Source organism: Cyclopterus lumpus, chromosome 22 (genome assembly GCF_009769545.1).
Source record: "Cyclopterus lumpus isolate fCycLum1 chromosome 22, fCycLum1.pri, whole genome shotgun sequence".
NCBI lineage: Eukaryota > Metazoa > Chordata > Actinopteri > Perciformes > Cyclopteridae > Cyclopterus > Cyclopterus lumpus.
The window spans coordinates 3,471,118-3,532,617 of record NC_046987.1 but is presented as its reverse complement, the minus strand read 5'-3'; the positions used below and the strand labels follow the sequence as shown (position 1 = coordinate 3,532,617).

The 61,500-nt window shown below is 44.6% G+C and overlaps 2 protein-coding genes across 3 annotated transcripts; one reads left to right on the top strand and one right to left on the bottom strand.

Annotated features, from left to right (window-relative positions):
• Nucleotides 1–1,191: 1,191 nt before the first annotated feature.
• Nucleotides 1,192–5,091, top strand: ccr6b (chemokine (C-C motif) receptor 6b). 2 transcript variants are annotated; one of them, XM_034563627.1, is made up of 2 exons: nucleotides 1,192–1,300; nucleotides 2,944–5,091. In XM_034563627.1, the coding sequence occupies exons 1-2, from the start codon at nucleotides 1,292–1,294 to the stop codon at nucleotides 4,033–4,035; spliced, it is 1,101 nt and encodes a 366-aa protein (XP_034419518.1). In that variant the 5' UTR covers nucleotides 1,192–1,291; the 3' UTR covers nucleotides 4,036–5,091. The 2 variants fall into 2 exon arrangements, with proteins under 2 accessions (XP_034419518.1, XP_034419519.1); XM_034563628.1 differs by having other exon boundaries at nucleotides 1,246–1,304.
• Nucleotides 5,092–19,493: 14,402 nt separating this feature from the next.
• Nucleotides 19,494–59,562, bottom strand: LOC117751678 (peroxidasin). The gene is made up of 23 exons (XM_034563630.1): nucleotides 59,378–59,562; nucleotides 49,080–49,151; nucleotides 47,863–47,934; nucleotides 45,123–45,194; nucleotides 42,169–42,240; nucleotides 40,405–40,476; nucleotides 39,358–39,527; nucleotides 37,473–37,590; nucleotides 36,721–36,890; nucleotides 35,572–35,844; nucleotides 34,948–35,223; nucleotides 33,285–33,397; nucleotides 32,830–32,986; nucleotides 31,110–31,218; nucleotides 28,918–29,075; nucleotides 25,218–26,224; nucleotides 24,571–25,067; nucleotides 24,123–24,257; nucleotides 23,740–23,948; nucleotides 21,536–21,647; nucleotides 21,219–21,351; nucleotides 20,507–20,620; nucleotides 19,494–19,637 (listed from the first exon to the last, which is right to left on the bottom strand). The coding sequence occupies exons 1-23, from the start codon at nucleotides 59,560–59,562 to the stop codon at nucleotides 19,494–19,496; spliced, it is 4,440 nt and encodes a 1,479-aa protein (XP_034419521.1).
• Between the last annotated feature and the right edge of the window lie 1,938 nt (nucleotides 59,563–61,500).

The window sequence follows — 61,500 nt, the reverse complement described above, 5'->3', positions numbered from 1 at the left end:
TTCTACCCCCAAGGGAACGATACAAGTTCCCCTTCGTGGCATTCCAAGATGTCAGTTGGGTTTTATGATAATTAGAGTGTATCTTAATTTGAATGTAACGTTCTACAAGCTGTTAAATGGCTACAACAAGAGAGTAGAATATGATTTGTCCATAAATAAAAAGCCAGTTAAGGTTTGACAATAACACATCAGAGCTAGTCCGTCCACATACACATGTACATGTTTTAAAGTCAGTTATGACCTACTCTATCCAACATGTGTGTCATCCTCAAAGTTCACCTCTTATCTATAATCCACTGACGTGACATCAGCTCCATCTGCTGGACATGTTGAGGAAAGCCACCCCAGTCCGTATTATTACAGTGTAGTGCACACTCACTGCTCTGTTCAGGACTCATACAGGGTTTTACAATGAGAGAATAAATACGTAAAGCTTACACATTTTGATCAAGCAGAAACCCCAAAAGGAAAAGTCAAAAACAGTATGAAAAAATTATATATATATATATATATAGAGAGAGAGAGAGAGAGAGAGAGAGAGAGAGAGAGAGAGAGAAATATATATAGAGATAAAAGCTGAAAAACAAAGCCATTTCGGATAAAGAATTAAAGAAGAAAGAGAGATGGTTATTGTGTGTGTGTGTGTGTGTGTGTGTGTGTGTGTGTGTGTGTGTGTGTGTGCGTATGTGAGGTCAGCGTGCGTGCACACACCCGTGTGTGTATGTGTGTGTGTGTATGTGCGTGTGCGTGTGTGTGTACGCGCGTGCATGTGTGTATGTGTGTGTGTGTGAGGTCAGCGTGCGCGCACACACAGTGCGTGTGTATGTGTGCGTGTATGTGAGGTCAGCGTGCGTGCACACACTTGTGTGTGTGTACGTGTGTGTGTGTGTGTGTGTGTGAGGTCAGCGTGCGTGCAGACACCTGTGTGTGTATGTGTGTGTACGTGTGTGCGTGTGTGCGTGTGTGCGTGTGAGGTGAGCATGCGCACACAGAGGGACTTTCATTCTAAGCTTTTTAAATGTCATAGACGACATGAAAATGCATTGTCTGTATCTGCAAAGAGAGAACTGCTCACAAAAACAAATCATATCCTCATAAAGCATTATGATCATCATCATTACTTTGAGGGGGTGGATTGTGTAAATACATCAATGTTGCAGTCAATCAAAGCGACAGAAGGGGGATGTCCCTGCAGGTAGAGCCTCATCAAAAGCAGGAACACAGTGATGTGCTGTCACAGCCTCGGAGACATCTAGCCACGCTCCGGTTCTGCGAGGTGTGCGTGACCCGAATGGAGGACGTGAGTACGCACGAAACGCTACAAAATACGTGCTGGATTTATTATTATTATCATTTTATTCTTCAGTTTGGTGACTGCAAATTAGTATTTGAACGTGTCTGTGTGTATTATTAATTTAGCAGCATCTAATATTGAACGATGAGGCCTTTTAAAAGCTGCTCTGGTCAACGTTAAAGAGCCACTTCGATCCGTGTTAAGCCTCAATAAAGGATGGATCTGTTTTAATTTATTAATATCTGATCAACTTTTAAAGTTTATAAGTGTTTCAAAGGCGGAACCATTTTACAGAACTGTCATTTATGTAAATATGGGGCTTATTTACAGAGCATGAAGTTCTCCAAACAATAGGCTCACACGTCTCTCGATCTTCCCAACCAAATATGAGCATAACTCAATACCTTCCTCATCATATCAATATCATCTTAGAGATTTGTGAGAAGTGAGAGAGCTGAGACGAGAGATATCACTCGGCTGTCATATCTGTTCCTCGCATCTGTTTCGTGGGTTGTTATTAATGTTTTTTGAAGAAGTTGAAAGCACCCATCACGATAAAGCAGAAATCCTGTCGCCGCGCACGTTCTCAGAAAGGCCTCGTGCTGTCGGTGCGAGAGGAACTCTTTGATCGCCACCGTACGGAGCTCGCGATACAGATCAGCACCACGCGCTGTCTAATTGGGTCACCGAGCTCAACTAGAACACACGTGACGTTTGTCCCGTAAACCGGCACTGAAGGCCGCGTCGTGACGTCAGTGGCGTCGCAAGTAATACGTGTTCCCGTGATGAGTCCCATTGTGTGTGTGTATGTGTGTGTGTGTGTGTGTGTGTGTGTGTGTGTGTGTTCAAATATTCTACTTTTCACCCCACTACTATTACCTGATATGTAAATATACTCAACTAATAAATCATGACGTCAAACCAGCAGCATATGAAGCACGCCAGTTTCACCAGCTGCAAGTTATAGTTATAGTTATAGTTATAATATAATTCTGAAAAAGGGGACATTCTGCATAATTTCTATTCAGAATATTTTTGATACTAATAGGTAACATTTTTCTTAAATAACATTTTGAATGCAGGACTCTTCCTTCACTGCAGTATTGATATTTGTTACCGAAGTAAAAGATATTAGGTCTTTCACTGTATTAATTATACATTAATTGTGAGGTATTATCATAATATATTAATAGTGCCAAAAGGAAAATTACAAATAATGAAGAAAAACTCAATTCAAAGGTTATGTTATTCAAATCTCAGCCAAATTTAGTAAAACAAAAAAACATTTCTATTGTGCTTTTAACAAAATTATATAAATATAAATATGTAGCCACTTTTAACTGTTATATTTATTACACTACTATGTCATTTACTGTATGTAAAGCACTGCATCATAGTTTATAAGTTTTGCATGTGTAAATTAACTTGTAGCTAGAGCACTCAAATAAATGTGGTGGAGTAAAAGTACAATATTTGAAATGTATATAGTATGAAATGAAAGTAGCTCAAAACTGTCCTTAAGTACATTATTTAGGGAAATGTACTTTGTGGAAGTCAACCTTTAATGACAAAGTAAGCCATGTCAAAACACATTCACTTTGACATTTTGTTGTATTCCACTAATAAAATGCTCATCTTTTCTCCTCCAGATGCAAAACATGACGTCGGTGACTCCAGACTATGATTACAGTACAGCTGAAAATGAGGAAGGGCCCTGCAACCTGGACCCCAGCCTCCCAGAAGTAATCGCCCAAGCGTACATCCACTCCATCATATGTGCCTTCGGCCTGCTCGGCAACGCTCTCGTGATCGTCACCTACATATTCTACAAGAGGACCAAGACGATGACAGACGTGTACCTCTTCAACGTCGCCGTGGCCGACCTGATCTTCGTGGTCGCCCTGCCGTTCATCATCTACAACGAGCAGCACAGTTGGTTCATGGGCCCCGTGGCTTGCAAGATGCTGCGGTCCGCCTACAGCATCAACCTCTACAGTGGCATGCTGCTGCTGGCGTGCATCAGTGGCGACCGCTACGTTGCTATCGTGCGGGCCAGAAGCTCCTTCGGTGCGCGCTCACGCACTCTGCTCTACAGCCGCCTCATCTGCTCAGCTGTCTGGGTGTTCGCGCTGGCTTTGACTCTGCCCACGCTCCTCTACACCGAGCGCTTTGAAGAGACCGGTCTGGGGGCTCAGACCGCCAATGTCGTGTGTCAGCTGTCTTTCAGAACGACAGAAACGGCCAAGCTAATGAAGGTGGCGGTTCCCAGCCTTCAAATGTCCGTTGGCTTCCTGCTGCCTCTGTTGGTGATGGTGTTCTGCTACGCCAGCATCGTGTGCACCTTGCAGAGAGCCCAGAGCAGCCAGAGGCACAAGGCCGTCCGCGTGATTATGGCGGTCGTGGTGGTTTTCATCATGTGCCACCTCCCCTACAACGTCACTCTGCTGACCCACACCCTGTCTCTTTTCAAGCAGAGGAATTGTGAGGCAGAGAAGGTCAAACTCAAAGTGCTGGCCGTCTCCAGGAGCGTAGCCTACCTCCACTGCTGCCTCAATCCCATCCTCTACGCCTTCATCGGGGTGAAGTTCAGGAGCCACTTCCGGCAAATAATGTTGGACTTGTGGTGCTTTAGCAAAAAGTACCTCTACACCACTCGCACGTCGCGCGCAACGTCCGATTTTTGCATCTCAGGCCGCATGTCTTCAGATGGCTCCAACAACATCACATCATTCAGCGCATGACACCGCAGCGTACGAGCCGTTAGCGACGACCGTTAGCTGCGCCGATGACCGAGCTGGCACTTTGCTTTAGCTGGAATTAGGAAGAGGTGAATGCATCTGTGCTGCATGTGCTTGAATGTAGGGCCTTGGAAACATTAGCAAATCACCTTCATGCTATAATATTGTTGAGGTCTTTTTTTACCCAAACTGTTCTAAAAGGCACTAATTATTAGCATGCCACTTTCAATATGAATGTAATTGATATGATCTAAAATGGAACATCAACACACATGATTCCTCCTGGTTGAGGAAAAAAGAGACATCCTATGTCAATATCCTCATTTTCAAGTAGTCATATGGACTTAGATAAAGCCATTTCATTATGATTTAATATTGTCTCTCGCATATTGAGGTACATGAAATTACATGTCAACCACAATTGTTGTTGATGTTTTTTGTTCGATAATTTAAGTGAATTTTACATGTTATGTATGAATGTCTTTTAGACTCAAGAGAATGTGACATCATTCTCTTTACATCTGTCAGCTAGCAAGTTTTGATCCACTTGCATTTCATTTTCAATTCATCTTTACTTTTACAGAAAATCCCACATATATGAATTCAGCACTTGATTTTGAACAAATCATCACACACACACACATATATATATATATTTCTTATTGATGTAACATACCTAAAACCTCATCCAAAAGCCATTTTGAAGAAATTGTGAGGCTTGTCTTTTTTGTGTGTATTCCCCTAAATTCTATGTGATTAATATGAAAAAGATGAAATAAGACGGTCTGACACAATTTGTATTTGTATTTACACAACACCGTCGATGGCATAAACCCAACAACATACATGTGTGTTACTACACATAAACTATGGGACACACAGGACTGGTGGACGTGGATGTTCATGGAAACCAACTCACCAGGGCTGCTTTTGGTTCCACCTTTAAAAATATAACTGGAGGCACTGATGTATGATAACAACATCATCATCTTGTTTTCATGTATTCCCGTGTATGATGTTGACCATGAGAACCTAAGAGTTCTTCTATGCATTTTATAGAACCACAGGCATTCTATGTTGCGAATAAGTGTTCCTTATTTTGTATATCTGATTGTTTGCTTCTGTCACATTTCCTGATAAAATCCTGTCGCGGAAAAAGTGCATTTTCGTTTACAGTCATTCAGCATTTACATATTAAAATCTCTAGCCTGTGCATAATCTGTAGGCATCGGGACAAGATTTTGCTTTCTATCAGCGTAACTGCCTAGTAGCCTCTACACTTTTAATCATCACATAAATAGCGCGGTAAAAATAGATCTTGTGCCATTCAATAGCATGTATAACCCACTTAACTTTATGCTGATCAACTTTTCTGTAATCTGTCAATGTGTTCTTTGTTGGGCAAGACCGAAAATGTGTCTTCCTGTAGCCATGAAGGTCACTTCCTGTGGTTGTTTTCGAATATACGTCAAAAGGGGCAAATGGAACAACAAGTTTCTAGAGTCGAGCATAGACCACAAGCCAGCCCCAATATAGATTTATTTACTTTGTGTATTTAGTGTCTCCATATTGCACATCTACTATACACAGCACCTGTTATATGTCTGGAGAGGGATTCTGAGAGATCTTTAGCTATAGAAATAAAACCGACATTAAAATAAACATATTAGAATCATCGCTAACACAGATAGAGGCGAGAAGGTATTATGAAGTTATGTGCATTTGGATAAAAGAGCTCAATAGGTAAAGATGGCATTTTTGTATGTGCAGACCAAAGTGGCCTTCTTCACAACAGCATGAATGCAATAACGGCATCATGTATTTGCGTCTTTGAACATTTAATAATCCGCCCGATTGTTTCCCACAGCATTCACGTACAATGCCTTCACTCTCATCAACAAAGGCACAAATGCAATCCGCAAGGATGTGTACGGCACAACCACATGACACTGCTGCACAGCTGTTGGCTGCACATGATGCTGGTATTCATACACACTGTCAGCACCGTCAGTATTGGGAACCCCAGACACTGCTGCACGGTACACGCCTGTGACATCACAAGTACGACCTGGTGATGAGAAAAAGGAGGAGGCATTCCTGCTCTCCATCCACTGGATGTCCTCAGTGAGCCTGGTTGAGTCGTTGCTTCTTACTTCATGGATGAAATACTATCCTTTACCCTCTCCAGGTTCCAGTAGATGTGCTGTATTTCCTCAGCAGGGCTGTTGGCTCTACCTCTGTTTAGTTCACATCTCAACGCTTTGCCTTCCTGCTCTGTTGTGTTTTCCTGTCAAACCTGTGCTGGGGTTTCTGTGTTGGACAGTGTCCCCTCAGTGTGGCCTCAGGCCTGTTCGTTGCCACACCATCATGTGACCTCATACCCCCATATCACACACTCCTAGTTAGTGACACGAAGACCTTTCACATACCTGGTGATTATCTGTTGGGTGTGGCTGGTCTGTAGCCCCCTTGTGCATTTTTAATATGTGTGGCATCGCTAACGTTGAGCCAGCCGGTCGTAGAGGTCGACTGTATGGAATTCCAGAAGTGGCATTACGCAATGTAAATCCCTCAATCAAATTGATATTTCACTCGAGACCCGTTTGAGACACATTTGAATGCCATATGTGAACTGCAGTTAAACTCAGCTGGATCCAGGCGCAGTGTGGACACATCTGGACACAAGATAATGCGTCTGAACGGGCCCCCAGTGGGATAGCATGGGATCTGCCACATTTTCCACGTGTGTTGCCACCTCACTGGCCACCGGTTGTCCTCGGGGGAAATGACCATCGGTGAGCCTTTTCTGATTGTTTGCAGCCATAACTAATAAGGAAGGAGGCACAAAATTCAAAGCCATCGACACGTGATCTGAGCGCCTCTCTCACAGGACACAGATGTCGTAACCTTTCATGCTGAACAGATTGAAAAGCCAGAGTATGTGAAACAGTGTAGGAAGTGACGCCATTAGTGACGGCTCTGTTCCATTTAGCTGTCCCAGGACGTCATGCTCGAACCACGCAGGGCCGTGACGTGCACTAATGGGATGTGAGCCTGTTGTTGTGGTCATGTATTACTCAAGACCTGTACTTTCCATCTTATGCTTATTCTACTAAACTACATCTGGATGCCACTGCATTTATTTGACAACATGAGTTATTTGTTACTTTGCAGATGTGTTAATACAACATCTAGAATGAACTAATATAGTATTTTTACAGACTAGGCTACTCAGCAGGATATTGGCCCTGCCTTAACCAGCTGCAACACACGTAATGCTGACACATTAACACATACATATCATAATCCAGGGACATGATTTATATTATTCTTGGCCATTCTGCTTCAAGGTTCCCTAAACAATATTCATACCTTTAATAAAACAGCCGTTCGATGCATAGAGATAGATAGAGTAGTGTCTACCTGAGCAGAGAATGAGGTCAGTCAGTGGCTGTTATGAGCTTCTACAGAGCTTCTCTGTGCTTTGTTTACCTGTTAGTGCACGTTAGTGCATGTAAGCGTGCTCAATTGACATGAATTGGTTGAGAGATGTCTATATATCAGCAAATCATTACTTTTACTTTTAGTCCCTTTAGGTATATTTTCGCTAATACTTATGTACTTTTAATTTGAGTATGATTTTTTCACTTGTAACTACTTTGAGTAAAGTAACATATCTGAGTACTTCTTCCACCGCTTAATTACACCTTCATACTTCATCACAGTTAGTGTGGTGACCTTGTGTAATGCCCAACATGCAACAGGCTCTCCTGTCATGGCAGACATGTCGAGGGCAGCGAGATTAAAAAGGAATGGTTATTTATCCTAGATTTATTTGTTTTTCAAGTTACTGTCACTGTACTGTTATTTTACCGAATTGTGGCTGCATTTAAACAATTCATGACAGGAATTAGTTTCTTTAAGTTCTTTTTCGAGGTTATGACTGATTGTCAAACTAGAAAACAAAAGACATTTCTATGGCATTCTATTCTCTGTATGCATTTGTAGGTGTTTAACCTGAGCCAGGCCTAACAACAGTGATAGCAATCATAAGCTAACGTTACACCTCAGCCGAGGAGGACGCCATTGACACTTACATGAGCACGAGCACGAACACGAGCACCAGCACCAGCACGAGAACAAGCACCAGCACCAGCACCAGCAACAGCACCAGCACCGGCACCAGCACCAGTACCAACACCAGCACCAAAACCAGCACCAGCACCAGCACCAGCACCAACACCAACACCAGCACCAAAACCAGCACCAGCACCAGCACCAACACCAACACCAACACCAGCACCAACACCAACACCAACACCAACACCAACACCAGCACCAACACCAACACCAGCACCAACACCAGCACCAGCACCAACACCAGCACCAGCACCAACACCAACACCAACACCAGCACCAACACCAACACCAACACCAGCACCAACACCAACACCAGCACCAACACCAACACCAACACCAACACCAACACCAGCACCAACACCAACACCAACACCAGCACCAGCACCAACACCAACACCAACACCAACACCAGCACCAACACCAACACCAGCACCAACACCAACACCAACACCAACACCAACACCAGCACCAACACCAACACCAACACCAGCACCAACACCAACACCAACACCAACACCAACACCAGCACCAACACCAACACCAACACCAACACCAACACCAGCACCAACACCAACACCAACACCAACACCAACACCAGCACCAGCACCAACACCAGCACCAACACCAACACCAACACCAGCACCAGCACCAACACCAGCACCAACACCAACACCAACACCAGCACCAACACCAGCACCAGCACCAACACCAGCACCAACACCAACACCAGCACCAACACCAACACCAACACCAGCACCAACACCAACACCAACACCAACACCAGCACCAACACCAACACCAACACCAGCACCAGCACCAACACCAACACCAGCACCAACACCAACACCAACACCAACACCAACACCAGCACCAACACCAACACCAACACCAGCACCAGCACCAACACCAACACCAACACCAACACCAACACCAGCACCAACACCAACACCAGCACCAACACCAACACCAACACCAACACCAGCACCAACACCAGCATGAGCCTCTCGTCCATGAGGTGATGAACGCTTCCTTCTGTGCGGTGATATGGTTGACAGGTGTAGTTCCATCGAAATAAAATAGTTCCTACATGAAGCCGCTCACATCGAGGTCTGTAGAGTAACTTGAGTAACCGGGTCATGAGTTTTGGAAAGAGTGCCAATATATTGGAGAGAAAGCAGACATATCCAGGATATCTGGATATCTGTACAGTCAATATCTACAACACTCAGCAACATTGACTCTATCATTTTATTCAAAACCCACCTCAAAACCCACCTTTTCAGGCAGGCCTATGCCTGACGTGTTCCCCTCTGGGTTGCTCTGCTGCAGACTGTTCTGCTTTTAACTGTGCTGCTTTTTAAATTGTGTCCGATTTTTAAATATGTTGTACGGCGACCTTGAGTGCCTTGAAAGGCGCCTTATAAAACCAATGTATTATTATTATTAACTTTGGTCTTTTATTTTTTTCTGGATGAACTGTTAAAATGGTATTTGGATCAGTTCTTGGTATCTGCCGGTTAGGCCAGTTCAGATATCTGTATTGGGAAGGAAATAGTGTCAAGAAGAGTGTCACCTTTGACCTTACAGTGCACATCACAAGGTCACTTTGGTGCTAACCTTGAGGCTACGTGACAATATTCTCAGATACACTAGCAGCGTCTCTGATTTGAACCAGTCTCCTCTGGTCAAGAATTATGGCACCGGGTGATATATGACCATGCATTTCTCTTCAGAGAAAACCTTGTGAAAGACCATTTTACTGTGATGATTTAGAGACAATTTGGCCTCGGGCTCATTCCTGATGAGCCTCTTTAGTCTCACCTGTTAGGGACATGCTTTAACAAGGCTGCACTCTGTGTGCCGAAGAAGCCTTCTCCTTTCAGGAGAAATGTACTCTTCCTTGAGGAGTATTTCTTCTTCTTTTTTAACCACACATGAATAGGTTCATCTAAACATCTGGTATTTGATAATGAAGTCATTCCTTTACAGCAATTAGCTAGTTATTCACTCTCCCTCGGGGGTTGTTATTATAGCAGCCTGGTATATTGTCCTGGTAGGCCCTTCATTCTCACTAATTCAGCCCAGACACGGAATACTGCGCTGACTGTGGGTTTGTTCATCTCATTGTGAGCACCTTTGTTTGTGGACCACATGGCCCTGGAATAACTGTGCGACTTGTCCAGACTCCCCACCTTAGTTCGGATGAGGGAAAACATCAGAGAAGCATGATTTTAACGTGAACATAGTTATGCCAGACCATGACTCACTTGCTGCTTGGCCAATACACAGACTGCCAAGTTGTGGATAGGCCTGTTTGGAAATGCTACATGTATGCTCGACATTTGAGAGTTCAGCACAGAAGAAGATACTGTGGTGTGAGTGAGTGCTTGAGGTTATCTCCCGCTGTGGACTGTTAACGCGAGAGTCAATGCAACAGGAACTACATTAGTGTGGTCTGAGGGCTTACAAACCACCTAATAGAAATGGAAATGAGGCAACAACCTGGAACACACAACCAGTCGAATTGCACTTGTGTTTGTGTTGCCTGTCTGTTGTCCTCGTTGACACAGTGTGACCCTCCGAGCCTCACCAAGCTTGGGGTGGAGGTGAGACCCAACAGAAAACAGAAGTAAGGTGTCAAATTGTCTGTCTACTCTCTCATACTGTATCAGTCATTTTCCAATGGCGTAGCAAACTGTGCTCGTCTGTATTTCCACAGCATCTCCTTCCCAGCAGGAGGGAACCACAATGTCAACTGGCTCTCTGCGGGGGTTAGGGAAAGAGGTGTACAGTATCGTATGGTTATTTTCATTTTTGCACTATTTTTGCTCCCATGTAATGTGGAAGTCTTTGAGAGTTTGGCTCTGACGTTCCTGTTGCTCCCTTCATGCTCCGCTCTGTGCCGTGCTCTTGCAGCTCCAGTGAAGCGTAACTGTACCGTCAAAGTCAACTTAACCCTGTTAAGACACATCCCATTAGCTCAGAGCACATCTATGATTGAGGGATGGCCGCTACATGGTGACGGCTAGGAGCTAGCGGGTGACGGCTAGAAGCTAGCAGTGATAACAGCGCAAACGACATCAACAGTACTGATGGAGCGAACAGTGTTTATTTGAAAGGGATTCGGAGGGGGTGGGGTGCTACGCTTCCGCTGTAACCACAATGTACATGGACGAACACGCGCTCAAAGGATGCACGGACAACATAGCACGGAGACGCTCGGATCACAGCACTCACAGAGAATGTAGGTGGAAGGCAAGAGTTTGGACTCTAATCTCAGTTTGATGGGAAAACGGTCTGTGACTTACTTATCTGACTGGGAAAATAAACAGGGAGCAATGGATGCACATGACAACAGACTGGTCATGGATCCAGTAAGAAAGCAAATAAATTGATGTCCAACGATAGGCTTACTTATTTAGATTCAGATTCAACTTTGTTGTCATTGCACATAGTACAAGTAGACAGCTGAGGGGAAGAAACTGTTCCTGAGCCTGCTGGTCGTGGAACGAAGATTCCTATAGCGCCTCCTACAGGGAAGGAGGGCAAACAGTCTATGGCTGGGTTGTGTGGTGTTCCCGACGATGCTGTGCGAATTGGAGGTGGTCCCGTTGTAGACATGTTTTGAGATGAGTCAGGACCAGCCTCTCAAAGCACTTCATGATGATGGGGGTAAGTGCAACAGGGCGGGAGTCGTTTAGGCTCACCGCAGTGGAGTGTTTTGACACTGGCACCATTGAGGTGATCTTGAAGCATGTGGGTACAGCTGCTTGGCCCAGTGACGGTCAGATCCCCAGCACAGGCCTTGAGCACACGTCCGGGGATCAGGGCCCGCAACCTTACGTGCATTGATCCTGCTTAGCGCAGTATGCACGTTGGTGGGGGAGAGGGTGAGGGGCTAGTGGTCTGCAGGGGGCACAGTCTTGATGGCCACCGCCTCCTGGTTATCCCTGTCAAAGCGAGCAGAAAAGTTGTTGTTAAGCTCATCGGGGAGGGAGGCGTCACTGGTTGGGGGGGTGGCATTGGAGGGTTTGTAATGGCCTGGATGCCTCGCCACATGCGTCGGGGGTCGGAGTTGTAAGTATTCCTCAGTCCTTAGCTTATGTCTGTGCTTGGCCCTCTTGATGCCCCTCTTCAGCTTCGGACCTCTCTGCTCATCCACGGCTTCTGATTTGGGAACATTGTAATGTGTTTGAGGAAGGGGACACTATTGATGTTGGTGCTGATGTAGTCCAGGACGGAGGAGGCAAAAGAGTCAATGTCTGTGTGGGAGTCCAGCGAGTCCTGAATGGAAAGCGTACTCCAGTCCGTGTGTTGAAACTGGTGCTGTAGTGTAGTGTCTGCCCCCTCTGGCCACACTTTGGCTGTTTTCACTGATAGTTTCTCACATTTGATGAGTGGTGCGTATTTGGGGAGTAGGAACAATGAGAGATGGTCCTATTGTCACAGGTGGGGGAGGGGAATGGCTTGTAGGTCTCAGCCATGTTGGTGTAAACATGGTCCAGGGTCTTGTCTCCTCTAGTGGGGCAGGAGACATGTTGGTAACATTTGGGGACTACAGACTTCAGGTTGGAGTGGTTGAAGTCACCCGCAACGATAAAGGCTGCTTCCGGGTGTTTAGTGTGCAGTTGGCTATCGGCAGCATGCAGTTCCTTCATTGTAAGCTTAGCATTAGCACCCAGAGGGACAATAGCAGATATAAACTCTATTATATTGTCATTACACCAAGTGGATTTACTAAATCTTTCCTCACATTGAATTATTATTATTATTTTTTAAACATTGTTGACACACAACTGGCACCAAAAACCTGAGATTTAGAAATATTTCAAAGGCAAAGATCATCATTAAATAGGGTTAAAGGAAAACAAAATGAGTGCATTCCAAAGGCCTCCCAGGTTACAATGACGGTCCACCGAGACGGCGGAGCTGGATGAGGGGAGACATTTCTCGAATGAAGGCGAGACAGCAATTAGTGGATGAATGAGGAGACGGTGGAAGGACGATGACTCGGGCTCCAGCTGCAGAGCTCTACTAAAAGAAACAGCCAACACACAAGTGTATTTACTCATCACAGTCAGGGAAACTTTGGTCTTGGGCCCTGCTATCAATCCTACACTGTTGACAGTGTTTGGCTCACAGCTGGAGAGATGTGTCATATTAGGTGAATTCCCCCCAACACAAATCTTTGTGTAAGTTAATTTATCTTTTCATTTAGGATGATATGGATGTTTTTTAGACAGACAGTTCTTTTTTTGTGTGTGTGTGTGAGAAACATAGTTTCCTTCAGTGTGCCAGGTTGGCCTCCCCCCGCTAACTAGCCCATTTCAGGTCGAGAGGACTGCTGATTAAGGGTCCTGGCAGCGAGGGGATTATCACGCTGGGTCAGACTGTACCCTGCTGGTGTCCACTGAGGAATGCAGGAGAATCAAGCAGTCAGCCCACCAGTCAGCCCATCAGTCAGCCCATCAGTCAGCCCATCAGTCAGCCCATCAGTCAGCCCATCAGTCAGCCGGTCACGCACCGAGTCGTCCATCTGCCCGTCAGACATCCGCCAGCAAGGCCTTCAGCCAGTCCTCACATGAGATTAGCTTGGCTTTTTTCTATCGGCATCAGCTCAACTGGATATTCCTCTCTACTCACAGCCCAGCTCTCTCACACACACACACACACACACGCACACACGCACACACACACGCACAGTCAACATGATCATATCCATGCTCGATGACAGAGGACATGACCTTCCTGACCTGTTTTGTCTATATTCCAGCATAACGGCCCATTCTGTTTTGGCAATTACAGCTAACAGACCTGGGAAAGGAGTTTGGTATTTTCATACGGGGGAGGGGAGGTCAAATGTAGCACTCTGCCAGGGGGGCGAGTTACAGCCGTAAATCGAATTAGTGTAACTTAAACGTTTGGGAGGTGGAAACAACAAAAGCTGAGGACATCAGGGACCGAAGAGGAAAGAAGAAAATGAGGCATTCACACACACAGTCACACACTCACAGTTGGTGTTACACATCAACTTATATACTGTTAATGACTACACCATAAGGCGGAGGATGTAGCTGAATGCACATATCTACCGAAGGGGGAAAATGTAAATCGTACTGATGCGCATGTGGTATTTAAAATAACCATTTTGTGCACGTAATGTTAACTTTTTTGGATAAAAAAAACCCCAGCTGGAAACGGTTGAGTGAACCGAGTGACTAACTAGAAAACCAAAAGGATGAGCAAAAAGACACTAGGAGTGTTCATTATCTTCTCCAGAGGAGATCATGCGTCTTTTTGTGTGTGTCTGCGTGCCTGTCTGTCTGTTTGTCTGTCCACAGCGTATCTCGCATACTGCTGGACCCACCAGCTTAATAAATGGTAAAAACATATTTTATTGACTGTTTTTTACCGTCGCTGACTGATGACTCATCACTCAACTTAATTGGCCAGTAGGGGCGTCAAGTGATCAACAACTGCATTTGTAGCAGGCATTTAATAGCTCCAGTATACAGTGTACTATAGTGTCATTCAAATGGACTGCAAGTACAAAGATTATATTGCTGAGTTTGCTCTGGGAATGCATCCCTGATGCAGTGACCTTGGGGCTAACACCTGTAGCAGAAACTCAGTGGGCTTGCGTGACAGTCCTGAAAACACCAGCGGGGGGCTCTCATGACATTTCCCACCTATTGGAGGTGACAAGCCATTGCTGCAGTGCTTTGAGTCCCGGATGCAAAACCTATCCCCACCCCCCCAGTGGGATACCGCTTCTCTCTCTTTCATCCGCCTCGCTCTGGAAATGAGAACGGCGAGGGGAAAGAATCCCACTGTGGCGAGTGCAGAGGTGCAACGGCGAGAGCCAATTGCCTAAATGAAATTCCAGGAGGCTACGTGACGAGTGGGAGGCGAGAGGCCGGCCGTGTAGCCGACGGGCCCGTGTCCCCCCATCCATTTCTCAGCATTCTCAGCACACCATTTCTCTCATTTCTCTTGAATACAGCTGATCTTGTGCTCCAATGCGTTGGGGGGGGGGGGGGGGGGGGGGGGGGGGGGGGGGGGGGGCTGAGGCCCTTCCTCACTCACATAATCAGAATGTCCACCTCTCTCCAGTGTAAACGGGGGTTTCATTGAAACAACAAGCCTGGAGGAGGAAGCTCTGCAGCAGATATGGGAGCAATGCAGAGGAAGTGCATGTGTGTGTGTGTTTGTATCCACCAACAATAGACCTGAAGGTAGGGCCCTTGTGGTCCGGGTGATAATGTCTTTTCCTGCCTGGCTGGAAGATGAAGGTGCTTTTTTATCTGTGCAGCCACTGGAAACCTCATTTCCTGGTCCAGTGTGTTTTTTCTTCTTCTTCTTGTTTTTTTCCAGAGCCTGGGCCCGCTCACCGGCCCGGCTGCCAGTGCTGAGTCTACAGGGGGAAGAGAAGAGGACTGAGGGAGGGGCCAAGGACAGAGGACAGAAAGCGACGGGTGGAAGCAGAGAAGTATTTACCTTTCGCAACTGATTCTTTGAAAGTGCTAATCTGTTATTCATGTTTTTTTAATTCTGATTCATTTCATACCAGATGAGAAATCATTTGCCACAAAGCAGAGGTATGAACAAATAAATAAAAAACAGTTTTTGTGCCAGGCAACACGTGACCAACTTCACATGGTTAAGATTCTCCGGCCTCCAATATTACTCCCCTATTATTACTCAAATATCTGTTCCCCGAACCCCTCGCAGCTGCCTTCTGTCTGCATACACTGGCTTTCGATAGTCACGACTCTCGCGCCAAAACCTGGATAAGAGCAGAGAACCGTACAAAGAAGGGGGGCCTGCAGTCTTGGTCTGTCCAGGCTCTACTTGAACCCTGCTGACGACGACAAAAACGTCAAACCCCCTGACATCAGCACGTTAGCATGCTGCCGTCAGCATCCTAACGTGCTAACGGAAGAATGCTAACGTGCTGATGTCAGCGCGCTAACGTGCTGCCGGAAGTGTGCTAACGGGCAGAATGCTAACGTGCTGCCGTCATTATGCTAACGTGCTGCCGGCAGTGTGCTAACGTGCTGATGTCAGCGTGCTAACAAGCTGCCGTCAGCATGCTAACATACTGCCAGCAACATGCTAACGTGCTGCCGGCAACATGCTACCGTGCTGATGTCAGCATGCTAACGTGCTGCCGACAACATGCTAACGTGCTGATGTCAGGGGGTTTGACGTTTTTGCCAGGAAAATTATTGCATTCATGTCTTTGTCCAGGGGAGTTTTTATTTCTCCATGCGCTCTAAACACAGAGTATATGCACGGTGAGTTGGAACATTATGTAAATTACTGATATTGTCGTTCTTTTTTATGCATTTGCTTTCATAGGGTAGTGGTGCACATCAGTGGGTGAAATGAGTATTACACAATTAAAGAATTACAACAAAATAAAATGATATCACCAGACAAAATGACCCTTTACCTGTTTCTACAGATGTAAAAAGTCACTTGGAAAAACTATCCTCGCAAAACTTCTTTTTTTTTCACATGGCAGAACTTTCTTAACCACATATTACACAGACTTATACTATACTTTTACTAGCACAGCAATTAAAAGATAACTAAAAGTTATCGGAAGTAGTTTATGATCAAATTTTATGATCTCAAAAGGCGCTTTGGGCTCTTAAGGAAGTGCAGAAACTGTTAGTGCAACATACTTGATTCGCTCCATGACCTCAGGCAGTGCCGTGTTCATAATAAGAAGAGAACGAACTGCACGGCTTCGAGATGCATTGCATAGGTTTAGGTGGAGCATTGTCGGAGCGTGACCTGTCATCAGTCAGGTCACACCTCTCAGTGATCGCAGCTGTTGAGCTGACAAAGAACAGGCACCAACATGCAGCTCTATAATCCAAATGTGGCTTATTTATTTATTCTTACTGTCGAGAGGCGTACATTACAGTGCAAACCATTCTTTGGCAAACGTACAATACACATGTCATGATAGGTACTATCCACATTGACCACTGGTGAAAGGGCAGAGTAGGGAAAGCATGTTGAGTCTTGCAGTGCATTGCATTGACACATGGGGGGAGGGGGGGGGGGGAATAAAAACAACAACATTAACTAATTCAACAGATATATGAATATGAAGACTGGTAACTTAAGAGAGCTCACAGTGCTTTGACAGGAAAACCTTGGGGCACTTGCCAAAATGCATTTAGCCTGTAAATAAAAAAGAGACACACATTCATACACAACGTTTATGAAAATATATAAAAATACTAAATCCATTCAAACGTACACACTTTTGCGCACATTAATAAGATGTGTACATGAAGGTATTGTAATGGAGAGGAACAAATATATATGTTCAAATGGCTTCAAACACACAATTTGATGTACAAACCGGTCCAGCATATTTAAACATTTGATATGATACCAATTTACCAGGAATCCATCTGGAATCCCAGGCGGAACATTCCAGAGAGCATTATTTCTGTTCGGTGACAGATGCTTAAAGAAAACAATGGAAAGGAACACGGCAGCCTCTTCACCATAATGAGGAGCCAAACAGGAACACAAAGACGTGGCTCATGTCACACTCAGCGAGCCGGTGCACGGGGAACAACGGCTGGTCCCAGTACAGTCCATGTTTAGGGCCGGCTGGCAGGGGGTCAGTGGACTAAATCTCACAATGGCAAGACTGGAGACTTGTTTTGATTGACACTGTACCCCAATCATGAGCAGCCCTCCCCCAACATTACCCATCGCTTCCCCTCTCATATGGCTCTGATTACAGCGGAATGAGGGTCAGAGCGCCGGAGAGGCCTGCGCTCCACACATCTGCCAAATGACGTCACCCCGGGGCGAGAAAAAAAAAGAGAAAAGACTTCAACATGGCAAAGAAACATGAGGGGGACAAGCATTCCTCACCTATATCAACACTGCGGGGGGAAATATCCAGTCAAAGTGGATGCTGGACAAAGGAATGCATGCGAGCGTGACCTTGTCTAAACTGGAGCTGAGAGCTGCAGGTCCACCACGGCAGGGAGGAGCGGTATGGAAGCGGTCCTTCAGTTGTGACTCTTCACGAAGAACAAACACCGTGGAGCAGGCCACAGGGAGAATACTGCTGTGGTAGAGTGAGCAGTACCAACGGCCAAATCCTGACCTCATCACAACGTTCATACAGTTTCATAGATAGACATGTGATATTTAGGTCACTGGAGAAAGAACTCATACATTTGGCTTTAGGAGACCGAGGGAAATACTGGGTCAAAGTTCACAACATTACAGTGGTAAAAAAACTGATCATCTTTCACTGCTTTCTGAAAGCAACATGAAACTTGGAAAGGAGCACAACAGTGCAAGAGCTGGTTTGAGTGTCCTGCAATGGGGAGTGCTCCGCGGCTCCGCTTCACTCAAGTTCAGGACAGGCCAGCAGAGACGATTAGGAAGGCGACTAACAAGTTGTCCATAGCTAGAGGAGCAGTGATCAGTAGACATCTCTTTTGTATTACAAACATGTTCCTAGGGCTTCACATTATCTTCATATGTAAGCATTTCTATATAAAAAGGGAGGGGGGAAAAACAACAGGATAACAGGATAAAAAGCACCTCGGATAAAAGCTGAAATCTATTCATACAAAGTCTTTTAGTTTGAAGGAAACCCTCCTCTTAATTGTGATTTATCATAAAAAGGTATATACTGAGTGTTTATAGGTTGTTTTGCATACAAAAGACAATACTTAAGGTTTGTATTTAGTGATTAAAATCATTAAAGAAAAAAGGGGGAAAATAGCACCAGTTTTCGGCATCTCTAACCTGAGAAACTTGTGAGACAACCTTTCCTGCTGGTTGACGGCATGCGGCCCTGCGTGTTTGTCACCATGTGTTACTGGCAGTTGCTATTTGTTACACTTCAGGAGCCTCAAAGGGCTCCGAGCAAGGAGAAGACGTCTGTCCGGCTGGCGTGTTTACAATCCACCTATTCATCCATCCGTCCACTCACCGGTTTAGAAATAAATCCATTTAGTGATTACTGGCTGCTGGCCAGATGTCAATCCGAGCCTCAGGCTGCTGTCCCTGGTGGGGGCAACCATCCAAAAAATGAAATCACCCCCTCCCCCAATCAACGAAAAACAATACAAAATGAAAAAAAACTGAGGCTATTGGGTCTATCGAGGCTATTGGTGGCTGTGGATCGGCACACCTTCATGAGTCCCACCCGCTCTCTGGATGTGTGAGTGAGTGTGTGACTTTCAGCAACTGGAGTGTGTTCGTCGCGGGGGGAGGGGGGGCGGGGGGAGGGGGGGGGGGGGGGGGGGGGGGGGGGGTCCTGAGGGTTATTCGTGGCGGGTGTCCGCTCGAGGCTGCTTCTCAACATCGGCTTGTTCACGGCACATCGGGCAGCAGGCGCTTTTTAGCTTGACGGGCCGTTTGCACTCAGCTGGTGGACAAGACTCCACAAAGCAGGTCACCTGGGTGTCCTGAGGGCGGGGGGGGCAAACAAGAGGGTTAGGGTCAGTTCACTTATTAGATTAGACTGGATGGAATGTGCGTGATCTAGCCAGCTGCAGTGCAGATACCAAGATAAGTGAGGTACAAAAACATGAACAGAGCCACTGCAAACTCTTATAGGTAGCAAAAGTAAAAAACACACATAAAACTTATGTATAGGATCAGAAAATAAGAAATATAATCGCCTCTCAGATGCATACAATGTGAACATAAAATGATTTCAATGCGAGGTGAGTTTGGCAGAGTTCTGCCTACAACTCGTAAAGTGCTCGACGACAGCAGCATGATGTGTCCAACCAAACGATTCTTTCCCAGACAACCCTTCTCCTTGTGCTTCACCCTGCCAAATGGAATTAGAACAAAAATCCTCCAATTACAGTGAGGCGTGGAAAGTGGAAAGAGATAGTTTGGGATAAGCCGAGTGGAACAAGAGAAGCATAAAAAAGAGAAAAGTGGCAGGTGTGCTATCACATGTGGTGAGCTAAATAAACTGTGAGAGGGGAAAGATGGCAACAAAACGTAAGCGAAAGGGGAAGAGAGGGCTGAAGAAGGATCAGGGGCAGCCAGAATTGGCATGGAGCTGCCATCACCTGTGCCAGCAGTTGGCAATGAAAAAGTGTGAAAGATAAAGAAGGAAAGGCAGAGAAGTGGCCGGCACACACAAACACTGTGCCAAGGGGAGGGTAATGCCAGGAGCTGCTGCAGGAGGAGGAAATGGGGCATTTAAACTGGGACAACCATGGAGATAGTAAAACCTCATCAGCTCCTGTGGAAAGAGAGTGAATTCAGAACTGTGTGTGATGCGTTTGCATTGCATATCGATTGTTGTTGAACATACTCTGCATTCACATATGGTGCAGGAGTCCTGTTTCCAGCGCTCTCCGTCTGTCCGCTCGCGTCCCTCGCTGTCAGTGCAGGCGGTCTTGCTCAGACGGGCCTCGAGTCTTTTAATCTGCAAAGACACGAGCATTTACTCAGAGAGCAGGTGTCCGTCACACGGCTGTCAACACATTTTGACAAAACCTGAGTCACATATACACAGAATTACCATCTGCAACACACACCCCACTATAAACACAACAAATCCAGCATCTTCTACAAAAATACTTTTACTATAACCTACTACTTTTTAACATATAAGAAATAGGAACAGCTAAATAAATACAGGTTTGATATTTGTTGCATTACTGATATGTGAATATATATATATATACCGCGTTGCATGTGCGTTGGTTAGATAACTCGTGGGAGTTCTAGAAACGGAAGTTGGTTGTGGGGTGAAAAGTGTGACGAACCCATCAACATCACAAAGAAATGTGCAAAGTGATTCATTGGACAAACAGACAGATGAACTTGAACGAAGTCTTGGGAGGCCCAGTGTCCAGGCCAAGCTGGCTAGCTTCCAGTTTAGCCCTATGCTAATGTGAATGTGGCTCTTCTGGACTGGACACATGCTATCGGTACGAACTGATCATTAATCGATATATTCATCAACAGTAGGCAGTGACTGTGTGGCTAATTATCCCAGCACGCTCAGAGACGAGACTCACCTGCTTTCGTAAACCTGTGATTGTCTTCTGCATGTCGGAGACAAAGTCCTGGAAGTCGTTGATCGATGGTTCAGTGCTTTTTTTGGAGGTCACAGTGACATTTACAATACTTTGTCCGGCTTCCTTCACTGGGCTGCAAAGGCAAATGTACAAACACCTTGAGTGAAACTTACAAGTTCATTGTTGAATGCTGAATTAATGTGACACGTTCAAAGCTTCAGAGTCAGAGTCGACGTTTCAGCGCCATGAGTCACATCCGGGCGCCACATTGTCTTTCTAAACTCCCGTATTTCCGGATGTGTGTCCCACTGTGTTACCTGTTCTCCTGGACGCTGTTGGCCAGTCCCTCCTCTTTGTAGCTGTGCTCAGCTGATCTGCGTCCTCTGAAGTGGTATGACAGGGCGTTGAACTGCCCCTTGGTTCTGCAGTCTGTTAGGGTTAAGCACAACGCACTAGGGTTCACCAACTGAGGCACAAACACACACTGATCCCGTAGACGTTGAAATATGGATTGAGTCTCTGTGACGTCACCCATCGGTTTCTGAAGAACCGTGAAAAGGGATTTTACACCAATAAAGTTCAAAAGCAATAACGTTATTATCATCATCAATAACACAGGGAACCTGTGCAAGGTCAATGTATTCCATTTCTGCCCAAACAAACACACACACACACACACACACCGATGCAGGCCATACATACACACAAAAACAGGAAACCATGAATGCTGACACCACTTTCTCTGAGCTTCAAAGTGCTGATCTGAAACTTTGAAGCTGATTGTATTACGATGACTCCCTCTCACTGCACCCACATCAAAGGGAATAGAAGTACCCACACACTGTCTCAGAACCCTGCTCGTGACCTAGAACACACCTGGGGCATGCTGAGCGTCAGCATAGAGCAATGCGAGACGGCCCACAATAAACCAGAGGCAGGACAGATGACTGGGACCAGGTCCTGTAGTGTGGCTGCTCTGCCTCTGAGGGCTTGTACTTGACCAGACCAGAGTCTGTAAAAGGCAACGGCTATCTTAACACAAGAGCACGTCCTTTTGTGTGCTGACGCACGCACTAACTTACATTGAAGAAAGCATTCTTGGATTATCACGTTGCTCCTGCGAGCCCAACCTAAAGCCTCAGGAAAGAAGTCGAGCTCATTCAGCAAAGTTCAACATTATGTATAATTGATAATCTTCGCTTGGCTTTCAGTCCCGATTATCTATTCTAATCTCAGCCCATTTATTTGTTCACAGCGGATCACATCTTTAAATAAATGACACAATAAAACAGTATAAACCCTAATGCTGCCTCTTCATTCATCTCCTTTTCTCTTGGTCGACTGCAACCACGGGTGGAATATTTAAACCTCTAAATACAAACAATACTCTTCCCGACACAGTTAGCGGGAGCAGTCTGTGAAAAGTACAGTATTGGTTATGTCATGAGTGTTTCACTCAAGTGGGGATCCAGCAGAGTAGCAATGGCATGACATTTCACAGCATTTGACGCAGATTTTCCAACAAAACAAAATCCACATCTGACAGAAGGAAGAAATGATCCCAGATGCCGTTTCTCTACCATCAAATCTCCTTTTCATTATGAGGTGCTGAAGCCTCAAACTATGTTTATTCTTCATCTCTGCCTCCACGTTTCAAACACAGTCAAGCCACAAGCACACAATATAATAATGCATTTAATTTATATAATATGTGACATGAGCCGTACAGACCGTGAATAAGCCTAACCTTTTCAAAGGGGCTGCTCTCAATTGCAGCACAGAACGAGAGGTAATGTGAGGCTCGACTGCCTTGAGGAAGATGTTATCAAAAAGAAACAAAGGGTGAGGATATTGTGCGGCTTTAATTTGAATAAACAGTCCTGATACTAGACCAGTGTCAGCTGAAACGTCTAGGCAACTTCCTGTGCAACACCATGTGCACGTTCATCATGAAGGAAGGCACAAGCTTTTAAAGATGACTCATAATGATGAAAGATGTGAGAGGTTATGGCTTTTCAGAATATACACTGGATATGGAAAACCAAGCCTGCAGATCTTTTTACAGCACCTGTAATTCATATACAGCTAATTTGTGTAAATCCCGATCTATTGTAAACCAATACACCATAACTGAACAACATTAGATAGCATGTGTCGTCCTATACTTGGTATCCTCCGGTCTGCATGACGAAGCGTCCTCGGGCAACATACTGAACCCTAAAAGTGCCATCGGTGTGTGTGTGTGTGTGTGTCAATGCCTAGTTTAGATCCTGATGAGCAGGTGGCCCTTAGATGGCTGCCTCTGCCATCAGTGTAGGAATGTGTGTGTGTGTATGTTGACATTTTACATAAAGCCCTTACAGTGGTTGGAAGACTTAAAGGAACAATACATTTACCAATGAATCCTATCTGAGTACAAGAGGATGATCGTGATCACGTCGGAGGTTGGAGTTCGTGGTGTTGTACCAGACGGCCTCACGCTTCGATGACATACGGCGTGATGATTTAAACTGTCTCTCACCTTCACAGCAGTCCTGCCACATGCGCAGGTCAATCTGAGGGATGTCGTCACAGCTGCCGTAGCCGTGGGGCAGCTCGGCCACCCTGAAGACGTCCGGCTGGACGCGTGTGATGTTGTCCCCGTTGTCGCACAGCACCCGCGTCAGAGAAGCCTGCTTCAGCTGTGTCAGCTGGGCAGGAGAGAACACACCCGGGTTTTCGTACCAGAACCTGCACCAGGCAGACAGAAGAAAGGGAAGCGGGACGTTTTTACCTCTCACACTGTCCCATGATGGAGAAACACCTGGTGCACTTTACATGATTCCTAAAGAATACTGTCACAGCAGAGGTTTTATACCCTCACAGTGCTCTAATGCTGCACTAACTCAAGTGACCCTACTGTACCTGTCCCCATCCTGCAGGCGTTTGAACTGGGTTGCAAGCAGACACATGAGGGTGGGCCCCACTCTGCTGCCAGGGACCAGGTCTTCAGCCATCAGCGCAGGGAACAGATCGATGTTCAGAGGAGTGCCATACAGCCTGCCACACAGGAAAGATAGTCAGAGACACTAAACTATGTGAATATATTACAATCCAGAAATATTATTCCCCAAAATATCAGTCAAACCATGATTTGTCTCAAAATGATGACAAGACCCTCATAAAGACTACGCTATCTATAAACTGTTCACAAGCATGAATGAGTATAGCCTACAGATAACCCTGTTTCATTTGTTGTGTGCTTGTCTAAAAATTAAAAAAATTAAAATAATCATCTTGACTGTATTTTAATTAACTGACTTAATTAACTGACCTCTGTTAATTAAGAGTTAATTAACTTTAATTAACTGACCTCTGCAGTTTCTCTCTGACGTTAGGATTCTTAATTTCGTTCCTCAGGTCATCAAAGGTCTGAGCCGAGGTCAGATTGCAGAAGACCCTGTAGTCATTGTACGGGGGGATACCATGGTCCCTTCCTCTCTGTATATTCATGGCAGCCAGGTCCAGGGCCACAGCATGCACCATCGAGAACAGCCTCTCCGTCAGCTCTGTATTCAGCATCTGTGTGGAAACACGCATTTTGCCAGCGACGCCAAAGAGCCCGCGAAGCAGTGGGTCGATGCCGCCCTCATTCACGATGCGGAACGGGGAGAAGAAGGCCCGGTGCAGCGAGATGTGTCCCTGGGGGATAGGCTGGAAGTCCTCGTCTAACCTGTAGAGTATTGGGTTGATGAGGGTGTGCCCGAAGCGGAACGCAGCAGTAGCGAAAGCGCTGACGATGCCAGTGTTGATATTGGGGTTGTAACCGGTGTATGGCCCCATCCACTTCATGCCTGCCTCACCCAGGATCTAGGAGACGGGAGAGGGAACACAACTTTCTTTCTTCTTTATCATTGCGACTTTAGTATAACTTTTAACGAAGGCTTTTCTTTTTGTTACAGCCATGGAAATAGTGAGAACAATTTGGAATAAAAAAAGACTTAAGAGGACAGCTGTTACCTTTGGCAACCAGTGCCTGTAGGTGATGTGCTGCATCTGGGCCCCCACTATCTTCCTGGCCTCGTGGTAGATGGTGTCCCCGTCCCAGTGGGGGTTGAGTCTCAGTAGCTCCGTAGCTATGCGGTTGTGTTCCCTGAACCACACCGTGTGCATAGCGGTCAGACCCAGCTGTTCATTGGCCCGGTGATCTCCAGCTAAGAAACATGGAATTGGACTCTCGTTTTCATCCCTCATACACTCAGTGGGAGGTCCAGCAGCAAAGGGCAGGAGAGGCTTCCCTGTCCGCTGGATGATACCTTGCCGGAGCAGACCTCGTTGGCTGGCCAAATCTCGGATTTCCTCAGATTCATGGCGTGAGTTGCCGTAGACATTGGAAGCATCAATGTAAGAGGTCAGCTGGTTGATCTGCTCTCTTGGGTACACGCTGTTCATGAGAAGAGAGGTCATCCCGCTGCCGCACACAGGGCTGGACCGGACAAAGAACATGCAGCGGGCGCCACTCCGCAGCTGCCGTGGGTCATTGGGTGGGAAGTGGATCGGAAAGCATGGCGGGTCATTGGTGCAGACCTGAGTGCACAGCTGGCCGTCGGAGAACCGCGACTGACTGAGAGCCGCCACTGTCGAGTCCAAGTCGTGGTCCAAGAACTGGCCCCACTGCATCAGCATGTGAGTGTAGCGGTCATCGGGAGTGATGGTCTCCGTTCCGATCATGGTGGTGGACACCAACCTCGGCAGAGGTAGCCTGTAGCCATTATGCAGCTGCTCATTTGCCCCTCTCGGCAGGTTGAAGCCATTGTCGTAGACCGACTTCAGGAGGCGTTCGAAGGCCGTGAGGGAGGCGCCCCACATCGGGTGCTGCAGGTTGTTGCAGGTGCCGTCGTGGCTGCGGTACTTCTGGTGGAAGCAAATGTCGGAGCAGTTGTTGAAGCGACGGTGGGCCGTGCATCCCGACAGGTTGGCAATCACATCCAGAAAGTGAGGGGACACCAGGTCGTTGTAGCGGAATGCTGCAGGAAAGCAACAGAAATCACACACGCGGAGGCCGGATGAGTGTTAAAATGGATGCACAGTAACCAAGTGCCTGTTACATAATATTCACATCCATGTATTCTATTCTAGCGAGCAGCTCCTGTCCCGAGGGCACAAGTTGCAGTGTCTCGCTAACCTGCCCTGACTTGCTTTGATATGCAAAAGCCCCAGTGTGCAGCATATCAAAGTGCATGTGTGGGTCTGTGGTGTGTTATGGTGCATGCATGAGAACAAGTGTGAAGTGTGTGTGGCCAACCTCAATGAGGGCTGGGTGAGACTTCCTGTCTGAATAGCAAAACCCGCTACCGGCTTCAAACCCCCAACCCCCTTATCCCTTTACTTTACACACCTTGTTAGTGTGCGGTGTGTGGCTCTCTGTGTTAAGGTGTGGGCAAACTGTGTGGTGTTGCCCTCGGCGATAAAATAGAGACACAATAAAAACAGCACATTAGTTTCTGCTGACAGGCAGAACATTTGGGGCCGGTGCAACAATGAACACTTGGTTGTTGGCATGAGTAATGAAAACACTGTCTCTCTGTGTCTTTGTTCATATTACACACAGCTCATTTCTCTTTCCCCGTCTCTCCTCTTCCTCCAACACTAACTCTCATCTGCATGTTTTCCCTGGAGGACATGAAACTCTTCATTTACACACGATTAGTCCTCTCATTTCTCTTTATTAATCTGTTCTTGTTTTCCAAAGCACCACAACTGAGACGCCATCCCCCAGAACACAGACTGTGTCACACAACCATTTGACCTTTGTGCTGTTAAATTACAAAGAGTACTTTCATGCACCATGAAGCCATTTTTCCTGCATATATGAATGCAAACAAAGACAGATGTTTATGCATATAGGCGTCCGAATCCCCCCCCATCCCCCCCCCCCCATCCCCGGTCTCCCCACACGCATGCATAATTGAGACAATCTGCACACCGACACACGGTGTTGTGTGTGTGACAAAGGGCTAATAAAAGTGTTTATGGGCTCCTCGTCAACTGCTCCACGATTACGTCCCTACGCCTCGGGTCACGCTTAAGACAAAAAGCCATACAGATGGAGGGCTTGTCCGCAGCCAAAAATATGGTAATCCATAGAGTTCTTGAGAATTAAATGACTGACTCATGAGACTTTGCTTAGGAGACTGAATGGGAACTTCTTACTGAATCCACAGTGAGACTTTCGTCAATTCCACTCATCCCCGGGGAAAATGATATTTGTCAAAACTAATATTGCTCAGACAACAATCGACTGGTTGTTGGCCGTTGCCTGGAGTAGGCCAAGCTTACAGCTTTATTAAATCATACCCGACACATGAAAACGTTTCCTCAATAAAGTTAAAGCCACATCTTCATCAATAGTCATTTTCCACGTACGGCCTCTTCCTCTATATTGATAACTTCACACTGTGTAGATAATTGTCATTATAGGAGCCAAATTCAACTGACTCTTCTGAATCACTATTGTTACTGACAGCATCAGTAGCTTTTAGCCGTGGTGCTCCTCACTGTTGACCTGAGAGCGTCGTCGTCTACATCGCTGAGACACAGTTCCCTGTATCTGTGTCACGGGGGTTCTGGCACTGCCCCGCCCCTTTAAGAGGCTATCACCAGGTCTATTAACTCCAATGGGAGCGGTCCATTTAAACAGATTTTTGACAGATTCATTTCCCCCACGAGAACGTGCTGCTGAACTGAAGACAGCCAGTCTGAATCAGCACATATGAAAGATGATGCGTTCACTAGCTGACATACATACTGAAGTGTATCTGTGATCTACAAACCACACAGAAAACAAGATGAAAACCATTTTGTCTTGATGATGTCAGACCTTTCCAAACACAAACACCTATTAATTCTTTCCTCCAAGCCTTAGGTTGTTCCAGTGGTTATTCCCCATGCTATGAAGGCAGCATAATCAACAGCAACGGTGTGCCAAAAGCTCCACCTTCAACAACCGTAAACCAGAGAGCAGACTCCCATGGGCCCTCCGAGGTGTTCACACCCTGACAGCGAGCAGCGGTACAATACGCTCAGACACTGCATGCCTGTAAGGACACGACCGGTTTTGAATTTTAGAAGGTCGATTCGTGGAGATAAAATAACCTAATTGGTGATATTCACTTAGTTCTAATTATTATTATCACCAGCATCCACGATAAAGAAACAGAGGGAATCAAGACATCAAAGTCACATCAAAGAGACATCAAATCGCGAGACAATATTTCAGGTAAAATAAGCACATAATGTTGGAGTTGGGCTTATAGTGAAATGATTTGCAAATGGCAGTAGGCGGTAACTATGAACTGAGCTTAACTAAAACCAACAGCAGGATCATGTTCACCAACTTGGCTGGTTGAACTGCCAATGTTCTTACGCAATGTTCCGATTTAATTTCGTCAAAAAAAAGAGTTTATCCACAAAGTCTCAATTGACACGTCCGAAGTCCCGCCCCCTTTTGCTCCGGTCTCCAATAACAGTTGATCAAGCTTGGGAACTGGCAGATATTTATACTAGATTGGCTTTGTGAACAGCCACATCTTACACAGCCAACCTGAAGTCTCCTTAAAATCATACAATAGTTACAGCCTTGTTCATACATATGCACACACTTGCACAGTAAAGTAACACAAAGGTACATCCTCTTTTGGCAGCAGCACACGAGACTCACCGGTGCCGTTGGTGTCGACCGTGAGACCCTGGTTGACGTGGTTCTGGATGAGCAGAAGAGTCTGCTCGAAGATCTCCCCGGCACGCGCCTGCTCCACTGTGTAGGGGTCTCGTGGATACCGGAAGAGAGCTAGCAACTCTCCTGGGGTACGAGGCTGCCTGGAGGAATGAGGGACAGAGACACTGTGTAAGGGAGGAGAACCACAACGTGATCAAGGGGAACAGACAATGGATATGATAATGTGGAGAGAAGTTTCATGTTTAAACCACATTGTTATGGGTACATTTTTTCTTTCCTTGTTACAAAGGCTGGAAAAGCAGGCAGAGCTTTCTCTGACACTCCAGAACATGTCAGTCTGTGTGCATGATGAGTGTGTGTGGTTCCCAAAAATCTGCTAACTTTTCATTGGATATCCATATACACAGTATATTCATGTATTCTATGATAAACATGGAGTATATATGTAGAATATACAATATAAATACATATATATACATGAATTGTAAACTCTATCGGATGAAAAGTGCATTTACATAATTACTTTTTCCCCTGTGGAAAAACGGCTGCCTTATAGACATTTTGAAAAGCTGTCGTCACAGATGAAATGAACAGCTGCTGTCGTCAACAAACTGTCATGTTGAGCAGCAGCACGGCCAACGTGCTTCATGCTACTAGCTTTACTCTCATTGTCAAATGTCATTCTGCTTTTCCTGTTCTATCCAAACCATGTTTGAGGACCCGGGTGCAGGGCGGGGCGGCCTCTTAATCTGTGATGGCCGTTAAAGAGAGCTGGAAATCCCCATATCTCAATTCAGGTTACACTGCGACTTCACGTGTGTGTTCCTCCTCTTCATGTGTGTCTTTGTGTGTATGTGTCGGTGCATTCATTTGTGAGCATGCCAAGAAACACACAGCTGCTAATCACATCATTCAACAGGATGGAAACACTGAGGAGCTATACTGGATGAAAACAGATTAACAAAGACCTCAAGACACAATCATTTCTCTTATCATCCCCAACATGTTTTACGGTGATGCACAGAAGAAAAAGACATCGATAAAGATGTCATGAAAGGCTATTGACTGCAGCTGTCAGAGTAACTAAATGTCTGTCCCAGAGGAAAGGAATGGAGCATTCTGACCTGCGTCTTTAACACTGCAAAACCCTGTGCACTGAAACAGGAAAGAGCAGCAATAATAGCAGCCCTTCTGAATGGCCACACTCTCTCCCTGAAGGCTCTGACTCAGACTTAGAGCATGCAGGTCACGTCCTAAGATGACGTGAGACAAGCCATTTGTATCCTAACTGAGGCCCCATGAGCTTGTAGCTCTGCACTGAGACTATATGGAGCTGAATAGTTCAATTAGTCCACATGTAAAATGATTTATGACACACTATAGTTGCAGAGTGCTGCTCTTTTTGTTTGGTAGCAATCTATATCAATGATAAATAAAATATATTAAATGCATGTCTAATCAAAAACACTGTCTCTCCACAAGATGTTCACCAGTACAGACATTTATAGTAAGAGAAAACGTATATAACACATCAGAACCACATGTGTGAATGATAAACTCCCATATTTGTGATTAACCCCTCAAAAAGTGTCTTTACGATTTTAAGATTTCCCTGCATAGTCCTGGAACCAGGTGCTTTTCTCTAGTGTTCCACTGTGCACAGCACCCCTCACTGTAGGCTGATTGTACATTTACTTAGTGTGAGGCGTAGTTTTGCTGGCTGACAATACTGGTCAATATAGACAGTAGCTTTGCTCTTTAGAGATGCTGATTTGCAGGATGTCCTGTGTTGAGCTGGTCACAATTGACCAATCAGCCGTCTGCAGTAGTTTACCTCACTATCCTCAACTAGGAAACCAGAATAATAGCTACATATAATTAATATAAACTACATTTAATAATGATGACCGGGTGAAGCTCTGACTGCAGGTAAAGAGAACAGTGTGCCTGTGCACCTGTTGACCTTCAGGGCCACAGATGTTCTGCTGGTGGAGGCGAGGAGAGCCGTGCCGTGCCATGCAGTGCAAACGTAGCATTACATGGAGGAATGTGAAATGTGAATATTAACACGATTCTGATTTGTGCTATAATTTTGCGATTCCTGTATAAGGTGACCTATTTTTGTCTGAATAATTGTAGCCTTCATTTTAAACGTGTTTAAACCCGTGACTTACCCATCAAAGAGACGTCTCCTGGTTGACTCAATAGCGCTGTCCACGTTGCGGATGGCCTGCTCGATGGACGTGCTCACAAAGGTGTCGCCCTGTCTGCTGACTGCAGGAACTGTTGTCACACAGAGGCAGACAAAAGAAATCAAATACATTGGAGATCTTAATGAAGCATATACAAAGTTGCTCTACATGACTCTGACATCATTGTTCCATTAAACTGCTCACCGAAAGGTTCTCTGTACAACATTCAGAGCATTAATATAGCAGCAAATGACTCTCATCAATGTAAAGGTGTTGAGGAGTAATGTCTGCCTGAGCGCTGTGAGCAGAGCTTCTCAGTGCTTTGTCGGCACAGCTGGCTCTCCTACAGCGGTCGCAGTGGAGGAAGCCGTCCTGACCAATCAAGTTGTCGCAGAAGCGTAAGCTTTCATTTTTTGTACGTTATTTACACCACCGAATGAATACACAGAAAGAATGAATGACAAATTCATAGATTAATTATCTAGGTCGGAAAGATGTTTTATTTTATATATATTATAAATATTATAAATGACTATTACGATTATAATGGCATCTGAGCCTCTTGAACATACGGTGTATGCTAGCAGAAGCACAAGCTAGCAACACTTTGTGACTGACGGTGGCCTTAAAAGTACGTTTCAGACAACCACTCTGCCGGTGTTCTGGACTAAAATCGAGGCAGAATATCCTGAGATCGCACTGAAACCTGCTTCCATTTCCAACATCCTGTCTTTGTGAAGCGGTTTTCTGCAGTGACAGCGACCAGAACTAAGTTACGGAGAAGACATAAAGAACACACTTCGGGTGTCGTTGTCTCCCATCACCCCGAGATGGGGCCGGCTCGCTGCAGAGAAACAAGCTCAGGGCTCCCACTAACTCGGCGTAATGGTGAGTTGTCATTTTATGCACTTTATATTAGATTTAATGCCAGTCGTATCATTTTATTATATTATATTATTATATTTATCACCCACACCATGAAGGCCAGTCCGATAAAATGTTGTCTTGCGCGAAACCGGTCCGTGGCGCAAAAGAGGTTGTGGCCCGCTGATTGACACAATGCAGTGCCACTGCATTCCACGTTCTAACAACAGGAGGTTACCAGTGTGGCTCAGAAATAGAGGCTAGCCTTGGGCAAGACATTTAACCCCCAGTTGCTGATGTGCAGGTGGCACCTTGCATGGCAGCCTACCATCAGTGTGTGGATGGGTGAATGATGACATGCAGGGTTAAAGTGCTTTGAGTGGCCGTAGCGCTAGAAACACAGTATACCAGTACAGTCCATTTACTAGAAATCAGGACATACATCTTAGGTTACTGTAAGCCACTGAACCTTTTAAGGTGCTGCACTCCAGCTCATACATTTGCAGCGAATACATTTCTGGCAAACTCCATAGAACACAGTGAGATTGCAAGGTGAGGACTAAGAGAGTCCAACGACAACAGAGCACATTGATACGGTTTACGGTTCACCAGCAGGAAACACCAACACACAAGGAACAGCTGACCTGTTTCACAGCTCACTAATGATTTTCCAACGTTCCTACTTCACTTTCTCTTCTTTGTGCCTGCATTAGTTCATCTCTCAGGATATCAAATGATCAGAGCTTTTACTTGTCATTTGACAGCAGATTGACATTACGGTACACCACCTGATCCTACCCCTCCAGCAGAAAGGGGAAATAGACAGCAACATGTGTACCTGTGACAGTGAGCACCATGCTGGCAACCTGGTAGCCGATGGGATTGCGTGCGACACACTCGTAGCGACCGGCGTCAGCAGTGCCCACGTCTCTCACCTCGAGATAACCCTCGGGGCTGATGTGGAACTTTCCACTCTCTGTCACCTGCACACCATCCTGGTAGAGAGAGGGCGGGACAAAGGGGAGAGGTCAAGACCATGGGAGAGTGGATGTTGAGGTGTGAATGGGACCTGTTATATAAGCTCACTGAGCCATTTGTTTTAGGACAGAAACTTGAAAAACTTCCTACATATTAATCACTAAGTTACTTCATTGTCATTATTTGCGTTAACTAATACAATGACAAATAAAGTAACCACACACCAGTCCCTTTTTTTCTTCACTGTTCTCATTCAACCACTAACCCCATGACCTCTGTAGCGATGAGGTAACAACAGGAGCTCTATCATCTAACCTTGTTCCAGGTGAGGGCAGGTTGTGGCTGGCCCTGAGCGCTGCAGGGAATCTGGACATCCTGGCCAGACTCCACCGTCACGTCCCTTGGAGCATTTGTGAAAACAGGCGTTACTGGATGAGTTAAAACATACACACACACACATACGCATGTGTTAATGATTATGCGCTCGTGCTCAAAGTAATGTACATGTAACAACTGCATTGTATAGTCCATCAGAGCAGACATGACACCCTGATAAGTATCTTTGTGTTTCAGTGTCCTGCATATGCTCACAGGACACAAACACACTCTCAGTGTTTGTGTTACACTGCAGTCGCTATCTTTCTTGCCTCTATTACAGAGCTGCACGACGCTCAACGTCTGTGTGGAGATGAAGGCAGACAAAAGGAAATAATGCATTGCTTCATGTGGTAGCAAATAGAGCAGTGGGTAATTGCTCTTAGTGCATCACATGTATGCTGCATTTCATAGAGCGGTTTGCAGTTTTACTCCCCAATTTCACCATATTGTGTCTAACATTCATGATACAACCCTTCCGCAGCACACACACACACACACACACACACACACACACACACACACACACAGCATGTTCAAATTCCTTCATGGTTCCCATGTAGCAGCCAGCAGTGAGCCACCTGGCCATGGGAAAATCCCACAAGTTTTGGGAACACTAAGTGGGGGAGGGAGGCAGTTTGATAGTTGTCAAACACTAATTAACTGCCTTTAAATCAAAGTTGAACTTTCTAAAACACAGGGTTCACCGTGTGCTGGATCCCTTTTGGCTACCAGGGTGCTCCAACACAGTTCATATTATCAAGGGGGACGCTGACATTGGTCTGATCCACAGAAGACGAATCACGTCTGCTTTTACTTTCTTCTAATGCTTCGTCTATTCCTCTGCACAGCGCTCTTAAAAGCAGGCAGCCGTCACACACTGCCAGCATGGGTGTACAGTGCTGTAGCAGTGTGGGGCTATTATGCAACGTGTACTTTGTGCCATGTTAACAGCCATTACTACATGGAAAAACATGGTGTCATCAGAGGATTACAGACTGCCATGCTTTCCTGTGCTATGTCAAGCCTGTAATTTCAACTACACATACACACACACACACACACACACACACACACACACACACACACACACACACACACATAAATACAAGCATCTGCACACAATGGAGAAGCAGTGAGACACTCCAACTTATAGAGGCCTTCTTCCAAACAAAGACGGATGCAAACCCATACGTGCATTACAGGACAGTATAATACAGCATAGTACATTTAAAGATGAGGCGGACACAGCTATACTGTATATCTTTCAATGTAAACATGCTTTGTTTCATAGAAGATTTGCATGTGAAAATGTAAAATTAGCTGTAAATGGAGAGTGCTGCACCACTCCAACCCTCTTTAAATGTGACCACCTATCACTCCCCTCCTCCCACATTAGAGGAGGGCTTTTCAGCAGCCAAATACTTTACTCTTCTGTCTAACAGAAGAGATTGGCTTCCATGTTAACCACTGCAGTGGATCTTCACCAGCAGATGAATGGCTTGATCCTCACTCCCACTTTAAATTTAAATGCACCTAACTAGCTGTGACATGAAGGATCTAGTACACATGGTCAGTCAGAAGCTTCTCCCTACACCCTCACCTCTTTGCTGGATGCTGAGCTGCACAGCGGTGCGCACAGTCCCCACAGGGCTGACCGCCTGGCACTCATACTGGCCCTCGTCGTGGGCCGCCACCCGAGTGATGCGGAGAGTGCCGGAGGCCAGGACCACGTAACGGCGGTCGAGGGGTAACGGACTGCCCCCACGTGTCCAGGCAATTACCGGCTTGGGGTAACCACTTGCCTCACAGGGGAAGTCCACCGTGTGACCCTCCAGGACGGACTGGTCCTGTGGAGTGACCGTGAACTGGGGGATCGCTGTGGGCAAAGGGGGAAAAGGTGGTTTCATTTAGTAGGACTATAAAATGTGGCTTCAGGACACATTACGAAGCTGTTAGACCCATGATTCCCAACAACAGCTGAAGACATATAGTGATAACGATTCATAATTAGGATAATAGCAGTAAAAAGCACTGTCTGGTCTCATTGTCTAGTGTGAATAGATGTTTCCATCAGTGAAATCACTTGGTTATATGATTAAAGACATTTCTTTTTTTAACTGCTTCTAATGAGTCCCTAGTTGCAGTTTGCAGAAAACACAAGATACAAGTTTAAAAATGCCCAATCCTATTCACCTAACAGTGAACAGTGAATTCTGATTCCTACCTTGTACGATGATATACGCCGTAGCGTGTATAGTATCAACATTATTCGATGCAAAACAGGTGTACTGTCCCCCATCTGCCTGGTCCACGTTCTGGATGTAAAGCCCTCCAGAGGGGGTGATGTTGACACGGGCGTCGTTGGGCAGGGGCGTGCGATCGCCCTTGGTCCAGGAGACCCGGGGCTGCGGCTGGCCCGTGGCGCTACACTCCAGGGTCACACTCTCTCCCACCAGCACCTCGGTGTTCTGGGGCTGGATCACAAAACTTGGCCGTACTGGAGAAGAAGCATGAGGGGGGGATGAACGTGGGAATGGGGTTACATTAATTCATCTGGGTTTCTGGTTTGATTCCCTTCAGGGTATTAGGAAGCTATTGATGACCAACACGTTCAAAAGAAAACTGCTGAACAAGCTGTTGTGCATCTGCAGGGTCAGTTCACACACACAGATCCTCTATTTCTTCTAAAGCGACCTCCTACATGTATCACAAATAATGGTGGAGTCCTGTCCATGTTTGGCCAGTGATTACAGTGGAGTCAGAGGAAATATGTACACAGCTAGAGGCCAAGCGTTTATAATCACACGAGACAGGAAAAAACACCATCTGCTCTCAGAAACTGTTCCTTAACAAGGGGTCGTTGCCAGGGCGATCGGTCACCCCGGCGATGATCCTCAGGTCAACAACAGGCAGCCGCGCTAATCTCACCCAGCAGGCAGCTATTGACACTGTGACTGATTGATGTGTGAAATACAGAGGGCAGAATTAACTTGTGTGTGTGTGTGTGTGTAAGTATGTGGGAGATAGATTTGACATGAAAGCCAGCGGGATTTGCTCACGGCTCAGTGAGACTTCCTAGTTATTTGGCCTGCTGAATTGAGGGGAGCCTAGATGCTCCTCACATTGCAGACACCTTGCTCTATTCCGATAACAGAAACAGATCATATCATGTTCGTTAAGTCTGACCAGCAGAACTCATCGAGGAAGCCTCATCAAAAGTTAACAAATGCAGTAGATTTAAGTTGGATTGGACACATTGTGCAGTGAAAGTGATGTAAGTTAATCAACCTGGACATTGACATAACAGATTTATGCACGACATGTTGCACGATGCAGTTTTAGCCGGTGATAAGTCGCCTGTGATGACACTTACAGGGGGCTCCAAAGTATCGCAGCGTGACCTGTGAAGTCTTAACCTCGCCGGCCACGTTTTTGGCCATACACTGGTAGACTCCCTGGTCTGTCTCCCTGGTGTCCTGAATCATCAGCGTCCCGTCCTCCAGCAGGTTTAGACGGCTGTCATCGCGCATGTTCAGAGCGTTGCTGTCAGGAAGGAGCGCACGGAGATACACATCACAACCGATTAAACAGAGCTCAGTATCTGTATACATTCTGTTCACACTATCGACTTTACACTAAATCATTATTGACAAATGTCAAAACTTGGCAACTTTTGTTTAATTTATTTCAAATGTCAACAATTTATGGGACTTAAACACATCAAATTAATCTTTCAAGAAACTGGCTGAACGAAGACAATAAAACTGATTCTCATTCCTACTTGAATTAGCGCCTCCTGGTTGTATGCCTCCACCAACCAGTCAAGTATCAGTTTATATCTAACTATATATATATATATGTCTGTCCAAAATGTCAACACTTCACTATTGTATCCTATTTGACATTTGGTGAAATTGTCTTAATTAGCATATCAATTATCAGTTTATGACCAAAAATGTGTTTGCTGAGGTCACAGTGACCTGTTGACCACAGAATTCTAGTCAGGTCATCCTCAAGGCATTCCTGAGATATTGCTTTCACGAGAAAACCCCAAAAGCTTCCAAACAGCCAGAGAAGGGAGTCTCTGGTTACTTGGTAACGAGGTGATAACATTAAGTGTCTTACTTGTTCCTGAGCCAGATGATCTGGGGTTTCGGGTTGCCTTCAGCCCGACAGGTGAAGTAGACAGTGTTCCCCGATGTCACATCGACATCCTGAGGCTCTGAGGTGATCCGAGGTACCTCTGGAGGAAAAGGACAGATAGAACGATGGGAAGGCAATTGTAGGCTGGTTAAAATCCATATCCATTCTTTTGTATGTGCCTGTATTGATGGTGAGCCAACCAGTCTGTCTGTTGAAGCAAGCCTCTAGTGAATCTGTCTAGGCAGATCTTCAGAAGCAGTTTAGACAAATAGGAGACGATCCTCTGGCTACATTTCCTGAGCCGCCACATCCAAAGATTACTGACACCGTCAGTTCCGTAGCCTGAGCTGTAGAACGGTCTACCTGCTAAATACTCCACATTAACACTGGGAATTGTAATTGCTGTTTAAATCTGGTTTGCGGTAACCCGGGGGGGGGGGGGGGGGGGGGGGGGGGGGGGTCACTTCATCTCAAGAACGGCGGCTGTTTTGACAGCTGTTCCACCCGCCGTGCATTGCTCCATCTCGTTCACAGGGGGAACTTCATCAGTCTTGCTCTGCGAACCGATGAAGTGGAGGGGGTAACATGGAGCGAGAATGGGCGAGTTGGCGCCATCAAATTAGCTGCTGAGAATTAAATGTGGTTGGGTTACAGTCAGCTGCCAACTGGCCCGCCTCCCTGGCCCAGAGTAAAGCATTCTGTGGGAGCCGGAGGAAACACAGAGCTAAGACGGTTGGATAGCCGCTTGTTATCGACACCAATGAAAATGTGCCAGACAGATTTACAGTAAAATGTAGACTTTCTTTTCTACTTGCAGTTAAGAAGCATCAGTGCATTTAAACCTGTGCTGAAGCATACTTCAGCCAAAGTCTATCTTAAAACATATTGTATTCATCCTATTAATAGTAAATGTTATCCTGTGGGTTGTTGTTTTTGTCATGTTCTTTGTTTTTCAGCCGAAGCATCCCACCCAACATGGCACACTACAGCCTTCAAAGCTGCAGGGCATCTTCTGCCAGCACAAAATTACAGAAATCTCACAAATCATTGAGAGTTGAGATATGTTATCATTTGATGAGCTCACAGGGAGGTACATATTAAACATTCAACTTTCCCAATAAAAAGTTTGAAAACTATAATTAGAAACAGACAAACTATGCAGGTCTTTAAACTCAGACAAAGGTTGTCTCAGTTGTCTGTATAGGCTGATGCTTGACTTCTCCTCTAATTTGAGGATAGGGTTTAGAGGTTTCATTCCCCTCTGCAGATTGGGAAATAGTATTGTGGGAGTGTTTAGTAATATCTGAGTCAGTGAGGCAGCATTATCTAATTTAAAAATCTCTAACTACACCCTGTATAGATGATAAAACTGACTAAAAAAGAATGACATGACAAGCCTGTGGACGCCCTATCACATCATTCCACCAGAGGCCAAAGGGGGTCCTGACTGTCTTTTACCCAGACTAGAGACACATCTGGTGGTGTATGAAGAGAGAAACAGCTGGGTGCATGCAGATCTCAGACACAAAGAGAGGATACACCTGTGTCTGTGAGACAGGGTGACTATGCATACCTGCTACTTGCTGGCAGGAGGGCTGTAGGTTTTGTATGTGGATTGAGTTGTGGTTCAATTTAGGAGACTGTGTATAGGAATAGAAACATGGAAGCCACATGTGCAGTGTGGCTTTACCTATGCTTGCCCAGATGTGTGTTTCTATTAGTTTCAAAAGTGTAAAAATAAACAAGGTTTCAAAAAGGAGGCTTTTAATAACCCAGTCAGAGGGCTGTCTTTACATTACATTACATTACACGGTGCCTAGTTGATGCTATTAATGGAAGAGCTGAAAACGTGTTTAAAATGATATACCACAGTTGAGCTCCTCTGCAGTGAGCGTTGCCACAGATCGGCCCTGTAGGCGGCTGGGGTAGTCGCAGGTGGCAGCAGCCTGAGCATTGCCTGACTCAGCATACTGCTTCAGCAGGTCAGCCAGCCACAGCAGCTCACAGTCACAGTTCAACGCATTGGAATCCAGTCGCCTGAACACAACATGCACAGATACACACACACACATAGCAGGGGAGAAATGGGCATGTAGTCCATCAATTAAGCATATATATGACTTGTAGCTGTGGAGTTGTGCATGTAGTGGTGTTATGTAAACCCTCTCTGGCAGTTAATGAACTCAAACTGGTCTGGCATAGCCAGGCCCGGCTCAGTCCAAACATGGGGCTTAGCAGGGCCATATTGGAAGACTCTCTGCTGCTGCTGTGGGAAACTATCTCTCTGCTTGGCCTCCTTCCCTGGTAATTGATCCAGCTTTCAGTTCTACCACAATGGCACCCTTATTCAAGTGTGTTGTAAACAAATTAGATTTCTATCCACATGTATCACTTTGACCCTGAAAGGATAAATATATATATATATATATATATATATATATATATATATATATATATATATATATACACATATATACTGCAGTTCTTCTTAGTCTTTTTAAGCACTGGCCTGCAATCTAACACATTCTGGAAAGGTCAGACAAGAGGGTGGAAAACAATGGGATGAGGTGATTGTTCTTCGGGGTTTGAAGCTGTGTTCAAGATTGTTCGCTTCATGTTGTAAGAACCCGAATTCTCTCATTCTCTTTGCTTTGCTTTTCTCATCCCACACCGCAATCTCCACTGCAGCTGACTAACAAAAAATAGTCAAACGGTGGGAAGGACTGCGCTGTGGGCCTTGAGATAGAAACCAGCTCGCAGCCGAGGAAGCGTGAGAACCGTGTAGTGTGGTTACATGGCAACTGACAACATGACCCCGTTGACACTGGGTGTGATGGGAGTGAGATACAGGATATGATACGAGATGCATTCTAACACAGCTGTTTCAGGGGTTGTTGGGGAGATTTCCACTTACAGTCGCTTCATGGCCTGAAGATGAGAGAAGGTTCCCGGGACGAGCTGGGAGATTCTGTTGTTGTGCAAAAACCTGAGTGAGAGAGAGAAGAACTGTAAGATGATCCATCAGTGCTCTTACTAGCTATATAGCTGGCCTGAAAGAGCACCCAAAGACTCCATTCACACATTTTGAAAATAATTGACCAAACTAATAATAGTCGAACACATATTGAGGATGTACCTTTTGCTACTATCATATGCCATTTTCCAAATGGGAAAGAAAACAGGATTTTTCCAGAACAAAACATTTGACTGTTTATGTAAGGCTCTGACTCAAAACTATTCAACCTTAAAGGTAACAGAAATGTAATACAATATTCATGAATATGTTCTATTACTGTATAATCACCTGAATTGTTTGGGTCCTTCATATGTACAAAGGGAGCGTGTCCTCTTCAAGGAGACCTCCATGTTTGAACTGCCATGTTTCTACAGTAGCCCACAACGGGCTCCAATAAGAGCCTTTTGTGTGTTACGTCACCTGAAGACCACCATAGTTCTCGGTAAGCAGACGAGTATTGGGTTGGTTACAAGCGGCAACCTCACCACTAGATGCCACTAACTCCTACGCATAGTGACTTTAAATAACTAAACCAAGAGAATCTTTGATGAAGCTCTTCATCTTCTAACCCAACCTGTAGGAATCAATCTACAGATATGCTCTGGACACTTTGACTGTGACCATGGAGATATCCTCAACAAGCCACTCAGAACTTGCATCTGGGAATCCCTTCCCTCCCCTTTCTGCCATGACTGGCAGGTGTCCCTCCTTGTTCTCGTACTCTCCAGTGGCTGGGAAGTATGGATACACTGGGCAGCCAATGGCCCATAAACAGGAACAATGAAACAGGAATTTAAGGACTTTATTCAACCCGTGGAGAGTTTTAGGAGCACAGGCGAGAGTACATCTGCGTGTTGTCAAGAAAGTTCCTATCCAGAGCGTTCGGAGGCAGCTAACAGGCTACATATAGGACATTATTTGTGGTCTAGCGGACCACTGGCCATCCGTGATCTGTATTTAACTGATAAATAATACTGCAGTATATAATCAGTGACCCGTGATTGACACCATGTGCGGTGTGACATTCCTATCGGTGGTTGTCAATGAGTTCAGCTCTTTGTTTAATGAGGCCAAGATGTGTTCTCAGACCTCAGTCCAATTCAGGACCCGGTTTGAGAGTTGTGATCTCATTCAGTTCCACCGGTTTCTTGTTCTCTCACCGATTGTCCCAATGTGAGTATCTTTGGAAGCAGTATAATAAGCAAAGCCAGCTATCTGCCCAACAAATAAACTACTCGCAGAACTAAATTAGCTTCATGGGAACTAAGTATAAGTCGGGGATCAACTGCCAGAATCTGCTATCATTACTGTATTATTTTCTGAAGCAACGACAAACTAATCTCTTACTATATAGGGAGCCTCAGAGGCTTGTTAGGAGACATTTTACCACAGCAGGTCATTCCAATGTCATGCTCAGCAAAGTCTGGACCAGCCTGAATTGACCCTTTTAATTCCATACCAAGTACATCATGTCAGTTATTGCTTTCTGGCTCCTATCAAGTGCCCTGGTGAATCCAGCAGTGCCGTTGGATCTGTTAAACCATTGATTTATGTCCGCATTTAAGTCGGAATCCGCTTTTTCCTCCTTTTTGAAGCATTTTATTTTGAGTAGAGTACATTTTGTAGGTATCTTGAGCGAATGGTCAGACAGGATGAACTTACAGTCGTTCCAGCTTTGGTAGGTGAGTGAATGATTCTGGTTCCAAAGACTCAATGTTGTTGAAGTGCAGGTACCTGGAGAAGAACAAAGTGTAGACAAAGCACAGTAAAACTGGATTAGGGCTCCCTGTCTGACTAAATAGAAGTGCATTGTCCTAGTAGGCCCTAAGAGGTGGAGGTAAACGAGAACACCGACATGTCCTCCAGTCATCCCTGTTCACCTGGCCACTTCATAACACTGAAAATAACCGCCTCAGATAAGCTGATATCTAGCTCTGGCTGAATGCAGCCAGACGGGAGGAATTTCTACATCAGGTATTCATCTTGGACAGTTAATATACAGAGTCTGAAAATCAATGGCTACAGTTTGAGTATTGACCACATAGAATGAAAACATAAAGCCTTTGAACTGAGAAAACATAAACCAAACAGTAGGCAACAAAATAAAAGGTTAGAGACATGAAATCCAACTGATGGCTGAATGGTAACGGCAGGTTCAGGTTCAGTTGGGTATCTGCTTGTTTAGAAAGCAACAGTCAAAGCAGCTGCAGAAAGACTTCAAGCTGCACAGAGTGTGACCTAAAACACAATATTCCTCTAGATGTCTTCTACTGTCCACACATACAAATCCATTTGAGTTTTGTCTGGAAGAACAACTCGACTGTTGATACTTTTACAAGCTGTACTGGACATCCAACGTCTTTGGATGTTGATTGTTCGAGAAGAGCCACAACACAGTACAGCCAAGCGACAGACAGAGAGGTTTACTGAAGACAGCAGTACAATGGCTTTGGGCCCTTCACCTCCATCTAGGGTCAATCAGCATCCCACGGCAGTTATTTCATTACACTTTCAATGCTAATTGTGTTACAATTTTAGATAGTGATGACATTGAATCAATCAGCTGTGGTTTAATCATTAATAAGAGGACACGAAGGCGGGCTGCACAATTGATAGAAGCTCCACACAACTAAATGGACACGATGGACCGCGTCATTGATGTTTAGAACGTGAGCTCCGCTTATAGGAAACTTTGCTGCATATGAAATCAAGCTCTTCCTAAACAGCCAGCCGCCAGGAGGCGAGCCAGACGTTTTGGGCTTTACTTGTGGGGATCTGCAGCCTGTGAAAAGCTTTCCTCAAAGAGTAGAAGAGTAATATACTGTCTACTAACAGTGAGTTAGAGCATTTCTAAAGGAAATGTGCACATCAGCCATTTTGGTTGTGATAATGACACACTGGCTTATCGGCACCCTAGAGTTCTATTACAACTCTGTAAACACAATTTGTATTAATAACATCAATCAACAGTTTTCTTTCATGTCAAACATGCACGTGTATAACAATACAACTTTTGTATTTTTCTTCTTTCTTTTATTTAAGCAGCAGCAAAGTTTCTGAGGATCAAGACTTACAGGATGCAGCTTAATTTGATCACACAGACTTAACATACATGATAAACCCTTGGAGCAGGTTACAGCCAACTGGAGCAGAAGAAGAGTTTCTGCAGCAGCAGGAGTAACGCAATGTGAGTCAAGCTTTGCTCTTAAGCAGAAGCTCTGACTCCAGCACAACACTGCTCGCACTACCAGCAGCACACGGCTAGATAACATGCTTTGAGCTTTGCATTGGGTGGCAAACGTCTGTTGTCCTGACCACAACACATGCGACTCATGCAAAGGGATCAAAGAGGGTCAGCGTGGCATACAGGGGTGGGTGCATACACGGCATGCATGGTGGCGGTGGAAAGGTGGATAGAGGGGCGCACGTGGGGGTGTCACTGCAGTGACAAGTAACTAACAGAGCTCTCATGACTCCTGTGTAAGGCCTACACAGTCATGTCATACAGACCAAAACATATGATGTCAACATCTGGGACACGCCTGCCACTAAAGACCACTTCAACGGAACTGCATAGCTCGGCAGCAGCTTGAGTCAATGGTTACTTCCTGTCAACTGATGTTATTCACATACACTGCAACAGGACATATACACTGGGGCCCATTTGGAACGTTATTCCATTAAAACAGAACAATTGCTATGGTTTTATGTTTGTTATGGTCTGTCAAGGGACTACAGATGGAAATTAGCTGTAGCTACAATCTGGTTCAGTGCATCAAATGGTGACATTTATGTTTTAACTGTACATGGTCCCTTTTAAATAAAGATATACAAAAAAGATTTCTCAGTTGTAAACATAAACATTCAGAGTGTGTACCAGTTGATTTACCGTTGCAGTGTATGTGAATGACAGAAAGTAAACATGGACCCATTCAGTTGAACCAGTCTATAAATTACTTAATTTATAGACCCTTTTATAGCGGACGTCATTAAAACTATGTGTGCGCATGTTGGAAACAGAGGTGGCGCTCTGCTCCATTCACCCAGGCGTTAGCTTTAACGCAGGATGAAAACTGTTGTGTCCGGTCCTCGCATGTTTGGTTGTCAGACTTGATATTCCAACAGTTGGAAGTTCGAGAAGAATTCCTACAAACTCCCGTCCGTTTCAGAGCAACAGGTGTTTCAGCTTCACAACCGACTGCGCTTACTGGTGACTTGTAACCGAATGCGTCCGCATAAAGGGACTGTAGATAATGACCACAGGTGAGTCGGTCTAAAAAGGGACCCCGACATTGTCTAGTGACTTGTGCGCTGGTAATTCATCTCTGGTGTAACGTTAGGCCATAGATTTCTCTACGAAATATATATATTTATATCTAGCCACTAAATATGTTTTTTCTCCCGACTCACTAATATCACAAAGTAAATGTATTTAGGGACACTTTTTTGCACGTCATCATTGTTTACAAACTGTAAAAGGGTCTATAAATCACATGAGACCATGTAGACCTTACCAGGCTTCATGGACTGTTTATAGCGGAGAAGAGAAAGGAGGCAGGAGGAGGAGCAGCTGGTCAAGCAGAAGGAAAAGGTGGACGAGGAAGTTGGTCACTTACAGTTGCTCAAGAGAGACAAGCCCCTTAAATGCTTGTCTGTCAATTGATTGGATTTCATTCTTGTACAAATAGCTGAAAGGAGAGATAATCAGTAACATTAGTAACACACACACACACACACACACACACACACACACACGCACACACACACACACCCACACACACACACACCCACACAGGATCATCTGACTCCTGCCTGGTAGTTATGAGAGAAAGCAGCGAGAGCCTGATCAAATAACGCTTGTATAGATGCTGTTTTAAAAAGAAATGAATTAAAATCCTTGTTGAGTGTCTTGACTGCAGAATGATACACTACCCGGCTTCATTGACATCGGTAGGTGTAGCTATGTAAATCTTTGGAACAGCTTTACATTACAAGTACAGCGTTTTTCACACAGATGTGCTTGACTAAATTAAACAAGGAATATTTTAGAGATCATTGATTTGCTACAATTATTATTCAAATCATTATAGGCAAATAAAGCTATTCAACACTTATTAAGACATTTACTAGAAAATGAAATGACTCTACATATCGTTCATGGAATGGATTACATTCAGTTAATGACTCCTAATAGACAAACATTTACATTACAAAATCAAAGACTGGATATTTGCACATCTCTGGAAATATATACATGTGGGTAGAATAAAAGTCAGTATTCAATGGACAAACAACGGCATCACAGATTCCTTGTGCCCTATGTGTTCTTCACGTCAGGGACTTGAAGTAACCTGCAGCCTGTGTCTGATCACCTGTACGTGTGCATGTGTTCCCTCCGTCGTGCATGTTAGAGAAATGTGACACTAGAAAAGCAGCGACTTCAAGCCGTTCCTCCTTTCTTCTGCTCTCTCTCCATTTCACTCTCCACCAATCCACTCATGATGAGACATGTCGAGAGATACGGATCTCCTCACAGCACACGTGATGCAATGTATGGAACCCTAAACATCCTGTCTACATCACTGCAGGCCCCTCAGTGTAATAACCTCTCTGTGTAAATGCTATCAGGTTCCTTACCATGGCCGATGAAAGGTTTATACCAAAATAAACAACTTTATCGTATGAAAAATGATAACTGGTCAAAACCAATTGAGCTAAAAGCCGCTATTAAAGGAAGTGACCTTCATAGAGAAAGGAACCTGCCTTCATACATGCTAAGAGAGTGTGATGAGTCTACGTTGGTGACAGTGGAGGAACCAGACGTGTTGTTGTGATACCATCTAAACAGTTACTGACTTGAACCTTTGGCTTCCCTCTGCAGGAGCCTGTGAATGAATGGGAAACACAGCCGACTGCAGCCTTTGTTTGTGCGTGTGTGTGTGTGTGTGTGTGTGCGTGTGTGCGTGTGTGTGTGTGTGTGTGTGTGTGAGAGGGGGTAACTGGATTTGGAAGTTGTGGGCTTAAATCTCAAGGGGGCCCTGACTTTAATGACCAGATATCCTTTAGTGGTGTCCCTTAAAAAAGAACACAGTATGCACTTTAACATCCCGACTTTAACGAGAAAACTTGCATAGCTGAAACCACACTGTAAAAAAAAAAGAAGTTTTTGGTTAAAGCCTCTGATCTCCATTAACATTGGCAAAAACTAAAGCTATACGTACAAACCAATGTAAGATACGGTATGAACAAAAGAAAGATTACATCAATGTACTCTGATGCAAGTAGAGAACAGCATATGTGTTCCTACAATAACACACTAATGTACAATGGCAGATGGACGTAATGCAACTGAGTAATTAGAGAAAGATCAAATAAACACAAAGAGGAGCGTTGACCTCTGTTTGACTTGTTTATGGAGGCGGTCGTGGGAGAGAGGATGTGAAAGATGACAGGGAATGGACTTTACTGGGGTCCAAAGGAAGTGAGGAGGTGAGGTGGGAGATACAATCTAGCCCCCAGCTATAGACCACTGACTCAGTGGGAAGGGAGAATGGGGGGGGGGGCTTTAGATCAACTCTGCTTTTAGGTGAGAGGGGCACTGTAATTTAAAGAGCTACTAAATAGCCACATGACTTTATTAGAGCACAGAGAGAGATGATATGTGTTAGGAATGTGTATGTTTGTGTGTCAGTGAGCTGAAGAGAGAAACAAAAGGAAAGCCCACATCCCACACCTACTCACACTCTTTGAGCTGTTATATGATCAAGTTAGCAGGGCAGTGATGTAACAATACCTATTTCCCAGGCCTTTATCAGTAGTTCCTGCCAACATATATATTAATATTTGTTACTTTATCAGCCTTGGCGACTCCTAGCTTTGCCGAATCAGAGACCATATAGAACATAACGTCCTCCTCCAAAATGTACACTGCATCTCACCAAACACAAACAAAATCACCTAAAATAATCAAATATAGCCTTCTCTACTCTATGTAGGTCCTCATATCTAACAGAGCACAGACTGTGCTCACAGCACCACTGAGGCTGGTGGGGTGATAATGAAAGTGACGAACAAAGGGAGCAAACTAGCAATCCCACAGAAACCTTGAGGCTACACACGCCTCAACAATCTGTTCTCCACTCGGCCTCCAGGTCGAGACTTCCAGACACATAAGTACAGAGGAACAGACAAAGGGAGACTTTTCATTCATGCATTTTCTGGACCCTGCACTGACACCTCTTCCCTGACTGAGCAGTCTGGCAGCATCAGCTGTCTTCCACATTGTTTTTCTTTTGAAAGACGTGTTTCATCATGCTGCTTCATCGGTTGCACTAAACTGATATGAGGGAAACTTACAGATATTTGAGGTTTTCCAGGTCTTCAAATGCTCCCCTGGGGACCCTTCGTATATGATTGTTGTTGAGGAGGCTGTGAAGGAGAGAAAACGGGGGTTATTTTGTGGTTAAGATGGACAGTAAGCTTGTTCTGACATCATTGTTCTGACCCCAGTGTAACCTAATTCCCAGTCGTTGGCACAGTAAAACATATGGAGGAAAGCTGACAAGGTTCATCTTGTCAGCTTTGTTCTGCAGTTTGAGTGCTATGATAATTCCTAATGGATAATAATCACTTGTTCCCTCTTTTTGTGTCATGCTGCATGAAAGCTAACAGGAAAAGCATATTATTAGATGTATTTCTTCTTCGAACAACAAAGAACTACAAGCTTTAAATCTACACTAACCTGAGAGAAGACAGGCGGACATTGTAGACATATTTCTAAGTCTGTATGGCAGTAATATTGGACTTGTTGCTGTAGTTCAAAGTGTTATTGTTCAGTCTGTGGAAGTGCAGCCAGAAACAACGAAGAGCTGTTTAGGATACAAAGCCCTCAACAGGCTTTTCTCTTGCCTTAAGGGACTTTTCTTCACCTAGAAACTAATAAACCACTCAGTCCATGCTCTTGTTTATAAACTATGGATATAGAACGGGATCTACACATCTTTAGCTTTATGCTATGAAAGTGCATTTCTGGTGCATATTTCTACTTTACTCGGCAGCAACCACAGAAGACATGGATGAGAAAGCATCTCAATAATGTTTGCAAATATTTAAATAAAGTGAGGTGTGCTTGGTTTATTCCAGCAGCCAGCTTTAGTCTATAAATGATGATATGGCTATATAAGTTCAAGCATGCTCACAAGGTTGCCTTAACTAATATGTTGCCCATGAAAAACACTAAAACCCAGAACATTTCTGCTTTAATAGCTTAGCAATGCGCCGTCAAGCAGGCTGGACATATGATAAATAGCTCCGTGGGTTGAAGTGGAAAAATAAATTCCTTATAGATTACGAGCTGACCTACATGTGTGAAACCAAAGCGTGTGTGTGTGTGTGTGTGTGTGTGTGTGCGTGTGAGTGTAATACTAACAGGGAAGGGACAATCGAGTGCCGGTTTAAGGAAATCAATTTCAATAGTAGCCTTCTTGATTTCATTGCATGTTCATATCAATAGGATGTTATTACTTTAAAAAATAAATGGAAACAATGTCATAAGAAAAGAAACAAAGACTTACAGTGTGTTGAGGTTCTTTAATCGTCTGAAGGAGGCTGGTTGTAAATCCTTGATTTTATTGAACCTCAGGTCTCTGTAGAACAGAAGAAAATATATTGATATAAAGGAAAGTATTAGGCATGTTGTAGACTTTGAAGGCAATAGCCCTCAGCATGAACTGGAGTCCACAGCAGAGCTTCATGAAGATAATTGGACACGTTATCACATTTATCCCAAAGAGAATCACAGAACTAGAGGCAGCAGTCAGCAGGTCTCAGTATCTTTCTTTTTTTAACTTTTTCATTTAAAGAGGCTGTGTAATGACAACAATATGCTTGGACATGGCACTAATCACACTTGTTCTTACAAAGAATGACTCAGCGTGCCATGAAGGTGCCCGCTAGAGCCCCAAACAACGCAAACAGCCCCGTGGAGGTGAAGTCATTCCTTAAGCCGTGTGCCTTTACACAATGAAACGTTATGTATCTCATCTGAACACTGATGTTATGTTTGTGGAACTCAGGATGTAAGCCATCTGATTTCAAGCTAAACCATTTGATAAATGTATTTTCACAAGATGAGTTATGTAAGTGGAACCAGGCATTGAGTTTACATCCCCCCCCCCCCCCCCCCCCCCCCCCCACACACACACACACACACTATTCCTAAAAGCATTCACACTTTCTACCAATGTAACTACCACGGTAGACTGTTGCAGTATTGACCCAGCATGGCATCCTTGGGGAAAATAGTCTATTGAAAACACTCCCAGCCTGAGAGATGAAGGGAGCGTTCTCCTGGAAGCACACAGCAGATGTATCACAGCACTGAGGAACGGGAGAACCAGCACAGCCCAACTCCCCCAGAAACAGCTTCAACTGTCTCCCAGCATTCTTGTTGCCCAATGACCTTACAAAGCAAATACTCTAAGACTGGGTCACACAGACATAATGTACTCCAATAATTATGCAAAATGCTCAAGACGCCCGGAGGATGTAGGATGTTTTTTCAGATTGAAGGAAAATAAAACGGGCTTTACCTTTTTGTCTGTTGAATGATGTCAGACACAACCTGCCTTGCTATGAAATCATTCCCAAGCTTTAGGGCTGTAGCCAGTAGTTCAAAACTTCATTAATAATGTTGACATTGAAATTCTGAATCAGCGTTTGAATGCTGCATGTCTATTAATTGTGTTCAAAGCTGGTATATTCAGTTGCTCAGCATTAATCTAATATATTTCCCTTAATGCACAATGGACAAGGAATGCACGATAAAGCTATACATTCCTGAGTTTTTGATTACTCTGATTACTGTGAAAATGGCTGCCAAATGATCTGCTATCAACCGATTTCATTGCTGGTGAAATGTGTAGAGCTCCTTGGGTCTGTAAAAGCCTTCACATATGGATGCAATCAGAGGGAGTCCCACTTTTGCACATGCTGACTTCCTTCCATATCGACTGTGAGCGAGTACAATCATTTGCGTGGAACGTCCTTCAGCGATCATTATATTGTTGTTTCTGGCACCACCTTCAGTACGTGTGTGAGAAACTCCACAGACGTTTTTAATGTCAAGTTGAGATCAACGGGTTTAACGCATCGGAGGCACTGACAAAATGGACTGTCAAAGAACATGTTCAGTGGAGAGAGGGTTGAGGGTTTTCCATGGAGAGCTCAGGGATCACTGCCGGGTGAACAGGTACAGCACCCGTCGGAACAAACATCTCTCTCACCTCTGCACTCTCCGACATGCTGAGGCAGGGCTGTCCTGCTTGTCTGCCTCCAGCTAAGAGAGATAAGGTGGGGAGGAGGAGGAGGAGGAGGAGGAGGAGGAGGAGGAGGAGGAGGAGGAACAGGGGAGCAGTGCTACGTGCTAGTTCAAGCTGCACCCGTCACAAGTGCATACATGAAAGCACTGTTTCTGATCTCTGCTGGGGTCGGTCTAGTTAAATGAACTAGACCGAGGTAACCAGTTCAAGGTAATGAACTAGTTACCTTGAACTGGCTCAAACAGTACTCTCCTTTATGCCGTCATCATATGTATTCAAACCCATTGAAGAGATCCTTGTCTGGACTTCTCTGTGGTGTGAGTTTGTTAACTGAAGCATGTGTCCTGGTTGGTGGTTATTATTTTCTAACTGGTTGAGATGACTGTGTTTGTCTGTAGCAGCAGGGTGTGTTAACAGCATCAGTAAGGACAGGCCTGGAAGTATCGGGGCTGATGGCATCACAAGTGCTCTCAGGCTTGCAGTGAGTGAGACTGAAAAGTGGCTTGTGACTCTGAATTGTGCCGTGTGTTGGTCTGAGTGGTTGTATCGTCTGTGGATCTGTTAATAACCGTGACCCTGCCCCTCCACCAGACCCCAGAGACAACGATGCGCTTCAAACACATCGACGACAAGATCAGCAAAAAGGATATATATTCATAACAGTAACACTAATACCAATGCTCCTGTTGCAAGCATGAGAGCGAAGATTCCCAATTATGTTTTGAATAAATAAGAAGTAATGACTATATTTTGTCAGAGGAACAAGGTGATCTGAGGCTGCTTTGTGATGCTTTATTGTCAAGGGACAAGAGAAAAGTTTGGAGGACATTTAATAAACAAAATTCATTGAGTGACCACAAAAAATGAGCATGTTTTATGATATTTCGGGACTTATATAAACTCCCATTAATGTGTTTTGATGGGAACTATAAAACAACAAGGCTAACTACCCAGCAGAGGGGCTGACAGACACAAGCCACGATACGCCACTGGATGTTGCCACAAGCCTGAAAGTGGCTCAGTAATGACGGAGCCATGGGAATGTGACAGTTATACCATTAATAGAGTGAGGGCAAAACAACATTTGATTTCTTTCTGAAAGCAAAGTCATTTGTCATTTACACACACTTGGGCCCATAATTCAACTTGCCGTGGTGCCTTTTATTTTAAGACGTAATGAAGATTTATTCCTAGAGAGAGTTTTGTACTTTACAAGAGACTGAAAGCCTAATTGTATCATTACATTCCTTTGTTTGCACTGCAGCTTTTTGGCATAAACTAAACTCAAGCCTTACATTTTTTCAAAAGATCCTTAGAATGACCTATTTAGACTAGACAATGCTGGGGCACGCTGTGTCGGTCCAGTAAGGGCACTGAGGTGATGTAGGGACAGGAGGGTTACAGTGCTTATTGCTTAACGGGGGCTACACATTTAACAACCCAGCACACTCTGTCCACATTCTGTGCCGTGGGAAAAATGTCTCTTGTTTTTTGTCGTCTTTTCACTTCGCAAACAACAAACCGCATCACAGCCGACATCTGGGAAAGACTGGGAGAGGCAGCCCGGCTGACTTTTCATCATTATCTCATGGTTGAATTATGTCATCTGACCAAATCAAAATCAATACTGTTTAATACCTTTGCTGTATGATCAACTACATTTACATTTAATCAGATTGATGTGGATGTGGTCTTTGGGGGGTGACACACTCTCTACAATCCCTTATATGTTAGTCCTCATGTAACGTGATACATTAACAAAGGATTCATGTCAGCTGAACTTGAGCTCAATGCAGATTATACATTGAATACAAAGAGCACACAGAGAGAAAAGTAAAAAGTATCCATGTGGTAGACCTGCATCTAGTGCCCCTGGAGCACGTGCTGAACGTTACAGGGATGTTTGCCTCACGCCACCATCAACTGGTAATGGTAACCCTAGTAACAGACAGCTGTCAAATCAATAAGTAATTAATTGAAGTAAATGATCATGTCCGTCAGTGACATTGATAACAACCATGTGCTCGCTTAGCCAGGCACCTCCGAGGTTTGAGACACACACACATTGAAATGATTCACTACCAGGATCGTAAAGCCTCGAAGGTTGTTAAATAATGCTCTGGACAACAATGGAGGAGCAATAACTCTGTGTGGAATGGACAGGATATCACTTATGTCTTGTCAATTTCATTATTGGCAGCTCTACATGATTTCATATTTGCAACCTGTTAATTATCTGGAAAACCTGCAGAAACTAGTGCCCCAAAAGCAGACGGCTCTTCTGTGGAACACATTGAAGTGGAAAGAAGGAAGACCTACTTTCAACACTATGTGTCCTCAAATTCCTGCACATGATGGTGTGAAGTTGACTAATATGACTCACCTCAGCATCAAAAACAGCAGGCAGCGCCAACAATAACACAGCATTCAACGAGTGCAACGTTTGGGATTCATGGATGAAGACCAAAACCTCCAACAAATCCTGTGTTTCTTTTTATATGGCAAATGTTTGTAGCTGCTGACTATTGTCCTGGATCCATGTTTGTCTTGTACTGCCACTGATGTGCATATCTGCAACCACGGCATTTACCACGGTAGGTTTAAACTGTTTGGTGTATTAATGAAGCGACTAAAATCACAGGATGCCAAACTGTTCAAATGTGGACTGTGAGGAAAACATTTCAGAAGAGGTTTCTCTAAATTCTTGTCTGAGCCAGGCCGATTGAACCTGGCTGCTGCCCAACTCAACCAGCATCTGAGATCCATGTGTGGACCTCTCCTCTCATTCTCTCTCCCTCTAGTCAGGGGAGTCGTTTGGCTTTGTGACACATGCCCGAGTGGGCTTGCCAAGGACTCTCGGGCGTGCATGAGTCATTCCTAAACAAGAACATGGCCGGCTCCTCGCTTGGTTGGAGGAACAGTGAACCAGGATCTCCAAACATGGCTGCGATGGTTCTCTGCAAACGCGTCCTGTGCAAAAACGAGATGGATTTTCTTCTTTTTCAAGGGAGTGCTGGTGAACAGCAAGAGCCCATCACAATCCTACACAGCCTTTCCTTAACCACTGCTCAGAAATATCCTTTCTTTAGCTGGGAATGGTGAGCAAGTAGCCACTCAATTCATGGAGATGCATTAAGGACTTTTCTTAAGCATTTTAAAGTGGTCAGACTGGGCCTTTTTTTGACACTTGCTTATTTGTCGCTTGCACTTACGTCACTTAGCAGCTGGTACCTCTGCTCTCCACAGGATAGTAAAACACAAAATGTGGCATTATTTTCAGACAGTGACAATCAACAGTACTTCTAGGTTGTTTCATCAACTCTGTCCAAAAGTACAGTGCCACATTGATACAACAGTCAATTATTTGGCTTACTTTACTTTTTGAATGTAGACTATGTACTGGACTGTAGGGCTGCAACTAACAATTATTTTAATAATCGATTAATCTGTCGATTATTTGTTTGATTAATCGATGAATCGGATAAAAAAACAAAAAAGCATTAATTTCCAACCCTTTATTCAACAGAACTGTGCCAGAAAATGCACAGGTAACAGGTACCGTAAATTCAGGACTATAGAGCGCACCTATCTATAGGCCGCACCTTAAAAGAAAAAAGAAATTGTACATAAATAAGACGCACTTGTCTATAAACTGCAGGAAAAGGGGACGTGGCTTGTCTCTGTAAAAACAGTTATTTCCGCCGTTCACCACGGTCGAAATAACCACTAGTTCTGCTTTATACTTGTTGTGGACATCCCATAAACGTCGGAACATCTAACGCCCTGGTGTTTGGGTTCATAACATCACCCGTAGGCTCACACAGCTCGGGGAGTTTCACCGACTCCGTCACGATAGCTTCCGCTTCCAGCGCTGCCGGAGCAACAGCAGCATGCAGGCGGGCAGGAAGGGGTGGGGGGGGGGGGGGGGGCGTGGAAACAGCCGTTCACCACCGGGGAAGTAACCGTTAGTTCTCGCACAACGTTACGGGTCTCTCCGATGGTCTTTGCTCTACCGGCTTTTTTTTTTGCTCCGCTCCCAACTCAACTTTTTCTTCTTTTTTTTTATACTCAAACATCTCCGCGTCTTATTGAGTGGCGTAACAATCGCGCGACACAACGAATCAATAATGCAATTCGTTGCCAACTATCTTAATAATATCGATTCGTTGTTGCAGCCCTACTGGACTGCATTAGTACATTCCACATTTCAGGTGCAAGATATTTGTTATTATCACTCCTGAACTTTATCTTTTAGCAAATGAAAATAGAAAAGTATACCTTTATATAGCAGTTTTCTATGCTACTTTTCTTAAAAATTTATACTGATGCTCTTTTATTGTCTTGTTCGCTGCAAGACAATAAAAGAGCATCAGTACACGGAACACAAAACATACCAAACTATTAAAAAATGTACTTAAATTAGCCCCAGCGTCTGTTTTTTGTGTACATTTGTTTCGAAGCTAGCTTGGCCCGACATAAATGGCTGTATACACATTTCTGCAGTGCAGTAAGCTTTAAAATGTAATCAACATAGCTAGTAAAATAAGGTTTAAAAGGTTTATTCAAGGTATATTTTGTGTGTTCTCCTGTCCTGCATTGGATGGGCAAAAGAAGGGGCCAGTGAAGGTCCTGTCAACAACTATCTTGGGCCCAATCTCCCTGTGCAAGTGAGTGAAGCTTTGGGGATTTCTGCCTTTGCATTCCATAATGCTGCAGAGACCGAGCGCCTCACAAAGCCCGACTGCAGCAAATTCCACACAATGGAACTCCACTTTCCCTCCCTGGCTCACTAACGCTGATACTCAGTCAGACCAGGCCCCTGTTTTGGGCCGTGAGCCGGGTGAGGGGTGAAGACATTTAGACAGAGAACAATGGCTGGCCAGGTAGTTCTCCATGCAGAGCTCAAAGGAGGCCACGGACATGTGTCTGCTTATCATTACCAGGCAGAACCATGCTGAGCCATCGCAACCTGTGACACCGGGACACAATCAACCCCGACTGAATTCACTCACCAACCTTCAACACACAGCTACAGGACTGAAAACAAAAGACCGGAACGAGCCGCTCTGTTAACTATTGCATTTACAGATTTAGGAACTGTACGCATGGGTATAGAACCGCCCCGGGGTCACAATGTTGAGAGTACTTTTAATTGTTACATCACATAATGCAACACTTAAAGCACCATAAAAGGATCACAATATATTTCAAGACTAGAAGCATACAGCCAAGACGTCCAATCATGGAACACAGAGCTACACACTTATGAGATGAAAGTCATCTGTGGCACTAACTAACTCTGATATTGCACAGTCATACAAAGATGCAGAAGCCGAGAAAGGAAATGTGTTCGAGACAGAGATCTTCCCCGAGCCAAAACATATTTTTGTATGTATGTATAACCATCACTGAGCAAATGACAAACTGAACTGAGCACTGACTCCAACAAAGTGTGTATTCTCATTCTGTTACTAATTAATATCACTGAGCCACTGAGCAAGGTGTCTAAACAAAACTAATCTTAAATAAGCTAAACAGACAGGGATGGTAAACTGCAGTTTAATGTGACAAGTTAACAGTAAATACATTTATTAAAGTATCCAAACGGAGTACAGATTGGGGGTAAAAGTACTTTAAAGTTTTTACATCACTGTTATATTTGACAAAATTTCTGTCAGAGACAAGATTTAGCCCTAACTGATAACAAAGTGCTTAATATAAAACACTAAGAAACAGTGGTTAATTCCCTTCATCTGGATCTTTTATTGTGCCTTGGACTTTGTTTATACGGCTAGCAAACTAGATTTAATAATTAATTTCCTTAATAGTTTAATGTGTTTTTATAACGCCACAAATAACAACTATAGGTGATAATCAAGAAACAACATTTTGATTGTAGGACAGATTACATTCTCTTTGGGACCGTGAAAATAATTAGTGTCGAGCCCTGCAAAGATGTAAGACTTGACATGTTGAGCCTTTTTCTTGAGTAAAAAAACAGCTCATATTTGAGAGTGTGATTGTAAAAGTCATAATTTCTCCAAATCCAGAAAAGCCCTGGGAAGATATGCAGCAGTGTCATTACAGAGAGGAAAACGCAATTTACCATCATGCCTCAAACAGAAAGTCCTTTGAGAAAACAGCCGCAAAACTATTTAGGCCGCACAGAAACCAGAAGATGCAGCAGTACTCGTGAGCCAAGACTTTGGATTCTCTGCTGCAGAGAAAACCCAAATGTATGTTCTGAGTTTCAAGAAGTTGAAAAAGACACTAAGACGCCTTGTTTGAACCCACTCAAAAACAAATGATATGATCTAATCCTAGACACGATACTGTCTACATGCATATATATATATAAAGCATCCTAGTCTACTGAAACCTAAAGTGAGTCACCCAAATGTTTGCTTGTGAAACTTAGGACACAACAAAGATAATAAGCAAGACAAATTTCTTGTATGTCCAACACATTTGGTAATAAATAGTTCTGATTCTGACGTGGGCCTTAAATCAATCTGGATCTCACGAGGATGTAAATTATCATAATGAAGAACATTTAATGACAAATGAAATCACTTGAAAGCATGCCAGCGAGAATACTGCCTTAAAAATATACCTTTAAAGAAAAATGTATTAAATAGAAATAGAAGTACATATTTTTTTACGTTTAAACTATGTTTTGTTGCCCAGCAACAGAGGTGAACAACTGCTTTCCCTGTCCATCAGATTACACTACCTGTGGGCTAAAGGCTTACATGGTGGATCAATTCACACTCTTATGATAGTTTAATTTTAAATTCCTAGATGGCATGCTGCCAGGTGGAAGGAGTAATTCAGTGCCTAAAAAGATACAGCACAAAGCTACAGGTCAGGAGTCTATAAAATGTCTCCCCACTTAATCTTTCTAAATTCTCAGGATCTAGAGGTAGAGCTTGAACTCTAAGGACCGTAGTTGCAACAGTATCGCTTAAAGGTTAACCAAGGAAGACCACTACACTTACAGTTAGAAGCTGTACACTGTGCACTCCTCTGCAGACATCGTCCCTGTTAGGACATGTTTTCAATCTACTTAGACTAACAACTTATGAGGTTTAATTTGACCAGACCACAAACTGCAGCCAAGGAACTAACTCTAAGGTGCCGTCTCGGATCTTTCCCACTGCAGACGACCAGTTTTGGGTTGAACATTTTATACAGCCGAACGAGATAAAGCTTGAGGAACATTCGTGTTCTGACATGACAGCCGAACAAGAAAGGGGGGGTGGGGTGGGGGGGGGGGGGGGGACAAGCGGCTGCTGCTTCAAAGCTCACCAGCATTAAAGCTTCTGGGAAACCTCAGCATGGTTTTATGCTCCGACCAGCCTTCTACCAGAATTAGACACCTCCTACAGAAGACCTAAACAAGCCTTTCATTGCTGTGGTGACTTTCATCTTTCCTTTGGGGGTATCTGGGCAGGGCTGCACCATGGGCTCCCTTCAAGGCTCTGGGCTGACCCCTGATGACAAGAGGACAAGGCTAATTCATGCTGCTGTGGTACAGGCTGTCTGAGTTGCTCTTTGTTCCACTGTGCACGCTGAATGAACCTATTTATAGGTCAATGCATTATTGACTGAAATGCACAACAAGATTGCAGAGGCCAATTAAAGACAAAGGGTGCCACATATTTGAGAGAGTGGACCAATCTGGAGCTTTGTGTTCTGTCACTGCAGTTCAGAGAAACTGTGGCCAGCTACATACAAAAATTAACTTGTTTAGTTTGGTGCTCCTGACGACCAGGAACACATTCACAAGTGCTTGTCAACTGAGAAGTATTTCCTTCCTTTCATCTCAGAGGGGGTAAGTCAAACATGGAGTTAAACCGGGGGAAAAAACCCATCCAAGCACAATAATAGCTTTTTCTGACTACAGAGGAGCAAGCAGACGCATAGCGTCTCTATCAATGTGGTGGAAGGATGCATTCTTAAAATCAAGCCTATTTGTCAAGCCGTTTCCTGGATATAAAGACTGTACACATTTCCCCAAAACCTGTCAACACGCCCAATGAGGACTGCCGAACGGGACGGATGTTCTGATCAACTGGAATTGGACTCTCTCTTATTGTCTAGCAGGCATGTCTCCATGAAGGAGATGTTAACACCTCAGAAGTTCTCCATACAAGCTCTTTCATAGATGAAGCGCATGGCCCTCCACATTCCCCAGCTGTGACCCTAAAAACCCTGTTCATTAACCTCTCCAGCCAACAGCTGAACTCACTGGCAGGTGTCATAACTTTGTGAAAGCCTTCCGGGACATTGTAATAACCTCTGCACTACCACAGGACACATGATTTCCACAAGGCGTTGTTTCCATTGCAACTTTAACCGGTGATTAAACATTGAAAAAAAAGTTTGTTACAACACTGAATAATCAATGCAATGAATATCAGCTGTTCTAACTTTACCATATGCCTCATATGTGGAGGGGGGACACACAGGCGATAGCATTCATTGCATTCCCGTCTCCTGTGCCCCGGTGGGTCGGTTCCCGTTACATTTAAGGGGAAGAAGCTACTTACAGAATGGTAGTCTGAGGAGAAACTGCCGGCACGGTTTCCAGGTTTAGATGCATACATCTCACGGTGGTTCGGAAGCATAAACAGCGACTCGGACAACAAAGCGCAAACTGCGGTCCGCTCGCGAGCAATAACAAAGCTGCGGCGAGGAGACACGGAGAAAAGAGCTGGCCAGCTCGCAGCGCCATTGCTAGCAGTGAGCCGAGCACAGACCACTTGCTGCCCCTCTCACACACTAACGGAGAGTCAGCTCCACCGGGGGGGGGGGGGGGGGGGGGGGGGGGGGGAGAGTGTGTTACAATCCCAAAGAAAGGCCAATGGAAAACTGGGAGAAATGTTAACTGAACTTTACGTCATTCAACGAAATACCAATTAGAAACCTATTTCTCATCAACTACCGTTCGTATTATATACATATATAAATATAAATAGTGTTTGTACCTAACAGTTATTTGCAATAGCAAATGTCCAATGTTCTATATGCCCCAAAAACACCCCTGTGTCACGGAGGACATGTTTGATGTCACAGTGGACATGTTTGATGTCACATGTTTGATGTCACAGTGGACATGTTTGATGTCACATCTTTGGTGTCACGGAGGACATGTTTGATGTCACAGTGGACATGTTTGATGTCACATGTTTGATGTCACAGTGGACATGTTTGATGTCACAGTGGACATGTTTGATGTCACATCTTTGGTGTCACAGAGGACATGTTTGATGTCACATGTTTGATGTTGCGGCGTACATGTTTGATGTCACAGAGGACATGTTTAATGTCGCGGTGGACATGTTTGATGTCACATGTTTGGTGTCACAGAGGACATGTTTGATGTCACATGTTTGATGTCACAGAGGACATGTTTGATGTCACATGTTTGATGTCACAGAGGACATGTTTGATGTCACATGTTTGATGTCACGGAGGACATGATTGATGTTTGATGTCGCGGCGGACATGTTTGATGTTGCGGAGGACATGTTTGATGTCTGTCGCGGTGGACATGTTTGATGTCACAGAGGACATGTTTGATGTGATGTCACATGTTTGATGTCACAGAGGACATGTTTGATGTCGCTCTGGACATGTTTAATGTCACAGTGGACATGTTTGATGTCACATGTTTGATGTCACAGAGGACATGTTTGATGTCACAGAGGACATGTTTGATGTTGCGGTGGACATGTTTGATGTCCCAGTGGGCATGTTTGATGTCACATGTTTGATAAGTAACAACTTTATAGTACACGGCTCCTTTTCGTTGAGCTGTCCCGACCATGTAACTAGAGGTGGAATATTCAGACACCAAAGTAAACGTGTAAACACATTACTCCATTAGCAAAGTACTGCGTTCACAAAGTGAATACAACAGAAGTCAAATGTGTTGGCATCGAAAATGGACGGGCATAGTACGCAGGTCTCTGCATGTGTCACTGCATTAATGTCGCCTTGAGCAATGTTGTAGCTGGTCTAGCTAGGTGGACTTTAACTTTTGTCAAATAGACAAACATTAATATAGTAGAGTACAAAGTATTAATGTATAACGTAGCATAACAGAAATAATAGGGTGAAGTAGGCTTCCATCCCCGAAGCATAGAGCTCTGAAATCCGGCTTATCTGGTGGTTATTACATGATATGTAGCTAGCTCGATAAGAAGTCACAGCGATAAGAAGTGAAAGTTACGTTTAAGCTATGTCCACTGCATTACCACTAACAATACATTTATTTGTCATGGTATAACTTAAAATGTAATTGGCTTAACCTCTCTCTCTCTCTCTCTCTCTCTCTCTCTCTCTCTCTTAGCGTTACGCCAATTCACGAGTTCCATCAGTGTGCTAATTAGCTTTTCGATGAATCACAGGTGTGCATAGTTAGGTCAGCCCATGTACAGTCTTCTCTACAGGTATGTTGTCTCTGGCGCACCAATCAGTAGCGAGAACAGGAACCATGCCTGTATCATAGAAGCCTGTATGCTATGGAACTACACGGTCAACAACTAAATATGTCCCCCATTTAAAATCAGTTGACATGATGCCAGTATTTCTAACACACGGACAGATTTACATGAAGCCTGTCAACCAACTACACTATCTGTGGCCTACACGTGTGTCATTACTGTGC

Bases quoted from the DNA above. Each gene is read 5' to 3' on its own strand.
- LOC117751678 (XM_034563630.1), bottom strand. From the start codon at position 59,562: ATGGCGCTGCGAGCTGGCCAGCTCTTTTCTCCGTGTCTCCTCGCCGCA. The intron at 49,152-59,377 runs GTAAGTAGCTTC...TCTGTTCTACAG, and splicing joins TCTCCTCAGACTACCATTCT to AGACCTGAGGTTCAATAAAA. The intron at 24,258-24,570 runs GTCAGTTAATTA...CCTGTGTGGCAG, and splicing joins GTCAGAGAGAAACTGCAGAG to GCTGTATGGCACTCCTCTGA.